This window comes from Hoplias malabaricus, chromosome X1, assembly GCF_029633855.1.
Source record: "Hoplias malabaricus isolate fHopMal1 chromosome X1, fHopMal1.hap1, whole genome shotgun sequence".
NCBI lineage: Eukaryota > Metazoa > Chordata > Actinopteri > Characiformes > Erythrinidae > Hoplias > Hoplias malabaricus.
Genome location: NC_089818.1, coordinates 2,257,031 through 2,308,278, shown reverse-complemented (window position 1 = coordinate 2,308,278; position 51,248 = coordinate 2,257,031). Strand labels below are relative to the sequence as shown.

General features: G+C 44.5%; 1 non-coding gene and 1 pseudogene across 1 annotated transcript; both read right to left on the bottom strand.

Annotated features, from left to right (window-relative positions):
- Nucleotides 1-13,652: 13,652 nt before the first annotated feature.
- On the bottom strand, nucleotides 13,653-13,800 carry LOC136676143 (5.8S ribosomal RNA). The gene has a single exon (XR_010796246.1). It is a non-coding gene; the product is annotated as a 5.8S ribosomal RNA (ribosomal RNA).
- Nucleotides 13,801-14,693: 893 nt separating this feature from the next.
- LOC136676052 (myosin-7-like) lies at nucleotides 14,694-45,776 on the bottom strand (annotated as a pseudogene).
- Between the last annotated feature and the right edge of the window lie 5,472 nt (nucleotides 45,777-51,248).

Sequence of the window (51,248 nt, the reverse complement as noted above, 5' to 3'; positions counted from 1 at the left end):
ATTTCACTGAGGTTTCATATTTTCATGTAGAAAATTTGAATAGCGCCCCCTAGTGGCTATCGTAATGAAAATTATGTGCTTAGGAAGTGCTGCCATGGACATACCATGCAAGTGTCATGATGATAGGACCTTGTTAAGGTCATGAAACAGCTGCTGAAATTTGATTGGTCGATGGCGGCCATGTTTTTTCGAATATGACATCATCGTCATAGAATCTAAGTCAGCTCATCACCCACTACATGCATACCAATCGGCATGTCAATCAGACAATCCTGTGAACTGTAACAAATTTTTTGTTGTTATAGCGCCCCCTAGGCTTGCAGTTGCACAGCCAAGTACTTATGGCTTCCAGCCCTTATAGGGATCAAGCATGTGAAGTATCGTAACATTTGGAGAAAGCGTATGTGAGTTATAGCTGTATTTGTGTGATTTTTGGAAAGCGAGCTCAACCCCTGTATTTGGGCATATTATGCAAATTAGCTCAAAATCTAAGTAGGCGGAGCTTATTTACATTTACATTTATGCATTTGGCAGACGCTTTTATCCAAAGCGACTTACAAAAGAGGATCTAACATTCGAACTACAGCACAAATTGAACAAAATACCTTACATTAAGTGCAATATGCCAGGAAAGTAATAAGTGCATTAAAGAAAGACATTCAGTGCAAAAGATACTCTCGGAAGAGCTGGGTTTTCAATGATTTCTTGAATGCAGAGAGGGTTTCTGTTGCTCTGATAGTGCTTGGACGCTCGTTCCACCAGCGTGGTACCAGAGATGAGAATAGCCTCAACTGACCTGTACGGGGGGTTGGCCGTGTTAGTTGGCGCTCCTTTGAGGAACGGAGAGGGCGGGCGCTAACGTATGGTTTTAAGAGTCTATGGGGGGAGATGGGAGCAGAACCAGTGAATACTCTGAAGGCCATCATTAGTGATTTAAATTTGATGCGAGCAGCTAAGGGTAGCCGATGCAGCTCAACTAATAGGGGCGTGACGTGCTCTTTTTGGTTGGTTGAAGACCAGGTGTGCTGCAGCATTCTGGATCATCTGTAGCGGTCTCACAGCACAGGCCGGAAGACCTGTCAGGAGGGCGTTGCAATAGTCTAGACGGGAGATTACTAACGTCTGAACAAGGAGCTGTGTTGTATGTTGAGTTAGGTATGGCCTAATCTTCCTTATGTTGAATAGGTGAGAAGCGGCACGATCGAGCTACAGCAGTAACGTGATCTGCGAAGGTCAGCTGGTCATCAACCATGACACCTAGGTTTCTTACAACCTTGGTGGGAGCCACTGATAGGGACTCTAGCTTGATGCTGATGTTGTGGAGAATAACTTGCTTGGCTGGGAGGACCAGCAGTTCAGTTTTGGATAAATTCAATTGAAGGTGATGTTCCTTCATCCATGTAGATATGTCAGAAAGACAGTCAGAGATTTGAGTTGCCACTGAAGTGTCTCCTGGAGGAAAGGATAAATAGAGCTGTGTGTCATCTGCATAGCAGTGATAGGAGAAGCCGTGCGAATGTATGATTGGGCCTAGAGAGGTGGTGTACAAGGCAAAGAGGAGGGGTCCCAGCACTGAGCCTTGGGGCACACCTGTGGTGAGGTGGTGTCGCGCTGATGTTTGTCCAAGCCATGACACACTGAAGCTTATGGGTTCTTGAGGCTTTTTTGTAGGATCTGACCAGAGGAATCAGGGGAAAAAAAGAATTTCATCTCTACGCCACACGGGGTAGGAGATACAGATGTAAACGCGTTCCTGGTCGCTATTGCGCCACCATCAGGCTGATCGGGCTGATTCTTTGTGCCTGAGTAGCGGGAGGGTTTACTACCAGTTGACCAAAGGACAAGTCTGTAGGACCTACGGTTTGGGCTGCCCATCGCGTTTCATCTGAGAAAAAAAAAAAAAAGAAGAGGAAATGTAACAAAAAAAATAGGGCTCCAGCACTTGCAGTGCTTGGACCCTAATTACAAATAGTCTTCTACAACCAGCAGTCATCGCTTATGGCCATACCACTCTTAGACATCTCGATCTCGTGGGCCTAGTTAGTACTTGGAAGGGAGACTGCCTGGGAATACTAGGTGTCTTCTCCCATGAGCCGTCATTCTGTCACGATGGATAGCTGCCCGCTCTGCGAACAAGCGATCATGCATGTGACTTCCCACCTTGCAACCTTTCACCGCCTTGGACCGGACGACATCAGCTTTCTCTGAGAACTGGACCGAAGCGGATCACCTGGGCTCGGCGCATTCCCTCCAATGCCTCGACCTTCGGATCGCTCTTTCTGCCGCTAAACGCATTCGGACCATTCAACTTCTGCGACCGCCGTCAAGAGGTTCAGCCGCTGGACTCTCCACTGCCGTCAGGATCAACCGAGCGAGCCTTCCCCTTGTAACAATTACCCTAAACGATATTGTTAGAATGTTTGCTACAAAAAATGAGGGGGATACCACATGGGACTGCATAAATGCTACAGTGTTAAATGAAGACAAGGTAGCTGAAATGAGACCTTTTATCTATTATAGTATTTACTAATTATACTCATTAACAACATTAATAATAAGCAAAAAAAAAATTATATATTCATATAGCATCAACATACAAAAAAAAAAAAAAAAACTATACAAAACCAACCAATCAATCAAACAAACCAAAAGAAAAAACCCACAAACAAATAACCCCTCAAAACACAGTCCTTTGTCTTTGTCCTTCCTTTTTCCTTTTTTTCAACCTATAGGAGCATGGGCTTAGTGGTAGATCCTTAATGGAAAAGAAGATAATTAGTCCCACCAGTTGTAATGCAGTCCAGAAAGGATGAGCAGCAGGTGGAAGAAATAAACTTGAAGGAACTTGGGTATGGCAAAACCTCCAAGCAGTTTCTCAAATCCCAGCCATTCGCACATTAAGAACCTCCTTCTGTATAAAAGTGAAAATGAATTCCCCAACTACCATGTTCTTAACCCGTTAGCATTAGCATACTAGTATAAAAAACAGCCTTAGCCTAGCATTATATTAGCACTATCATTAGCATAATATCAGCATTGTGGCATAAGTAATACATACTCACAATGAGCCTGAAACTCAAAGTTTCTCACAAGGAGGTCTTCCAAGCAGAGAGTACGTGTGCCTGTAGGTCAACTCTCTCCTACTCTTACTTGGCTTCCCCTATTTATACCCCTAGACATGTTAACCTCCCTCCTGCCCCCTAGAGGATAGGAGGAGGTATACCATAGTTAGTGACCAGGTTGGTTACACCCTGCCGAATCCACCTCGGACACAGATTCGGAGACCGAGCGTGCACGGCAAACCTCCCGGGGGAGGCAGCTCGTGATCCCGCATTGGTTTCGGGACACCTACGCCAGCAGTTTGGTAGATGAGTTCCAGGACTTCTACCTCCGGGCCGACGCATCACCGAAAGATGTCGAAAACACTTGCCAGCGATGGGGCCACGTTATCCGATTCCTGCTTCACTGCGCCCCGGCCAGCTGCGAATTCACAGACCTGTCATTTGTTCATTACTTCAGCGTTTCGACTTGGGTCCAGAGCCTGCAGAAGCTGGGATACACATCGACCACCGTCAAGTGCTATCTCCACAACGCCAAGGCATTCATCTCGCATGTGGGCACCTTCAGCCCAGAGTCCTCTGGGCTCAGCCCCGAAGAGCTCCAGAGGATTAATTTGACCTTCGCCAAGGCTCATAGGGACATTGCTCGCACGATTCTGGGCCATCGTGAACGCGTGGAGCGGGCCAAGTAAAGTCGCTTGCCACCACCGTCGGATTTCAGGGTCTTTCTAAGCCGTGCTAAGGCCCGAATCCCTCAGCTGATCGAAGATGCCCGGACAGGGGACACCACCCGCCGGTCGCCGCTACGGATGCTCCATGGCTACCTCCTCGGCCTGTTGTCCGTGCTAACAGGCCATCGGTCTGTGGTATTTCGCAACCTGATCGTGGAGGAGCTGAGGCAAGCCAGCACCATGGATGATGCCGGCTATGTGATCTACGTCCGCAATCATAAGACCAGTGCCTCGTTCAGTGATGCTCCAATCGGGTTGTCCGCCACCGAGCTCACTTGGTTGACCTCCCTCAGCGACTTACACGGGACCCAGGACGGGTTCGTGTTCTTGGACCAGGGGGAGAATCAGCTGCGGAATGCAAACTTCCCTCTTCAGATCAAGAGGCAAGATGCAGGGCTTGGAGGCGCGGTGGCTTTCAACCTCATCTGCACAGCTGTTTCGAATCAGGTGAGTGTCAAACTTAATCCCACTGATGTGGCTCTTGACCCGGCCTTCCTACTTCTGACACCTTGCCTCTGTTCCAGGTTTCGAACCTGCCGGCCGAAGATCGAGATCGAGTGACGACAAGCATGTGTCATTCCAACATCACCGCCCGGGCCTTCTACCGAGCCGGCCTCTCTGCGGCAGATGTGATGCGGGCTCGTGAGAACCGTCTTTCCGCTCTCGAAGCGCCCTGAACCGGACCTCTTCAAAGCGCAACCCACCCGGGATTCACGCCGTGTTTCTGCACCCCCATTTGCTTATGTTTGTGCGAAATAAATAAAAAATTTATTTCTTTTCCCCAACCAAAGTGTTCCCGTGTGGTAATTGCTTCAGTTGGAGACAGAGGGTGGGGTGGAGATTGGGTGTTCCTCCCATAGGGAGGCTTTACGAGGTCCGACTTTGTCTGAATTAAGGCTGTAACGATCAGTGATTAATGGTTAACTTTGCCGGCGGGCGGCCCGTTCCACCGCCCCGCAAGTGGGCAGTGGTTGGAGGCCTATCGACCTTAGGCAGTCCCTGGGACAGACCCGGGGCTGGGTCAACTACCTTTAGGCACCCGTCGGATGGAAGTGGGAGACCATTCGGCCTTTTTGGCCCCGGAGATCAGCCACCTGTCCGGGCATATATCGAACGAACCATCAGGGGCTAAGGGCAGATAGTCAAGTCAGTTCTACCCGTGTTCAGCTTCCAACTTAGAAATTATCACACTTCCAGGGCGTATGATTCTGACCCCGGGACGGTGCAGGCTAGTGGCCAGGTCATTCAAATCCCGGCCTAAGGCACCACCGTCTGCCGGGGTTGGATATGTTCCAACCCCGATCGAATAAGGCTCCCTCGGAACAATTCTGAACAAGCGGTCCATGGAGGCTGGAGCACAAGGCGGGGAGGATCGTTCTAAACATGGTATTAGAATTAGAAGCCTGCCCCTGGTGCTCTGAGAATACCAAGCTCAAACGGGCGTAAAGGACGTCCGTTAAGGGAAGAGAATGGAAGAGAATCCTGGCCCCCTCAAAGCGTGAGGAGGTCGGCATCGGTTTATGGCTCGCCCCCAGAGCCTATGGTAAGTGTCTGCATTTAAGAAGACAAGGGTCAATCCATTGGCCGACCCTCCGAACGCGATCTGGGAAGTCCGATCGGTGTCACCTCTAATACGCTCTTTCCCTCCAGCTGTTTCCAGCGGGGGGCCCGGTGGTGCGCTCCCAAGTCCCACACATGAGGGAAAGGCTGGGGGATGCCATGTTAGACCAGCAGTACGCCGGTCTGCGCTTTGGGGGGTTGTACAGCCCCCTCGCGCACGGGCAGAATTAAGCCTTTGAAAATATTGGTTTTACGGTCAACTGCTGGCGCCCCGCAAGTGGGCAGGTGGTCAGTGGCCCCGCTCGGATAATTTAGGAGAACCACAGGGGAACACCCTCATACGCTCGATCCCCCATGCCCGGGAAGGTTGTCCCCTGCAGGGCATATATAGAACGAATCATCGGGGTGGAAGTAGGTAGGGACTTAATTTACTTCCAAAGGGAGGCTGGTCAGACCGTCCCTTTCAAGCCTGGAGTGTCAACACTCCCTTGGGCTTCTAGTTCGAGTTTCTCCCAGTGTACAGCTTTGAACTTAGAAATTTATCACACTTCCAGGGCTGGAGGGCCTGGGTTACAACCCATCCTAGCCCAATCAAACACTCTCTTGTTTCGGCTTAAAGCATTGTCATTTGCCATTGGGACTTAGAGTTTTTAATAAAGAGGGGAGGCCGGTCATACCATCCCCTTTAAGCTCAGAGGGCGTCACTCCTCTGGGCTTGTGTATTCGATTCACCGGGGTATATGGAAGTCTGGACTTCGAAATATTTTCCAACTTCCAGAGGGTAAGGATGTACTAAAACATATCCAATTCCCCCCCGAGAGCCCCACTCCCTCGGGGCATCAGGGATAAGTTTGTTCCTTTCATAACCCATCTCGGTTCGAAGAACCGGTTTCGATGGAAGTTAGACATCCAGAGGAGAGGCAACCCAAACCATCCCCTTAGCCCAGAGGTGAACCACTCCTCGGGCGTGAAATCCCCATCACCAGGGGTCTACGGAAGGCTGGACTTAGGTTTTGTTCACTTTCAGAAGGGGAGGCCACTTTAACCCAGAGGTGCACCACTCCTCGGGCTTGAAATCCCCATCACCAGGGGTCTACGGAAGGCTGGACTTAGGTTTTGTTCCCGTCCAGAGGGGAGGCCAGGCTTACCTCCACCTAAGCCCAGAGGGCGTCACTCCTCGAGCTTGAAATACCCATCATCGGGTTGTATGGAAGTCTTAACTTAGTCATTTTAAACCTCCAGAGGGGAGGCCGGGTTTATCACCACTTTAACCCAGAGGTGAACCACTCCTCGGGCTTTAAATTCGCATCACCAGGGTTTAATGGAAGTCTCAACTTAGTTTTTGTCCACTTCCAGGGAGATTAGGCGTAAAACTCCCAATATTCAAACCCAGAGGTGAACCACTCCATCGTGAACCATGTCATCGTTACAAGGGCTGTTACCCAAACTTTCATCGTTTTTAACTTGCCCTAAATATCCTGACGGGACCGCACTAGAAACCCCCGTGCCCCTGTCAAAGTTGACCAACAAAGATGCACCTCCCTTGGACTCACTACAAGGCGTGAGGGGGTACCTGAATTTGCTTAAAACTTTCTTGCAGGACTTAGAAATTTTTCGCTTAAAATCTTTAGACCTCCAGAGGGGATGCCGGGCTTATCACCACTTTAGCCCGGAGGGCGTCACTCCTCGGGCATTGTAACTTACCATCACCTGGGTGCATGGAAGTCTTTAGTCCAGTTCTGCCTGTGCTCATTCTTGAACTTAGAAATATTTCAATTTCAAATTTTAGACTTCCAGAGGGGAGGCCGAGCATACCAACCCCTTAAGCCCAGAGGGCGTCACTCCTCGGACTTGAAATTCACATCACCGGGGTCTATGGAAGTCTTAACTTAGTTATTTTAAACCTCCAGAGGGGAGGCCGGGCTTATCACCACTTTAACCCAGAGGTTCATCACTCCTCTGGCTTGAAATTCCCATCACCAGGGTGTATGGAAGGCTGGACTTAGGTTTTTTTCGAGTCCAAAAGACTTCCAGAGGGGAGGCTGGGCTTACTTCCACCTAAGCCCGGAGGGCGTCACTCCTCGGGCTTGAAATTCGCATTACCGGGGTCTACAGAAGGCTGGACTTAGGTTTTGTCCACTTCCAGAGGGGAGGCCGGGCTTATCACCACTTTAACCCAGAGGTTCATCACTCCTCTGGCTTGAAATTCCCATCACCAGGGTGTATGGAAGGCTGGACTTAGGTTTTTTTCGAGTCCAAAAGACTTCCAGAGGGGAGGCTGGGCTTACCTCCACCTAAGCCCGGAGGGCGTCACTCCTCGGGCTTGAAATTCGCATCACCGGGGTTTACGGAAGGCTGGACTTAGGTTTTGTCCACTTCCAGAGGGGAGGCCGGGCTTACCTCCACCTAAGCCCGGAGGGCGTCACTCCTCGGGCTTGAAATACGCATCACCGGGGTCTATGGAAGTCTTAACTTAGTTATTTTAAACTTCCAGAGGGGAGGCCGGGCTTACCTCCACCTAAGCCCAGAGGGCGTCACGCCTCAGGCTTTAAATCCGCATCACTGGGGTCTATGGAAGTCTGGATTTAGTTATTTTAAACTTCCAGAGGGGAGGCCCGGCTTACCTCCACCTAAGCCCAGAGGGCATCACTCCTCGGGCTTTAAATCCGCATCACTGGGGTCTACGTATGTCTGGACTTAGTGTTTTTAAACCTCCAGAGGGGAGGCCTGGCTGATCACCACCTAAGCCCGGAGGGCGTCAATCCTCGGGCTTGAAATCCGCATCACCGGGGTCTAATGGAAGGCTGGACTTAGTTTTTGTCCACTTCCAGGGAGATTAGGCGTAAAACTCCCAATATTCAAGACCAGAAGCGAACCACAGCCTCGGGCATGTCATAGTTACATAGGGTGTACCCAAATTTGCATCGTTTTGAATGCAACCCTAAAGTCCTGACGGGACCAGACTGGAAACACCCATGTCCTTTTTTGGGCTCTCGAAGGTGCTCCTTTTCGAGCTTGCTACTAGGACGAAGAGGGTCAAAAAATTTTCTAAATCCAACCTTGCGCACTTGAGCAACGTCCCTTTAAATCATTGATTTCGCCCACTGCTAGATCTGGCTTTGACTTCATCAAAAAATGCAGGCTGAATTGTATTTTCACTACTTAGACCGTTTGAACGACGCTCCCCATCGGCCAATACATTAGAACCACCTCTTCCTGGGCTTAGATAAGGCTTGCCCCCGGTCCCTACCTCTGGCGGCTTATTCCCCTAAATGCTCTGGTCCCCTGAGTCGGCCTGAATTTCACTAAAGGCCCCCTACCTCCGGAGCTCCCTATCAGCCAATACATTAAGAACACCTCTTCCTGGGCTTAGATAAGGCTTGCGCCCGGTCATTGCCTCCGGGGGCTTATTCTCCTAAACGCTCTGGTTCCCTGAGTCGGCTTGCATTTCACTAAGGGCCCCCTACCTCCGGAGCTCCCCATCAGCCAATACATTAAGAACACCTATTCCTGGGCTTAAATAAGGCTTGCGCCCGGTCCCTACCTCCGGGGGCTTATTCATGCAAATGCTCTGGTTCCCTAACCCAGCCTGCATTTCACTAAGGGCCCCCTACCTTCGGAGCTCCCCATCGGCCAATACATTAAAACCACATCTTCCTGGGCTTAGATAAGGCTTGCGCCCAGTCCCTACCTCCGGGGGCTTATTCACCCATTCGCCCTGGTCCCCTAAGTCAGCCTGCATTTCACCTAACACCCCCTACCTCTAGAGGCTTCCCATCGGCCATTACATTAAGAACACCCCTTCCTGGGCTTAGATAAGGCTTGCCCCGGTCCCCACCTCCTCCCACATCCATGACCAAGCCCTGGTCCCCTAAATCGGCCTCATTCTCACCTTCACCCCCCTCCCTACCTCCGGGGATAAGACCCCCACCTCCGCCCACACCCATGCCCGAGCCCTGGTCCTCCAACTCAGCCTCATTCTCACCATCGCCCTGCTCCTAACCCCCGGGGCTGAACCTCAAGGAACCCAGCGCACCGGTCGATCCTATCTGGCCCACACTTAAGCCCCCCTCCTCGGACTAAACCAATCAGCCCGCCCTGCTGGAAGTTCATTCTGCCCACTACAAGACCTACCATTTTAACACCACGCGAGGCACTCTTATCGGCCATGGGACCCCCCACAGGGAGGCCCCCCTGGCTCCTACAATATTTCTCATTCTATATAAGTTCATTCTGCCCACTACGAGACCTGAGTCACATCCAGGATTTTATAGGGGAGTACCCTCCTCCCCTATGCCCGCCACCGGCTCCCTCTAACCGGTGTACGGACTCTCCGTGCCCCAGAGAACCAGAGTTCCTGAAAATTCTCCAAGTCCAATTTCACCCACTGCGAGACCTGGACTGCTCCGGAGGGCTGGGGGGTTAGGCATTCGCCTTCCCCCGACAAATGTTTGAGTGGACGGGATGACTTTCAATGGATCGCGGTTTTTTAACCCGCTCTGGCACTTACGACACCCGCACTCCGAATCAGGTCATTTACGAGTCATTTCACACCTGGATCAAGAGACATTTGCTTTAGGGCGGAGGGTGGACAGAGGCGTTCATTAGCCCCGGTCCGGTTCCAGTGTTGTGCGACTCTGGCTAACCCAGACCAACCTCAATGATTCTGGGCGCGGATGTATCGCTCCTTCTAGGCGGGATTCCGACTTAGAGGCGTTCAGTCGTAAGCCCTTGGATGATAGCCTTGCACCATTGTCTCCACAGCCAAGCGCGCGTACCAAGTATCCGAACCTGCGGTTCCTCTCTTACTGAGCTGGATTACTATCGGAGCAAAGTCACATCAGTAGGGTAAAACCAACCTGTCTCACGACGGTCTAAACCCAGCTCACGTTCCCTGTTAGTGGGTGAACAATCCAACACTTTGCGAATTCTGCTTCGCAATGATAGGAAGAGCCGACATCGAAGGATCAAACAGCGACGTCGCTATGAACGCTTGGCCGCCACAAGCCAGTTATCCCTGTGGTAACTTTTCTGACACCTCCCGCTTAAAACCCAAAAAGCAGATGGAAGGATCGTTAGGCCCCACTTTCGCGGTCCGTATTCATACTGAAAATCAGGATCAAGCGGGCTTTTGCCCTTATGCTCTACGGGAGGTTCCTGTCCTTCCCTGAGCCCGCCTTAGGACACCTGCGTTACGCTTTGACAGGTGTACCGCCCCAGTCAAACTCCCCACCTGTCACTGTCCCTAGAGGAACTCACCCCAGGGAGGGAAGCCCGCGCGAGTCCCCTTAAGTCGCCTCTCAGTGACAGACTAGAGTCAAGCTCAACAGAGTCTTCTTTCCCCGCTGATTCTGCCAAGCCCGTTCCCTCGGCTGTGGTTTCGCTGGATAGTAGGTAGGGACAGTGGGAATCTCGTTCATCCATTCATGCGCGTCACCAATTAAATGACAAGGCATTTGGCTACGTTCGGCAGAGCGGGCTACTCTGTTTTGGAGGTTTTAAGGCTGCCCCCTGCAGCGCCGTTGATTGTCTTGATCCATCTCGGCTCGTCCTAGAGATAGATATCCTTGTCCGCTCCACGTCGGTCCGTGTCTGCATTCTCGGTCTCAACGGATTCGTCCTTGTCCGTGGTGGATTACCTGTGAACACAAGCAGGGGGTTGATAACAGGTTGAATCCGGTCGTATTTTGTTATAAACATCAAACATAGTGGAGCTGAATGGATTAACCAGGCTAGCCCCGCCCTGCACACCATATATCGGAGCCGATACTGTATACCTTAATACCTTCCCACTCACAGAAGAGAACGAGCCATGACAGAACCACCACCCCTCCCTCGTAAGGGAGTCTGACTCAGGCTAGACCACACATGTCGTGTCCGCATTGGGCCAACCATCCAGGCTGGCTGTGGACAGCCAGCCTGATGTGAACAATGTCTCCCCTGGTGGGCATTGCTCTTACGGCCAAACCCTAGCAGTAATATCGCCAGTGTGGTCGAGGGGACGAAGAACCCTTCACGGGAAGAAGTTCCCCATCACCTGGTCACTGTTTTTTTTTTTCTACCCTGTTTTATATGGCGCCTGACCGGGCCGGCATGTCCACCACAGTCGAGGCCAGGCTGGTGCTCCTACCCAGTGTATGGTCACTGCGGTAGGGACTTTAAACCATCCCATCGTGCCATCGACCAACAAGAGACTGGTAGGTTATATTCTCGTCCACCTGTTATAAGGAATAGCTATATGCCATTGCCTCATGAGTCCATGGGTCGGTGACCACTCATTGACATGCCATCAGAACAGTTCGTCCATTCAGCCAGGGAGCTTGACCTATTCACGCCTCTGTCCCCAGCCTCATGGATCGACTGCCACCAGTGTATACCAAAGAGGATCAGCTCGTCCTTGGTCCAAGAGAATGGGCTTTTGCTTTACCCATAACTGTGTGGGTCGGAGACCCCCAGCCAAATGCCAGCTGATAACCTTCTGGGAATAGGTGCCCAACGCCTGGATACTATCGAGGATGGATCATACAAGCCAACAAAAGAGATGTCCCCTAGGGGGGGAGACATCTCCTCCTAGCCAAGTGCCGTCGGTGGCCCTCGGAACCTATCAGGGTTTATCGGAATGCCATTCGGCATTCACTTTGACATTCAGAGCACTGGGCAGAAATCACATTGTGTCAACACCCGACCAAGAGCCTTCACAATGCTGTGTTTTTATTAAACAGTCGGATTCCCCTGGTCCGCAGCAGTTATAATTCGGCTGTTGGTTGCCGGTCGAGAGAACTGCCCCAGAGGTGTCAGCTCCCGAGGCGAGACTCGCACCCGATAGATCGACGATGCCTTGGCTCGGCGCACCCAGCTCCAGTCACACCGCTCCGGTCCCCCCAAGCCCCTACGGCCGGCGACGCATCCGCACACAACTCCCGAGTCTTCCCCCCATGTCTGAACGGGAGAACGGAAGGCCGTGCGCGCAAGTGTGGCCGGGAACCAGCGATGGGCCTCGGAGCCCGGCCAACTTCGGGAAGGACATTCAGAGCACTGAATTCAGAGCACCGGGCCTCTTACCCATTTAAAGTTTGAGAGTAGGAGGAGGCCGTTTCGGCCCCGCGACCTACATTCATTGCTTTACCGGATAAAACTGAGTTTGGTGCCAGCTATCCTGAGGGAAACTTCGGAGGGAACCAGCTACTAGATGGTTCGTTTAGTCTTTCGCCCCTATACCCAGGTCGGACGACCGATTTGATCGTCAGGAACGCTACGGGCCTCCACGCAGGGTTTACCCTGGCTTCACCCTGCCCAGGCATAGTTCACCATCTTTCGGGTACCACCGCGTATGCTCTGGCTCCACTCTCCACTTGGTGGAGAGCAGGCCAGTGGTGCGCTCTCAACCCACGATGGACAGGGTGTCTTAGATCCCACCTCAGCCGACGCGCGCCGGCCTTCACCTTCGTTGTGCCTCTGGGGTTCAAGCCCTTTGACTCGCATACGCGTTCGACTCCTTGGTTCGTGTTTCAAGACGGGTTGGTCGGGGTCCGAACTTAGCCGCTGACCTTAGACGTTCGTCGATGTGGGCCTCAACCCCCTCTCGTTGTTGCGAGCCTAGCACGGGGCTGAGGACAGCCCAGCCGGCCCGCTTTGGGCGGAAGAAGGGGGGCCCCATCCCCATCTGACGGAGGGGAGAACGCGGAAAGGACATTGCTCCGTGGCCCCGACGTTAATGGCGAAATCAGAGCGAGGGGCTATAGCGGAACGCCCGTGTCCGGGGCCGTGGGCCCCATCTCCGGACGCACCTACCTTCACCCTCGGGCCCTTCTAAGCCTAACCGGAGCCGATCGCGACTCACCACCAGACACAGGGAAAATACACCGGGCGGGCCGAAACTTCGCCCAAGAGGAAAGCATTTCCCAGCCCACCCCGGTCAGGGGAAAGAGGGATTCAGCGTGAGGCTCTTCCCTCTTCGCTCGCCGCTACTAGGGGAATCCTTGTTTCTTTTCCTCCGCTTACTGATATGCTTAAGTTCAGCGGGTGGTTTCGTCTGATCTGAGGTCATGCTACAAGGTTGTTTCGGGGTCCGAACCCCCCGGCCGCTCGCCGTATTTCGGTGCCCACCCTCCAACAGCGGGGAGCCCAGTGGAGAGAGACGATGACGGATGGGACCCGGACCTAATGGCTCTCCCTCCGTCCAGAGTTCTCGCAGTACGGGGGTTTAGAACTGAGTCTGCGTTTAGGAAGACGAAGGGCCGTCCTAGGTAGAGGCCCTGCGAACTTCCAGCCGCGGTCTGGGAAGACTGATCGATGGGTAAAGTGACCCTCAGACAGGCGTGGCCGCGGGGGTCCATCCCACAATGTGCGTTCAAAATATCGATGATCTGTGTTCCACATTTCACATTATTTAACGCAGTTTACCGCGTTCTTCATCGATGCACGAGCCAAGTGATCCACCGCTAAGAGTTGTATTATTTGCCCGCCCTTACGGACGGGACTTTGGGTTAAGCCTTATGAACAAGTGAATTTAAGGGTTTAAGTTAGGTTCCCGCCCTTGGGTGAGATGGAAGGGCTTCATGAACAAAGGGAATTTTATGGTCGGGTGCCCCCGGGCTGGGGGGTCATTAAACCTGGCGTGGCATCCAGAAGGATCGCCTCGCAGGTGCCCAACCGACCTTCCCTTTACGTGTTAGGAGACCAGGAGCCCCTGGGCGTTCCGGGGATGTAGGTGGCTCGCGTGCGCTCTTAACCTCGCTATTTCCAGCGAGGCCCTGTGGTTCGCTTCCAAGTCCCCAGCAAGGGGGGAAAGTCTAAAAGATCCCACTAAGATTGGCGGTGCATCGGTCCACGCCCCGGGGGTTATGTGGCCCCCTCGACTCACGCACGGCCATCGGGGTAAGTTCAATGTGGCTTGCGTACGGGTCCCGGTCTAAAGTTTGTACCCGGCGTGCGCTCCAAGCCACGCTCTCTCCCCCGGGGGGGATGAGCGGGCCCGGTGGTGCGCTCCCAAGTCCCCACGGAGGGGAGGCTGGGGGAGATCCCACCTGTGTCCCGCATCCAGGGTTCGTCAGCCCCTTCAACTCGCGCATGGTTCTTAGACTATTTATACGGTCTGTCTTTTTGCGAAGCCAAGGGGGGTGGCAATACGCCCCCCCCCCCCCCCAATGCCTGCATGCACTCTTAAGCTCCACTCTAACCCCGGAGGGAAAGAGTTTTGCCCGGTGGTGCGCTCCCGTCCCCTGGGGGTTACGGAAGATCCCACCAAGGCCGGCAAACACCGGCCAACGCCCTGGGGATTGCATCAGCCCCTTTGACTCGCAAATGCAGAGTTAAAGCCTTTAACGATCAATGGTTTAATGGTTTAACTACCGGCGGGCGGCTCCGTTACCACTCGACCCCCGCGAGTGGCAATCTTTTGCCACTGGTCGGGGTCTCTGAGAGTCCCCTTAGGACGGGCCACCAAAATGTCGTTACTACGACATGTTAATCTTGTATCTAGTCTAACTATAATACTTAAAAGAATAAGTTCTAATAAAAGTTTCTAGTTCTTAAAAAAATTCTTGAAAGACGAAGACAACCTCTTGGAAGATCAGCAGGCTCTTTATTTGGAGAGCAATCACAGAAGGCCTCCTGCAGACTCACTCACAATGACATACTGAAAACTACTGTTTACATACACTTTTTGGGGTGAGATCATCTCGCCCCTCCTAATTTTTTAAATAAGTTGCATTCCATAGAACCCCAATTAAAATGGTACCCTCATCTTCTAGGTATGCAGTGTATCATAGGAGCCCAATTAAAAAGATATCCTTATCTCCTAAGTATGTCTTATCATGGTGTACCAAACAATCTCATGCTACCATTCACCTTTTTTCCCACAGAGTTCAGGCCTTTTAAACTCAAGTATCCTTTTAACCATTTTAATATTTTTTGCCATAAAACTCATTTGTTTAAAATAATTCTCATGTCTTTATATCATTTATTACAGTCACATGTTTTCTATATTATTTGTTTATTGCAGTCACATTTCTGTATATTTTTGCCTCTGGGGAAATGTCCCATGCCTGATCTATGAATAAGTGAATTCTCCATCAGGTCCTTCCCAGTCACATCAGTCAGGTAGGACTGGATAGCGAGCAGGTAAGTACTATTAAAGTTCCTAATGTTCCACCTGACCATCTCTCTGCTGTTAGTATGATGAGCAGCATGTCCATATCACCCACTCTTATTAACACTAATAAATTCTTCAGCATTGAGACTGTGTCTGTTCCCTGCAAAACGTATTACAGATGCCCAAAAAACAGTTTTAACAGCCTAATTAGAATTAACACCAAGGCACTGCAGTGAACGCAATATTTCAGCACTTCCAGCATTAAATTAGGGTTTTTAAATATACGATCTCTAGCATCTAAAGCACTCATTGTCAGTGATATTATTACTAATAACAAACTTTATGCATTATGTTTCTGCAAAAAATGGGCTAAACCCAATGAATACATTGCCCTGAATGAGTTCCCTCCCCCTGGCTTCAGCTATTACAGTTGCCCACAAACATCTGGTCGTGGTGGTGGTGTAGTCGCAATTTATGCCCCTACCAAGAGTGCTTACTCTTAAAGTTACTGCATCAAAAAGCAGCACTCTTATGCTCATCACAATCTATCGTCCTCCTGGCCCTTATACAGAATTTCTTTGTGAATTTGCTGATTTTCTCTCAAGTGTAGTTATTAAAGGCTCAGTAAGCCCTTCTCCTTAGGCCTTTCACCTCACTAACCCTTAACACTTCCCCATAGGTCTTCACCCTCCCCTCAGTAAAACACTTCCACTTAGGTCTTCAGCTCACTAACCATTCCCCTTAGGATGTGTTTTAGTTAATACACCATCCACCAGATACCTTGTTCTGGTCTGTGGCTTGGATTGTGGACCCAAGTTGTGTTCAAAAGGAACATCAAAAATACAGTGCACTCATGAGCAAGTTGTACTGAGCTGGGTTTTAACCAGCAACCTTTAGTATGATAGAATAGAGACTTACCACTGCACTACCAGAGCCACTTTAAAACCACTCAAAGTTGTTGTTTTTTTGTGTGTGTTTGAGACCAGCTGTGGATATGCAAATTATTTCCCAGCATCCCTGTGTTTTTGGTCGGACACCATCCACCAGAATCAATCTGAGGCTTGATTTCTGTAGGGTTGTATGCTCTGTTCCAAAATAGGTTGTAGACCTGTGAGCAGAGCTCTTGTTTTATTTATTGTGTTGTGTTTTTTTATCCTTTTCTTCAAAGGAACATCAAAATACTAGTGTGCTTATGTGGTGCAATTTGTATTGAGCAGAGTTTGGACCAGCAACTTTTGACACTTTGTTGTGTTTGAGGCCACATGTGGATATGCTACTTTTTTTCCCAGCACCCCTGTGTTTTAGTTAATACACCATCCACCATATTCTTTGTACTGATCTGTGGCTTGGGTTGTGGACCCAAGCTCAGAGTTGTTGTTATGTTTATTTTGTAATGTTTTAGTTAATTTTGTTTAATTGGTTTGCTTTATTTTTCAAAAGGAACATCAACATACCAGTGTGCTCGTGAGCAAGTTGTACTGAGCTGGGTTTGATCCAGCAACCTTTATTATGATGGAGTAGTTTCTTACCACTGCACTACCAGAACTGCTTTGAAACCCCTAAACGTTGTTGTTTTGTGTGTGTGTGGGTGTATGAGGCCACAAGTGGATATGCAAATTATTTTCCAGCATCCCTGTGTTTTAGTTCATACACCATCCACCAGAATCCTTGTACTGGTCTGTGGATGATCTGAGGCTTGTTTTCTATATGATTGAGTGCTCTGTTCCAAATTGAGTAGATGGGAGCAAACCTAAACCCAAGGAGTTAGGTACAAGTGGCTCAATCAATCAATGTCAGGTTTGAATATAAAAACATGCACTCATTAAAATGACCTTCATGTATTGAAATTCTGATCAGACCTGCTACATATTTTGGGCTGGGGTTGCAGAGTAACTAGTGAGAACATATCAGACATGTTGTTACATGACAGGAAGGGGGTTGTGGACCTGAGTGCAGACCTCTTGTTTTGTTTATTGTGTTGTGTCTTTAGTTTTTTTTTTTTTTATTTCATTAGTTTGTTTTATTATCCTCCTCTTCAAAGGAACATCATAATACTACTGTGCTTATGTGTAAGTTGTATTGAGGAGAGGTTGGACCAGCAACCTTTGACAGGCCTGATATTTCACTTCATACTAATTGATCTGATGGTGAATACTTATATTAGATATGGATATGCTAATTATGCCCCAGCATCCCTGTGTTTTAGTTAATACACCATCCACCAGATTCCTTGTACTGATCTGTGGTTGGGTTGTGGACCCAAGCTCAGAGCTGTTGTTATGTTTATTTTGTAATGTTTTTAGTTCATTTTATTTGAGCTGGGTTTGAACCAGCAACCTTAAATATGATATAGCAGTTCCTTATCACTGCACTACCAAAGACATTTTGAAACCCCTCAAAGATGCATACGCCATCTACAAGTCCTTGTACTGATTTGTGCTATTTTACTTGTATGACTGTTGGCTTTGATCAAAAAAAAGGAGGAGGTGGGAGCAAACCCCTATCAGTTAGGGGCAAGTGGCTAAATGTCAGGTAAGTACATGAAAACACAAGTTGCACCCAATGAAATGACCCACAGAAATTACATTATTGATCAGCCCTGCCAGGTCATTTGGGCTGTAACTCCAATCAAGCAGATAGCTTCCTTAACTTACCTATTCAACAGCATCACTTAAGAACATTTTTCAGGAACGAACCAGTGTGTTGCAACATTGGAACCCCAAATGGTTGCAAACTGATAGCAGACAGGTGCCATATGTCTAGAATCAGAGAGCTCCTGGCCATTTTGTTTCTGATCTGAACAGAGGCCATACAGGCCAGATATCTAACTTCATAATAATCATGTTAATGGTGAATATTCTGTTGTGTTTGGGGCAAGATGGGGATATGCAAATTATTTCCCAGCATTGCTGTGTTTTAGTTCATACAACAGACTTCTTGTACTGACCTGTGGCTTGTTTTCTGTATGATTGTGTGCTCTGTTCATAAAGGAACAGGTGTGAGCAAACCCAGGCCCTATCAGTCAGGGGAAAATATTTCAATATTAGGTTTTAACTTGAAAACATATTTTGCACTCATTCAAATGACACTCATACTACATTGGAATCCCAAATGTTTGCAATCAGATAGCACACAATGTCTTTAGAACCAGAGAGCTCAGCAAAGTTCATTAAACGTCTATCACCAGCTCTCTATATTCTGAACAAGGGCCAGACAGGCCTGATATACAACTTCCTAATAATCACATTGATGATGAATTATCAGTTGTGTTTGAGGCCAGATGTGAATATGCAAATTATTTCCCAGCATCCCTGTAACATACACCATCAGCTAGATTCCTTGCACTGATCTATGGATGATTTGTGGCTTGTATTCTGTATAATCATGTGCTCTGTTCCAAATTGGGAAGCTGGGAGCAAACCCAGACCCAAGGTGCCAGGTACAAGCAGCTCAGTATTAGGTCTGGGCTAGAAAACACAAGTTGCATACATTCAAATGACCCTGAAATGTTAAGCTTCCAATCAGCCCAAATAGGTAGGTCTCATGCGATACATCGCCTTGCAGACAGTTTTTGGCTGCAGTTCCAATACAAGAGAAAGCTTCTTTACCTATTCCAAAGCATTATAATCATGTTGATGGTGAATATGCATGTGGCTCCAAATTGGAAAATTTACACAAGTAAACCATTTTGAGCAGTGCATAATTTATTTAACATTGCTAATTTTTCAATATTACTTTTAATATACTCTGTCATGTGTTATATTTTTGAACAATGCTACAGGCAATCTTTGGGACATGTAGGAAGGCCTAGCAGACATAGTGGGAAGATAGGAGATGTAGAGGCAACATAGAAGTAGTAGTGAGGTCAAATCAGACATAAGGAGACTTTAGGACATGTAGGAAGACTTCTATAATCTCTCAGACCTGTGATACTTCTGTCTCAAAGCACAAACCTCATCGGGCATACACTATTATTGATAGACCCTAGACCTGACATTTAAATGTCACTTTAAGAAAACATAACTATGCTCATCAAAGATGGCATTAAAAACATATTTACAATTGATTTTAAAATCAAAACAGAATTGTGGTGAGAACAGGTGGACCAATTTCAGGGTGATAATACTAGTATGTGAGGTTATTTTAGGACAGAGAGTGTCCGTATTACCCGAAAGACTAAAGAAGATACATTTATGATCACTAATTAAAAGATCTTCACAGCAGATGTAATCAATACATAACCCCAGAGCAAAAACTAGGTCCAAGTGTGACCACCTGTATGAGTGACACCTGAAACAAACTGTTTAACTCGATAACATAAAACAAAACAAAATTACTTTAACTTATCAACTGTAGTCAGTTGTAGTTCAAAAGTAATAGATTTTAGGACATGAATACCTACCAGACATAGTGGGAAGATCAGAGACATAGAGGGATAATAGGAGACAATGAAAGGGCATGTAGGAAGACAGAGCAGGCATTGTGGAAAGAAAATAGAATAGAGGCAACATAGAAAAGTGGTGAGAATGTATGAGATATTGGGAGTCTTTTTGACATGTAGGAAGACCTAGCAGACATTACAGGAAGTTAGGATAAGTAGAGGCAATATAGAAGGATTAGTGAGGACATATGAGACACTGGGAGCCTTCAGGACATGTCGGAAGACCTAGCAGTCATAATGAGAAGATAGGAGGTGTAGAGGCAACATAGAATAAGTAGTGAGGACATATGAGACATATGAGACTTTAGGACATGTAGGAAGATTTTCCAGACATAGTGGAATATAGACGACAAAGTGGGATGATAGGTGACATAGAGGTACTTCATGACATGTAACAAAACATTGAGTCTACATAGAAAAAGTAGTGATGACAAGTCAGACATACTGTTATGGAACAGGGTGAAAAAGATAAATGTGTTCTAACTGTTTTGTAGGTACCCCTTGTGAATTCCAAGTATTTTACTCCCTTCTGCCAAAAGATGTCCAGCTCTACTCAAAATTGTTTATTCATTCAAACTCTGTAAGAGTTTATCCTGTTCAGGGTTGCAGTGGTTCTGAAGCCTACCCTTCCTTGGCAGGAACACATCCTGGATTAGGCATCTCAGGACACAACAGTCCATCACAGGACACAACAGACACACCCACATTAGAAAATATTCTCATAGTGACCCAAGTCAGGGTTTGAACCCACAACCCCAGAACACTACAACTGTGCAAAAGTGAATACCTGTTGCACCTTCCACACACACAACATTTTTTTCTGGCATTCATACCAAAAACATACTGTATTTAGCACTGCCAAACAGCCTCCTTTAGTTAATACACCAATCAACCATAACATTAATACCACCACCTTGCTTCCACATTCATTGTGCATCTCCACATATAATACAGATGCACTGTAGTTCTACAATAACAGAGGGTAGTCTATCCATTGCTCTGCATATTTTGTTAGCCTCCCTTTCATCCTGTGCTTCAATGGTCAGGAACCCACATAGGTAGCAAGTCATTCTCAGCACTGCAATGACCCTGAAATGGTGGTGGTATGTTAGTGTGTTATACACATCAGTGCTGCTGATGTTTTTATACCTCTTAGGGACTTGTGTTGTGAGAAAAAACCCACCAGCCAAAAATACATACTACCAAAATAATACCTGCTCTGTGGTAGTCCTGAGGTGGAGCAACAGAGGTTCTACAATACGCACATATACAATCAGTGAACAGTGAGTGTAGAAGGGAGTCATAGGAATATTATGGCTTACCTGTTTATTTACACTGAGCTGCCAAGGTATATTGGCCATTTTACATACCTAAAATACCCATACACTTCAGCGATTTAGAGTTACAGAATGTAGCCCAATTAATGCCTGCACTGTTATTAGTGATTTTAAATATGGTCAGTTTCAATTCTTTTGGAAAAATAATAGGCACATGAACAATCTTTAGCCTGTATTACCCAATTCAAATAGAAACATTTCATTTAACATACCTGCGTCTGCACCAGCATAGTTTGCAAACAAGTGAGCTAGTAGCTTCAGTGAAGATTTTTGATATAGTCCAACGACAGTTTCATTTAATGGATCCTTGTTTTTTACGAGCCAGTTGTCAATGTTGTAGTCTACTGTGCCAGCATAATGAACCAAAGCAAAGTGAGCCTCTGCCTTGCCCTTGACAATCCTTGGTTTCTGGAAGTTGCTGGATTTCCCAAGATGGTTATCATAAAGCTTTGCTTTGAAGGTAGCATCTGTGGCTTTTGGGAACATGCATTCCTCTTCGAGAATTGACATTATACCCATGGGCTAAAAATATGAACTGAGTATGTCAGTAATGAGCTTAAACAGAATGTCACCAGGCAAAACATTAGCAAGCAAGCAAACAAACAAATGGGTGGATGGATGAATGTGTGAATGAATGGCTGCTACAAGCCATTTAAAAGAGCTATTACAAACCTTCTCAATCAGGTCAATACAGGCTTGCAGATCCATGCCAAAGTCTATGAATTCCCACTCTATACCTTCTTTCTTGTACTCCTCTTGTTCCAGGACAAACATGTGATGGTTGAAAAACTGTTGATGTTTTTCATTTGTAAAGTTAATGCAGAGCTGCTCAAAAGTGTTAAACTGTAAATTAGAGAATATATGACATAATTTTAAAATGTATTTAACACAAGAGCACAATCTGACAATTTTTATAGACAGTACAAATAAGTACCAGAACCACAACCACACGTAAGTGAACAAGCTTTTGCTTCTTATGGGTCAAATTAAAATAGGCATTGTCACTATAGTAATTTTATATAAATTAAATCAAGTAAATATGTATATGTTAGGTAAAATAATATGGCTACTCTGTACAGAAGGCAGTAATATAATAATAAAAATAACTATATAATGAAATTAAACCAGTGAGCTTTTTTATGTTTTCTGGTACATACATCAAAAATCTCAAAGCCAGCAATGTCCAGTACACCAATGAAATACTGCCGTGGCTGCTTCGTCTCCAGAGTCTGGTTGATTCTTGCCACCATTCAGAGAAACATTCTTTCATACACTGCTTTGGATAGGGCCCCTACAGCATAATTCACCTGACAGAGCCAATGGTTTAATTTTATACAGTGTTAAACATATTGCTTTTTTTTTTTTTTTGTCTGTTTTCTTTTTACCTGTTGGACATTTTGTCCTTTTGTCACCCACTCATTTCCTATTTTGACTCGTGGATGGCACAAACCTTTTATTAGATCAGCAGAGTTTAAACACATAAGATAAGCAGCTTTATCCGCATCTGGAGAAAAAATCATATTTTAATACTTACAAAGTTATAGTAAAAGTAAAATAGTTAGATTGTCTGTCATTGCAGGTATTTTTCATGTTAAATGATTTATACAAACCTTCAGTTCCATCAGCTTCTGCCTGTTCTTCGCGCTGTTTATGCTTGAACTTCATGTTACCATAGTGCATAATGGCTCCTGTCAACTTATACACAGAGTTTTTTTCTTCTTGATTGAAACCCAATATATCAAATGCATTCTGTGAAATCAGAAATTGAATGTTTATTATTCTTCTTGCTATGGGATAGTGTTAGTGTTGGGGATTAGATAAATGTAATGTGTATTACATAACAGAATGCATTTATACATTTTTTATTAGGTAATATGTATCTTCAACCAAATTATTGTGGTTATCAGTCTACATATAGTATGCAAATACTGCTCCGAACTTACATCTGTTGCAAGTAACTCATCAGCATCATCAATAGAAGGAACTGTAGTTTCTCCCTGAGAGATGAATGCATAATCATAGGGGTTTGGTGTCACTAGTAACATTTCTATTGGACAGAAAGAGGGAATGTACATTTGTGTGGAAAATAGACATATTTAAACGTTGTTAAGATTATTCTACGTCCTTACCAAGAATCTCTGGTTTCTTGTTTGATAAAAAATATGATAGTCTCGTTCTGCCTTTAGCTGAAAGATCACACGTGACTTTTCTAGAAGATCTTAATAGAAAAAAATATACATAAATATCCAAATAAAATGTTACAGAAACTGTACTATGCAGATATAACATTGTGCCCATACTTTACTTAATATCCTTTGGCCATTTTTCAGGAGATATTTTGTTGAGATTACAGATAAAGAATTTGTTTGTCAGTAAATCATTAGATTATATTTAATATACAGTTTCTGACATTTTTCTTTTTTTTTAATTAACATAATAAATATATGGAAGCAAGTATGGGTGCATGGCTTTAAATGATTCTAAATATTTAAAAAATTTGAGAGAAGTTGAAAAGGAGTGAGATATAACACACATGTTTCAATATCAGCTGATGCCAGTTTCCCTCTTGTATCAAAGTGGATTCTGATAAATTTACCCTGAAGGGAAAGATATAAAAACAGATAAAAATAATGAATTTAAATAATTTATAGATAACTGCATTATATTAATAAACATTTACTTACAAATCTTGAAGAATTATCATTTCGGATAGTCTTGGCATTGCCAAAAGCTTCCAGTGCAGGGTTGGCTTGGATAATTTGATCTTTCAATGTTCCCTGGAAAATGTACATCAAATTTTGAAATTACTTTAACCTTGAAATTTAATAGATAATAAATAGATTGTATTTTATTATTTTTGTATTACTTGTCAGAGTAGTTTAACTACTATTTTGTGAAAATTATGTAATTGAAAACCTTATTCTGAGCTACTGAATCCTTCTTTGTGCCACTTGCCGCAATGCTGGCAAAGTACTGAATCACTCTCTTAGTGTTTACAGTCTTCCCAGCACCTGATTCTCCACTGTAAATTCAAGAAAAAATAGGGATGCGTTATAACCCAACTATATTAATGAGCACTTTTACTGTATACAGTATTTTTTTTATTTTGTTGAACCATTAAATATAAGTATATCTACCAGTGGAAGCCTAAAGAAAAATTACATGCACACTACAACAATATCTATTTGGTTCTATTCTAAGAGCCATTCTATTAAAGATTTTTTGGAGTGATTACATATCAAAATACTGAGTATATAATATGAACATTTTGTACAGTAAATCCCTGTTTAATCCCAGAACATATTATTTAAAACACAGGAAAACTGTCCCTTCCCCTACTCTCATCCAGTCTACAGCTGCTGTTAGACAGCTCTTTCCAAAGTTGGGCCTGACAATATACCTGGATGTGTACACTGGTATGGAAAATGCACTGTATTGGATCATAGGACTCTGCAGAGGATTGTGAAAATGGCAGGAGTGATCATCAGGCTCTTTTTACCCACCATTAAAACCACCGACTCCAAGTGCTGCATCTGTATATTGTCTTTCTGTCTTGTCTACAATACATTTGTAAATGTATCCTCTATACTTATTGATGAGTATGTTTTCTATTGGATGTATTTATTGTAAATTTGTGCACTCACCCTATATCTAATAGTTCCTGTATTATTTGCTGATGTTTTGAGTTGTCCTGAAGAATGTCATTTCATTCCAAAGTTATTGTCACGCCCTTGTCCTGTCATGCCTGTTTTCCTCACCATGTGCACTCTTTGCACATGGCTCTGTCTGTTGTTGTCCTTGTCTCCTCCCATGTCCCACCTTTGTTCCGCCTCCTCGTCTGTGTTTCATTTGTTACCCTGCCCCCTCGTTATCTGTCTCAGGTGCGCCTCGTCTGTGTGTTGTATTTAAGCCCCCTTCTCTCACTTCCTCTTGTCGGACATTTCACCTTTGTTTTGTCAGGTTCCAAGTCAAAGTCATGTCGTTTTATGTCTTACACTTTCCTGGTCATGTCGTTTTGTTTCATAAGCCATGTTGTGTCGTTTTGCTATGTTCCCAGTCAAGTCATGTCGTTTTTGTGTTGTTCTCGTTCCTGTTCCTATTCCTTGTCACATTGTTTTTCTTCTGTAGTCTTGTTCTCTTTCTTGTGCCTCTCTATTTTGTTTCTCTGGTCAGTTAGTGTTTCCTTTCCAGTGCTTTGTGTACTCATGGTCTCTGTCTGTGGTCTTTTAGCTCTCTCTGTTCAGGTCTCTTTTTAAGCCCCTTTGTTAAGGTTTATCTCTGTCTGTTTAGTTCTCTCTGTTTAGGTTTATTTGGTATCTGTCTCTTTAGTCTGGGTCTCTGTTTAAGTTTTTCTGTCCAAGTCTGCCTGACTTTGTTTTGTTAACTTTAGTTTAAATAAAGTATTCTGTGTTTTAGCGAGTACGTCCGCTTCCGTCAGTCCGCTCTGTGTTACGTGAGTTATATCAACCAATGAAAAAATAAATACCACTTTATTAAAATAGTACAAACCGGATTCCAAAAAGGTTAGGACACTAAACAAATTGTGAAAAAAAACTGAATGCAATGATATGGAGATGGCAAATGTCAATATTGTATTCATAATAGAACAAAGATGACAGATCAAAAGTTTAATCTGAGTAAATGTAACATTTTAAAGGAAAAATATGTTGATTCAAAATTTCAGTGTCAACAAATCCCAAAAACAAGTAGCAATAAGTGGCTGGAAAAAGGAAATTGAGCATATAACGAACAGCTGGAAGACCAATTAACACTAATTAGGTCAATTGACAACATGATTGGGTATAAAAAGAGCTTCTCAGAGTATCAGTGTCTCTCTGAAGCCAAGATGGTAAGAGGATCACCAATTCCAGCATTGTTGTGCAGAAAGATAGTGCAGCAATACCAGAATGGTGTTACCCAGCGTAAAATAGCAAAGACTTTTAAGTTATCATCATCAACCGTGCATAACATCATCAAAAGATTCAGAGAATCTGGAACAATTGCTGTGCATAAGGGTCAAGGCCGTAAAACTCTACTGGATGCTCGTGATCTCCAGGCCCTTAAACGTCACTGCACCTCAAACAGGAACGCCACTGTCAAGGAAATAACAGAATGGGCTCATGAATACTTCCAGAAAGCATTGTCAGTGAACACCGTCCACCGTACCATCCGCCGTTGCCAGCTGAAACTCTACAGTGCAAAGAGGAAGCCATTTCTAAGCAACCTCCACAAGCTCAGACTTTTGCACTGGGCCAGGGGTCTTTTAAAATGGAGTGTGGCAAAATGGAAGACTGTTCTGTGGTCAGATGAGTCACGATTTGAAATTATTTATGGAACACTGGGACGCCATGTCATCCGGACCAGAGAGGACAAGGATAACCCGAGTTGTTATCATCGCTCCGTTCAGAAGCCTGCATCACTGATGGTATGGGGTTGCATGAGTGCTTGTGGCATGGGCAGCTTGCATGTCTGGAAAGGCACCATTAATGCAGAGAACTATATTCAGGTTCTAGAACAACATATGCTCCCATCTAGACGTCATCTCTTTCAGGGAAGACCCTGCATTTTTCAACAAGATAATGCCAGACCACATTCTGCAGCAATCACAACATCATGGCTACGTAGGAGAAGGATCCGGGGACTGAAATGGTCCAGATCTTTCACCTATAGAGAACATTTGGCGCATCATGAAGAGGAAGGTGCGACAAAGAAGGACCAAGACGATTGAACAGTTAGAGGCCTGTACTAGACATGAATGGGAGAGCATTCCTATTTCTAAACTTGAGAAACTGGTCTCCTCTGTCCCCAGATGTCTGTTGAGTGTTGTAAGAAGAAGGGGGATGCCACACAGTGGTAAAAAATGGCCTTTTCCCAACTTTTTTGGGATTTGTTGACGACATGAAATTTTGAAACAACATATTTTTCCCTTAAAATGATACATTCTCTCAGTTTAAACTTTTGATCTGTGGTTTGTGTTCTATTCTGAATAAAATATTAGAGGTTGGCACCTCCTCATCATTGCATTCAGTTTTTATTCACTATTTGTTTAGTGTCAACTTTTTTGGAATCCGGTTTGTAGGGCATAGATCTTAAAAACCTCAGAACTGTAATATCAACCAATAGAATATATTAATTTAAAAGAGATTTTATTAATAACTTACGTAATCAGTATTGACTGGTTTTCGCGGTCTGAAAAAAAAAATTCATACATTATACATGCTTGACATGACAAATTATAGAAGTTTCAATAATGGAGCAGTTTTAACAAATGAAAATAACCATTTGCTTTTAGCAATATTTTAATGCCAAAATATCATATATGAAATCACTATTCAAAACCTAATCACAGAATTCTATTGTCTTTATGCAAAATATATAAGTGCACCCTCAGACTTGCTTGGCTCAAACACAGATTCACTGTGCTTTCACTGGCTATGTTTACATGCAAATATTTTCCCCAATTGGACTGAATTCATTCAGATTATAGATTCTGTTTGAGGTGTTTATATGTACAGTCCACTCACTTCATTAAAATCACAGTTTATATGTATGCTACAAGTAATCAGAGCTGAAATGATGAACATGGACAGAGTAGCACTTAATATACACATTACTGTGGTTTGCTGTCTTTGAGGCTGCAGGCTACCTGGGCACTTTGAGACATTGGAAGAGAGAGAAAGGTCTTGTGCATGGACAGGCAGTGAGAGCTGGAGAGTTTCTTCTTAAAATAGTTAAAATAGTTTCCCTTGATTTTATAAAAATGTGAGTTGATGAAGGATTTTTTATTTTTTGCCATAGCCACCCCCTTCCCGCCTCCATGGAATCTTAAATGCTCAGTGCCATCTTTGGACAGAATAGATGTTTCCTGTAGCACTGTCAGGTAGCGCTGAGCATTTAGGATTTGGTTAATCCTGTAACAAACTGTAGCATGATATGATGAATGTGTATTAATTCCTAATAAGAAATTGTGACTTTCTGAGAATTTTATTTTTTAAATACCCAAACTTTAGCTCGTTTCGGAGACATCTCCACACAAGCAGATGGAAGGTGAGATAAACCTCCAGAGCAGGCTCGTAAAACCCCCTCCAAGGACCCCTTTTTATGACTTAAGGACCCACAGGGTCAAGAAAAAATTCAGAGAGACACACAGACCCACCTTTATTCCATGTCCTCTTACACCTTTTTAAAGACTGTTAACTCTAAAAGACTCAAACATCCCAAAGTTCTTACCTGGAAAACAAGTGTATATGGGCACAACTGTTTGAAATTAATTCCATTTAGACAATCAAAATGGGTGGGATTAATTTACATGTGTTTATGTCATTTTTGTTTATATGAATGTATGTAGAACCAAGGTAAACACATACTGTGTTATTTGGTTAATAATTATGTAGAACATGGTTGTCTTAATGATATTACTTTGTGTTAATATCTAATCGTTTATATTGCAAAAGTATGATTCAAAATCTTGGAGATTCATTCAAAGGAGATGGTCTTCAAGCCCTTTGTCTTGTCCAGGGTCATAAATTGTATGTGATTTCACTACCAAGGTACAGAAAGCAGCCAATCAGGAGCAAGAGAGGCTCCAATCTTATCCAATCAGTAGTAAAGGCGAGTCTTCTAAACTCTGGTTAAAAACCTGTGGTGCCAAACGACACTTGGGGCGCTTTCTCTTTTAGCCTTTTTCAAGGCTAAAGAGTAAAATGACTTGGGTTTATGAAATGATGTCAGGCGTCAGACTCATGGCTTTCTTAAACAGTCTTGGGCCCTTAAAGCGTGGTCCAGATAGAAACTACAGATTAAGAAAAGCTATAGTTTAACCCTAGCGAAATTTCAACGCCACACCCAGAGCCTGAAGGAAACCTTAGAACTCTGACCCTCAAATGGACGACAACGCCTCCAGACCAGCAACGACAAAGAAGACGGCCGCACTCACCCTCAAAATGATCTTCTGAGATGAGGCCCCAGGAGAGACCTGCTTGGACTGTCTCTCACAAGGCGGCAGATCAACGATGATGAAGAACCCCCACAGAGAACTTCTGAACGCCACCAGCTCCGACAGCTGCGTCTGAAAGCCTTGGGAGAAAAGGAACGCCCGCGGCTGCCACCTCCAAGCATCTGCAATTCTCCAGGAAGTCGTGCTGGAAAGCACCGTCAGCGACATGCTCCCTGTCCATCTCCGGATGCGTAAGGTCACATGGTTTCATGCCTCTCATGGCTCATGGGTTGGTACTGAAAGTTTGCTGGGATAAACAATAGCCTTTCTTAGAACTTAGGACAATAATTATCATAGAGAAATTCCCTCATATATTAATCTTCCTGTTCCCTCATATATCACTGTAATCCATTTTATTATATGAATGTCTAATCAATATTCATTATTTGATATTATCTTTAATAAACCAGTTGTGTGATAAAACCAATCCTTGGTTATTTGTTTGTGTGTGCACCTTTCTTGTATGGAATTATAACTTCTAGTTCAGATTCAATTTCAGAGTCAAGAACCCACGGCGGGTCAATGAGCATAATTCATTAATAATAACTAATTCTAGCTAATTCTGCTGTATAATATGTGAAGATGACCTATTTGTCTAAGCTAATAATAATTAATTATCATTGACTCCGCTATGTAGTGCTTATGCCACCGCAACGTGTGCATAACTATTTCCGCTACAAAACAAACAACAAAGGTTTTAAACTTTCTGTGCTGACAACACAATACATTTCTCATCTTCTTTGATATGCTACATGACCACCTTCCCTTTGGAAAAACTTGCCCTTGATCTGAAATAAAATAATGTTCTGAAATAAAATAGTGTTCTGTGACTTTTATAAAGGAATAAGTATTTTGACACAGTTCTGAAATATACTGGCACTGACTTGGAGAGATATTAACTTTTGCCTAGTTTCTTCAGTGGTCTGCAGTGCTGCCCAGCCTGTGTATCACTTGCTATCAGCCCAGATATCCACTAGTTCTGGCGATGGCACATTTTGGGATTCATCTGGGACAGAGAACCACCCAGTCATGAAAGTGTGACCTACAGTGAGCTGACAGTGCCCGAAATTTTGAGGAAGGCTGCAGCACTTAGCATCATCTTGAAAGTAAATGTTACTGGTGTCCAGTCATTATGGCCACTCCTACACCAAGCCACACAAAGCTTTCAAGTTTAAATGTGGACCAGTTACAGACTGTTATACAAGCAATTGATGATGGTGAAGACGGACTAAGTTAGGCTGACTCGTGTGAACTGTGACTTTATGAAATGATTGTGGATTATTTTAGAAATGAGAGACTGAGAGGCCTAGAAGATGAAGGCATGGCACAGCTTCTGTCCATCAATGACCTGCTCACTGACATTTTAACTAGCAATGTGAGTCTAACTACAAATACCCCAGGAACATCAAATGGCCACTTATCAAACAGGGTATGCCACTCCACCGCATCGCTCTGATGTCCCTCCAGCTTCACCTCGTTCGGAAGATACTGCGTCCATACACACACATCACAAACAAAGGGCAAAGACATTCATCTATTACCCAGGTATCCTACCTCACTGCAATCAGCCAGGCCTGCTATAATGTTGGTGGTGTTTTTTGGGTGTTTTTTGTTTTTTTTTGGGGTGTTTTTTCTGTGGGGTGGGGGTTGGGCAAATCTATCTTCCTACATTACTGATCAGTACAGTTCACAGATGTAGCTGCTCTGTTACCATGTTGCGAATTTAAGTTCCATGGTGTTCAAATCTCTGATGCAGTGTCTGAAATCTCTTGTAGTATCCTTTGAAAAGAACTGGAAGAAAGGTTTATGGAGTCTATTCATTTATAAAATGCTGCAGTTTTAAGGTCTTGGAAGATCTGTAACATTTGAACTCTGACGAGCTTTCGGCCTTTTGTGATTCTGTTTCAGATTTATATGAAGACATTGCAATACTATACACTTAGAATTATGTGTCTCAATGGGGCAACTTCATCATGACGGGTGCTCTATATGTCCAGTCAATAAATGGTTTCTATTTATTCCCTCTTCATAGGTGAGTAATTCTCTTCCTGCGCCATAGGTGAGTAATATATACTTATTTTTTCTGTTTCATTTTTTCCCTTCAAACACACTGTTCCACCTTAAAAGGCCAAAATTCCAAAATTCATTGGAAAAGCTTCAAAAATGGGAGAATATGTTTAAAAAAAAATTAACACATTGAAAACAATAGGGCTTCTTGTCACGCCTACATCTCAGGACTCAAATTCCCAGAATGCACCTGCCAGTCACATGACTACCTACCGGTCTCCCTCACCAGAGTTCTAATTACTCACACCTGTCTGTCTCTCTATATATACCTCACTCTGAGAACTGTTCCCTGCTGAGTATTGTTTTGGTTCTCCCATGCATACAACGCGTTTCCTTGTACTTTGTCTGACGGTCTCCTGTTGCCTACTTCCTGCCTGTGTACCCGATTTACGTCTCCTGTCTTGTCCCTATTGGTATTGTCTGCATTCTCTGGTTTTTGAACTCTGCCTGTTTTTGACTACGATTTTTGTCCATCCTCCGAGGTACTGTTTGCTCCTGTTTTTGATCTTTGCCTGCCTTGTGATTACCCTTTTGGATAACGACATTAAACAGACTGTTAACTGTGTTCCGCGACTGTCAGCTTTCTGTTATGTCCTGACAGAATACTCGGCCAACATGCAGACAGCGGACACAGATGCCGTCAGAACGGCTATCACTAGTCAGGGCCAGATGCTAGGACAACACCAGCAAATGTTGGATAGCGTGACTCAATCAGTTAATTCTCTCGCTCAACAACAACAGAGTCAACAGCTCCAGCTGAAACAAGTGTTGGAGAGTGTTAACGCCCTTGTAGCGCGTATTCCTGCTCCCAGCCCTAATCCCAGTCCTCCTGTAGCGTCTGTCAGTTTGAACTCTCGTTATCCTGTCAGTAAACCGGAGATGTTTGAAGGCGATCCGGCCAAATGTAGCGGGTTTTTATTGCAATGTTCTATATTTTTTGAGAATTCTCCTCCCAGTAATGACCAGGCAAAAATCGCCTTTTTGGTCTCCCGTCTGTCTGGTAAAGCACTTGAGTGGGCCACCGCTATTTGGAACAGTATAGTCAGTAACACGTATCCCGAATTTGTCAATACTTTCCGGGAAGTGTTTGACCATGCTAATGAGGGACGTTCTTGTGGTGAGATCCTTCTCACTCTTAAGCAAGGAGCCCGAACAGCTGCCGATTATGCGTTAGAGTTTCGGACTATTGCTGCTGGTAGTGGCTGGAATGAACCTGCGCTCATTAATGTTTTTCGTAATGGTCTAAATCCAGAAATACTCACGGAACTGGCTTGTCGAGATGACGGATTGACTTTAGATCAGTTAATTTCTTTATCCATCCGCCTGGACCAACTCCTACAAAAACGTCCTCGACCACCGTGTGAGAGATAAGAAGTTGTCAAGCGTCAATCCGCTCCTGGTTTTCTATTTCGCCCGGTACAAGGTCAAGCTCCCTGTCCTAATCCTCCTTCGGATCCTATGCAATGTGATAATATGCGACTTTCTCATGAAGAACGCCTACGTCGTCTCCACGGTGGACTATGCTTATACTGTGGAGGATCCGATCATATTCGTCGTGATTGTACACGCTTACCTCCACGAGTCCGGACTCAAAACCTGGAGAGGAATTTTCGTGCTAATTTGGTGAGTGTACCCACAAAAGGGTTAATATCAAAATCCTTTCTCATACCTGTCAAAGTGTACTGCCAAGGAACTTCTTTTGTCATTTCAGCGCTAATAGATTCTGGAGCTGAAGGAAACTTCATTCAACAATCCCTCGTTACCCGGCTGGGAATTAAGACAAAACAGTTGTGCAAACGGATCCAAGTCCGAGCTTTTGATGGCTGTCCCGTTGGAGGAGATTTCATCTCACAAGAGACAGTTCCTGTTTGGTTCCAGACAAGTTTCTTGCATCACGAATGGCTTTCGTTCTTGGTATTACCCAAGGCGGATTTTCAGATTATCTTAGGACTACCGTGGTTAGAAATTCATAACCCAGCTATCTCATGGAGCCAACGCGAAATCACATCCTGGTCATCCTTATGCCACACAAACTGTTTAGCCCTTAAAAACATTTCTATCCATTCCACTTCAGTGGAGAGTCCAGATTCAACCATGTCAGTAGAAATTCCTCCCGTTTATTCCCAATATTTAGAAGTTTTCAGTAAAACAAAAGCTACTAAACTACCCCCGCATAGGCCATATGACTGTGCGATAGAACTTGTTGAGGGTGCTACCTTACCTAAATCACGTATTTATCCTTTGAATTTAGAAGAAGAAAGAGTCATGGAAGAGTACGTCAAAGAAGCTTTAACACAGGGGTTCATACGTCCATCAAAGTCTCCTATATCTTCGGGTTTCTTCTTTGTCAAAAAGAAGGACGGTGGATTAAGACCATGTATAGACTATCGTGCTCTGAACGATATCACCAAGAAATTTGTATATCCTCTACCCCTTATTCCAGTTGCATTAGAGCAACTTAGAGGTGCTACCATCTTCTCCAAGTTGGACCTTCGTAGTGCATACAATCTAGTGCGAATTAAGGAGGGTGACGAGTGGAAAACTGCTTTTAGTACTACCAAGGGACATTATGAGTATTTGGTAATGAGCTATGGGTTGGCAAACGCTCCATCTGTGTTCCAGGAGTTTATCAATGACATTTTTAGGGACATGTTGGGAAAATTTGTAATTGCATACATTGATGACATTTTGATTTACTCTCCAGATGTTAAAACTCATGTAAAACAGGTCAGTCAAGTGCTTCAGCGGTTAAAGGAGAATAACCTTTTTGTCAAAGGAGAGAAATTTGAATTCCATCAACAAACCATTTCATTCTTGGGATATGTTATCAGTGTGTCGGGTATAGTCATGGACGACCAGAAGGTAGAGGCAGTCGTAAACTGGCCAGTCCCAACTAACGTGAAGGAGCTTCAACGCTTTTTAGGGTTTGCGAATTTTTACAGACGGTTTATCAGAAACTTTAGTTCTATTGCAGCCCCACTTACTGCTTTACTAAAGGGTAGTCCTCATCGTTTGTGTTGGTCTGCTCAGGCCCAAGGTGCTTTTGAACGTCTCAAGACAGCCTTCACTACCGCTCCCATATTAAAACATCCTAACCCTGAACTCCCCTTTGTGGTGGAGGTAGACGCATCAGAGACGGGTGTAGGGGCAGTATTATCTCAACGTAGTGGGGAACTTCCTAAGTTACACCCCATTGCCTTTTTTTCGCATAAATTATCACCTGCTGAACGAAATTATGGTATCGGGGATAGAGAACTTTTAGCGGTAAAGTTGGCTTTAGAGGAATGGAGACACTGGCTAGAAGGTTCTCTACATCCTTTCACAGTCTTAACTGACCACAAGAATCTGGAATATATTCGTTCTGCAAAACGTATGAACTCTCGACAAGCTAGGTGGTCGCTGTTTTTCTCCCGGTTCCGGTTTACCATCACGTTTCAGCCAGGTAATCGTAACCTTAAAGCAGATGCGCTCTCTCGTTTTAATCAGAATGAATCAGAAGAGAAAGGTGAAGAATCAAATAAGTTTATACTACCTTCCTCCGTTTCGGTGGCAGCTATCAGATGGGAGTTAGATGAACTGATTGCACAGGAAAATCGGTCAAAAGGAGTATCTGAATCTTGTCCGGAAGGCAAAACTTATGTACCGCCAGAATTCCGTAATAGGCTGATTACATGGGCCCATTCGTCACTGTCATCTGGTCATCCCGGAGAGAGACGCACTACACAGCTCATTCTAGCACGTTATTGGTGGGGGTCAGTAAGAGCGGATGTACATGAATTTGTAGCATCTTGTTCAGTTTGTGCTCAGGCAAAAACACCTAAAACCCTTCCGGCAGGTAAATTAATGCCTCTACCCGTTCCAGAACGTCCCTGGTCGCATTTGGCGCTGGATTTTGTCACTGACCTACCTCTGTCGGAGGGATTTACTACAGTTCTCACAGTCATTGATCGGTTCTCTAGAGGAGTTAAGTTCATCCCATTTCCTTCATTACCCACGGCCCTGGATACTGCTAAAGCTTTATATACATATATATTCCGTCATTATGGAATCCCAGAAGACATTTTATCTGATAGAGGTCCTCAGTTTACGTCACATGTATGGAAAGCTTTCTTTGAACATTTAGGGGTAAATGTTAGCCTCACCTCTGGATATCATCCCCAGAGTAATGGCCAGTGTGAACGGGTTAATCAGGAGCTGGGAAAGTTTTTACGAATTTATTGTCATGAGAATCCACAAGACTGGTCCCAGTACTTGGTATGGGCAGAGATAGCCCAAAACTCCTTGGTTAACTCGACTACTGGTCTCACCCCATTTCAGTGTATATTAGGTTATCAACCTCCGTTGGCACCCTGGACTGCAGCTACATCTGGAATTCCATCAGTCGACGAGTGGATGAAACGCAGTGAGGAGGTGTGGGAGAAAACTAATCTTCACATCACGGAGGTCCTTTCACGGTATAAGGAACAAGCTGATAGAAACAGATCAAATTCCCCGTTATTCCAGATTGGAGAAAGAGTATGGTTGGCTACAAAGGATATCAGGTTTGAGGGGAGGTGCAGGAAGCTCCTTCCTAAGTATATTGGTCCTTTTCGTATTTCTGATAAAATTAATGAGGTTACTTACAAGTTAGAATTACCTGCACAATACCGTATTGCTAACTCCTTTCATGTGTCTCTCCTCAAGCCTGTGATCTCTGGCCCTTTGAATGAGTTGCAGCCTGACGACGTTCCGCCCCCGGCATTGGACGTTGGGGACTCTTCCACATATGCCGTGCGAGAGGTATTAGATTCTCGTAGACGTGGAGGAACTCTCCAATATCTTATTGATTGGGAGGGGTACGGTCCTGAGGAGCGTTCATGGGTACCAGCAAAGGACATCTATGATCCGGGTCTCGTGTTGGCGTTTCACTCTCGTCATCCTGAGAAGCCGGCTCCCCGTCCCAGAGGTCGCCCGAGAGGATCGGTATCTAATCCCGCTCCGTCCCTTCCCAGGTCTCGATCCAGAGACCCACGTCAATCTCAGTCCTCCGCACGTGCAGAAGTCCATAGTTCTGGTGACTCTGTTCCGCTGGGTGGTCGTCGTCGTGGTCGTCCTCGTTCCAGGCCTCCTCCGGTGTCTTCGGGGGGGGGTACTGTCACGCCTACATCTCAGGACTCAAATTCCCAGAATGCACCTGCCAGTCACATGACTACCTACCGGTCTCCCTCACCAGAGTTCTAATTACTCACACCTGTCTGTCTCTCTATATATACCTCACTCTGAGAACTGTTCCCTGCCGAGTATTGTTTTGGTTCTCCCATGCATACAACGCGTTTCCTTGTACTTTGTCTGACGGTCTCCTGTTGCCTACTTCCTGCCTGTGTACCCGATTTACGTCTCCTGTCTTGTCCCTATTGGTATTGTCTGCATTCTCTGGTTTTTGAACTCTGCCTGTTTTTGACTACGATTTTTGTCCATCCTCCGAGGTACTGTTTGCTCCTGTTTTTGATCTTTGCCTGCCTTGTGATTACCCTTTTGGATAACGACATTAAACAGACTGTTAACTGTGTTCCGCGACTGTCAGCTTTCTGTTATGTCCTGACACTTCTGGTGCAGACTTTGTCTCCACTTCCATCTAATAATAACTTCCACCTAATAACAGTAAACACAGAAAACAATAGGGCTCAGGCTGTATTAAATACTCCAAAAAACATAGGACTTTGCACCTCCTATGCTTACCTTGCTTGCATCTCCCATGTTCAGGGTCTAATTATAAAGACACAGAACACTAAGGCCTTAACCGCGACCATGAAATGGGCAAGCGGAAAAGATGATGATGATATCCATGTGCAATCAGAAAGTAGCACAAATTTTAGCATATTTGAGTAAATATGAGTGTAAGCCATGAAAATCTGAAGGTGAGCAAATTAAGTCTGAATATAAACTGTTAATCTGATTGAGCACAAATATATTTTGCATGAATGCTGTCATGAATAACGAGTGCTATATCAATAGCGCTTTCACATTTTAAAAATATGCTCCTGACATTTGGCATTAAAATAATGCCACTTGTGATCTGATAATAGAAGTATGCATTGATGAACTTGATCTTGATGTGTTCATTTTTGATGTGTTGATCCTGATGTGTTACACGTTTTACCAATTTTAACTGTCACTGAAATAAAATTTATACATTGATTTATTTGCTTGATAGAAGCACTGGTAATGTTTACTGATATTTTAATACTATGGAACTATAGTAAAATTTCTGTAAAGTGCTACACAGTAAGATACTTTATACTGACAGTATTTAATGGTAGCTAAAACGGTAGCAGGTTATGGTACATTTTAAAGAACCTTTTTATACAGTTAATTTGCTAATCACACATTAGAATAATTAGTAGTACATTGAAAGACATTAATGGCAACATATTTTGAATATGCAAAACGACTGAGTGGATCAGACACCACAGTGTTGCTGGAGTTTTTAAAGACCATTCTTTAAAGTGTCCATTCATTGTCCACTCTACTGGATACACTTAAGTGTTTGGTCAAAGTTGTAGATGTAAATGCAGAGACAGTACCTGTTGCTGCACAGTTTGTGCGGGTCGTCCTCAAGTCCTTCATCACTGGACACAGGATGGTGCCCAAAGTACATTGTCGGCTGGATATTTTTGGTTGGTGAACTATTCTCAATCCAGCAGGTCTTTAAAAACTGTAACAGCCCTGTTGTGTCTCATCCACTTGTAACAATACATCACCACCATGTCTGTTTCACTGTAGTCCACTAACGACTGGACAACTAGAGCTTAAATTGTTAATACTTTATAATAGCTAATAAATTGTAGACTTATCATTGACAAATTATTTACATATATTCAAATGTAATGTAATATTTGTTATGAAGAACAATGTTTGCAGTTTTCAAATGCAGGTTATCCAAATAATTTCATCATTATTTTGCATTTTTCTATACAATAGATCATTTCTATGATTATAAATGTAGTTATAAATATTAAAGTTTGTCAGTGCATCACCAGTCATCTGTGTAAATGACCTACTTGTGTAATTGTTTAGCATTTACCTGCTAACATGTACTGGTAGGCATTATCAGAAATGGAGAATATGTGAGGAGGAGCTTCACTTCTCTTTTTGCCCCTGTAGGCTATAACCACTGCCTGATTATACACTGGCAGCCACTTGTAGGGGTTGACAGTTACACAGAACAACCCTGAATAGGTCTTTGAGAGAAAGGTATGCTCATTGTTATGTATTGAATATAATAATAGAAAGGTTTAGTTCATTTGAAGCAAATTTTTGTACTCACATAGATCATCCATGCAGCATAACGCTCTTTGAGATTAAACAGCACAGCTGGCTCATGAAGAAAAGTCAACATAGCTATGTCCTCAATTTTGTCAAATTTTGGAGGATTCTGTTGCAGAATCTGGCTGTCTTTAAAAGTGAGTGTCTGGAGAATTACAAAGAATTCAGAATATTATTAAACTAGAAAGGTGATCTTCATAATCTAGTATTGTGTAATCATGCAGAGACAACTTTCAGTTATAATTCCTTCCTTTTCTGTAATTACTTATACAGTTCATGTTCATGGTGACTCCAGAGCTTACTTTGAATCAGTGGGTGCAATGCAGATGGCATCACACTTTCACAACTACAGACACTTCAATTCATGGCAATCCACATATCAACATGTGTGGAACTATGTGAGCAACAGTACCTGTTGCACCACTGCATTGCCGGTAAGAGATTTGATTAAGAAATGTATACAGAGCCCTAGCCTGATTCCTGGACTGATTCCTGGACTGCCTTTCTGTTCTGAATATAAGACTAATAAATTACACTAAAATTATATTAATATTAATATAGTGTAGAAGCAAGGAGGTGGTCATGATCAATCATAAAATTATCACCACCTCCTTGTTTCTACACTAAGGGTCCATTTTCTATGGTTAGGTTTACAGACTGTAGTCCATCTATTGCTCTTACAGAGGCTTTGGACCTATGAGCTAATGGAGCAGAGCAAAGATTTTTTTTAATAAAAAAAAACTGGAACTGTATATTCAAATCTTCAGATTAAACTTTGAAAAATATATCAATGTAAACTCTAAACTCTACAATCATTTTGAATGGATATTTTATTCATTTCAGTTGCAGATTTTGTTCAGATTCACAGTATTATTATTATTATTTGTTTTATGTTTTTTCACTGTGTCACGCCTTCGTCCTGTCAGTCTGTTGTCCCCGCCATGTGCTTTATTCGCACATGGCTATGTTTTGTTTATATCCTTGTCTCCGCCCTCGTCCGTGTCATGTGTCACCCGTCCTCGTTATCTGTCCAGGTGTTTCTTATTTGTGTGAGTATTTAAGCCCTATTGTGTCACGTCCTGTTTGTCGTACATTCCTCATTTCTCATTTCTCTTTTCTCATGTCTAGTCGGTCGTGTTTTCGAGTCTGTCCGTCTGTCTCTACAGTTTCTCCGTGTCTGTTTCCCTAGTCGTTGTTTCGTGTCGTAGTTTCTTTTCCTCTCTCGTTCCTTCGTTTACTCTTTAGTCTGTCAGTCCGGTTTGCCCTGTTTAGCTTCCCTTGTTTAATTTAGCCTGCCTTGTTTCCCTGTATGTTTTCGTGCTTTGTTTGGTTACCTCCCTTTATTAAAGAACTGTGTTTTAGCGAGTGCGTCCGCCCTCCTTATATCCGCCCCTCGTTCCTGACAGAATGTACGACCACCAGGACGCAGCTAGCACAGACAGTTACTCTCGGAGACTAGGAGAAGTCCAAGCGTCCATAATTCGTGCAATGGTAGCCTCTAGGACTTCAGAGGAGCCGAATTATGGACAGAAGGACTGCTACAGCGGGAGTTGCCGGCTCCAGCTCCTGCCTGGTGCTATTCCGATTCCTAAACCTGAGGAGTCGACTCGTGAATCGAGTAGTTGCGCCAGCGGGAGTCGAAGGAGCCGGCGGAAGAAGCGTGCTGGAGTTCCCCCCTCGCTGGAGGATTACCCCCTCAGGTCCGGGGAAATTTTTGGGGGGGCGTTAAGGGTAGGGGCTGTTAGCCTCACCTCCGTACCTCTGAGGTCTGAGGCTAACAGGGGCGCACCTCGAGGTGATCTAATGGGTGCGCCTGTGAAACCCCCTAAACCCTTTACAGCTCCAGCGCGAGCCCGGCGAGCAGCACAAACCCCTGTCTTCGTGAGCGCGACGCGCGCCTCTCCTGCCTCCGAGGACGACGTCGCAGGTTCCCCTGCCTCCGAGGACGACGTCGCAAGTTCCCCTGCCTCCGAGGAAGACGTCGCAGGTTCCCCTGCCTCCGAGGAAGACGTCGCAGGTTCCCCTGCCCCCGTGGACGTTGCTGCGGGGCTTCCTGTGTCGGTGATGGCGGCACCCGCCGCTCCAGTGCCCGTGATGGCGGCACCCGCCGCTCCAGTCCCCGTGATGGCGGCACCCGCCGCTCCAGTCCCCGTGATGGCGGCACCCGCCGCTCCAGTGTCCGTGATGGCGGCACCCGCCGCTCCAGTGTCCGTGATGGCGGCGGCGCCCGCCGCTCCTGTGTCCGTGACGGCGGCGGCGCCCGCCGCTCCTGTGTCCGTCACGGCGGCGGCGCCCGCCGCTCCTGTGTCCGTGACGGCGGCGGCGCCCGCCGCTCCTGTCCCCGTGACTGTGGCTACGGCCTCTCCTGTCCCCGTGACTGTGGCTACGGCCTCTCCTGTCCCCGTGACTGTGGCCACGGCCTCTCCTGTCCCCGTGACTGTGGCCACGGCCTCTCCTGTACCCGTGACTGTGGCCACGGCCTCTCCTGTCCCCGTGACTGTGGCTACGGCCTCCCCTGTCCATGTCCGTAGGTCGGCCCGAAGGACTTCAGGGCCGATCCCCAGAACTGTGCCCAGGCTGGTTCCTCAGACTGCCCCACAGACATTAGCCAGTCCTGGGCACCCCCCTGTTATTTTGGTTCCCTTGTCTGTCCTTGTCCCAGTACCCGTGTCAGCCTTTGTCTCTGTCCCTGTACCTGTTACTGTATTCATGTCTGTCCCCGTAAACGTCTTGATCCCTGTTCCCCTACCAAGTCCAGTCCAGTCTCCTGTCCTGTCTCATGTCCAGTCCCCTGTCAGCCCTGTCCAGTCTATGTTTCAACCCCCGGTTCAGTCCCCTGTTAGTCATGTCCAGTCTTCGTATCCGTCCAATGTCCAGTCACCCGTCTTGTCTCCGGTCCAGTCTCTGTTTCAAATCCCTGTCCAGTCTCAAGTCCCGTCTCCGGTCCAGTCTCTGTTTCAACCCTCTGTCTTGTCTCCTGTCCAGTCCCCTGTTAGTCCTGTCCAGTCCCCGTTTCAACCCTCTGTCTTGTCTCACGTCCAGTTCCCGTATCCGTCCAATGTCCAGTCACCTGTCTTGTCTCCGGTCCAGTTTCCCTTCCAATCCCCTGTCCAGTCTCCAGTCCCGTCTCCGTTCCAGTCTAGTGTCATGTCACCTGTCCTGTCTTCTGTCCAGTCACGTACCCCTGTCCAGTCTAACGTTCCTATCCTGTCCAGTGTCTTGTCACCAGTCTCTGCTCCCGTCCAGTCCCAGCACCAAGTCATGTCACCTGTCCTGTCTTCTGTCCAGTCACGTACCCCTGTCCAGTCTAACGTTCCTATCCTGTCCAGTGTCTTGTCACCAGTCTCTGCTCCCGTCCAGTCCCAGCACCAAGTTCTGTCACCTGTCCCGTCTTCTGTCCAGTCCCTGTTTCCATCCAGTGTCATGTCCAATGTCAAAAACCCTGTCAAGTCCCATGTGTCCACTCCTGTCCTGTCCAGTCCGTTCTCGTCTCTTGCTGCCCCCCTTTGTCAGTCTCCTGTCATGTCCCATGTCCCGTCTCGTATATTCGGTCCTGTCGTGTCCCCGGCTCCTGTGTCTGTTCCCGTCCTGTCCTGAGTCCTGTCACCCGTTGGTTTGTTGTCCGTCTTGTTTTCCGTGCCCTCTCCAGTGCCAGCTCCTGGGGGGTTTAGGAGTACGCGCCCGGGAGTTGCGCGTTCTTGGGGGGGGCATCTGTCACGCCTTCGTCCTGTCAGTCTGTTGTCCCCGCCATGTGCTTTATTCGCACATGGCTATGTTTTGTTTATATCCTTGTCTCCGCCCTCGTCCCGCCTCCTCGTCCGTGTCATGTGTCACCCGTCCTCGTTATCTGTCCAGGTGTTTCTTATTTGTGTGAGTATTTAAGCCCTATTGTGTCACGTCCTGTTTGTCGTACATTCCTCATTTCTCATTTCTCTTTTCTCATGTCTAGTCGGTCGTGTTTTCGAGTCTGTCCGTCTGTCTCTACAGTTTCTCCGTGTCTGTTTCCCTAGTCGTTGTTTCGTGTCGTAGTTTCTTTTCCTCTCTCGTTCCTTCGTTTACTCTTTAGTCTGTCAGTCCCGTTTGCCCTGTTTAGCTTCCCTTGTTTAATTTAGCCTGCCTTGTTTCCCTGTATGTTTTCGTGCTTTGTTTGGTTACCTCCCTTTATTAAAGAACTGTGTTTTAGCGAGTGCGTCCGCCCTCCTTATATCCGCCCCTCGTTCCTGACACACTGTCAGATTCTTCTTTTTAAGTTTCAAACTTTTCGCCCTTATCTGGCATGAGAGGTGTGACATCAGCTGAGAGAGTTGTGGCATAATGACTGAGAGCATAATAAAAAAAGGACGGATGTTGTCTGTTTTCACAGTTATAAATTAATCAACCCCTCCCTGGATCACCACCTTAACGTGGTGGAGGGGTTTGCGTGCCTGCCTGAGCCTAGAAGCTATGTTGTCGGGGGCAATAGCGCCTGGTAGGGTCTCCCAAGGCAAAATTGTCCTAGGTGATGGGCCAGACAAAGAGTGATCCATAAAGACCAAGATGAACAGATCAAGAACCGGGACAATACCCCGGGTCCCTCGGGGTATTCTGTGCAGGGTGCTCGGGGAGTATGGGGTACTGGGCTCTTTGCTACAAGCCATCCAGTCCCTGTATAAACAGAGCAGGAGTTTGGTTCGTATGGCTGGCAGTAAGTTGGACTCCATCAGGGCTGCCCGTTGTCACCAGTTCTGTTCATAATTTTTATGGACAAAATTTCTCGGTGTAGCCAAGTGGCGGAGGGTGTCCGGTTTGGTGGTCTCAGGATTCCATGTCTGCTTTTTGCGGAAGATGTGGTCTTATTGACTTCATCGAGCCAGGACCTCCAGCTCTTGCTGGACCAGTTTGCAGCCGAGTGTGAAGCGGTAGGGATGAGGATCAGCACCTCCAAGTCCGAGTCCATGGTACTCAGTCGGAAAAGGGTGGAGTGCTCTCTTCATATGGAAGTGAGATCCTGCCTCAAGTGGAGGAGTTTAAATACCTCGGGGTCTTGTTCACGAGTGAGGGAAAGATGGAGCGTGAGATTGACAGGCGGATCGGTGCAGCATCAGCAGTAATGCGGGCTCTGTACTGGTCCATTGTGGTGAAGAGAGAGCTGAGCAAAAAAGCAAAGCTCTCAATTTACCGTTCAATCAACGTCCCAACCCTCACCTATGGTCACGAGCTTTGGGTAGTGACCGAAAGAACGAGATCGTGGGTACAAGCGGCTGAAATGAGTTTTCTCCGCAGGATGTCTGGACTCTCCCTTAGAGACAGGGTTAGGAGCTCGGACATCCGGGAGAGACTCGGAGTGGAGCCGCTGCTCCTCCACGTCGAGAGGAGCCAGTTGAGGTGGTTCGGGCGTCTGGTCCGGATACCTCCTGGACGCTTTACTGGAGAGGTGTTCCAGGCATGTCCAGCGGGGGAGGAGGCCCCGGGGCAGACCAAGAACTAGCTGGAGAGACTAAAGGTCTCGACTGGCCTGGGAATGCCTCTGTATACCCCCGGAGGAGCTGGATAAGTGGTGGATAATGGATGGATATATTAATCAACGCATAAAGACCATTCTGTTTTGTTTTTTGTTATTTTAAGCTTGCCTTTTGTGAAGATTACCAAAATATAATTTAAGTTTCACATCTGTTGGAAATGGCAAAAGTTATTTTTGCGCTCCATAAAATATACTATATCGATTATTGCAGGTGCATAAAGCAGAAAACTAAATACAAACAATGTAAGATGATTATTGCCTGCATACTGTTAAAAAGTAAATCTTATTTATCTCTATTTATTTAATTTGACCAAAAGTGTCAGCTTCTTTCAGTGTCATAAGCAATGCTTGTGAAACAACAGTCTCAAACCCTCTCTAGAGTCCTCATTCATAAAACTCTGCATGGATTCTGGACTGAAAGTGTGTGCACACACAAAAGCCAGAAGGTAGCATGCACCCATAAAACAATATGGAGACAATGGAGGTTGGAATGACAAAAAAAGAGAAAATTTGGAGACTGTGTGGTAGAAGTTATTGTTTCAGAGCTGAAGGAAAATGTGTTGTTTGGTGGCATTATGGCATTACAAACTAATGCAAGTTAGATAGGTAGCAACATGTGTCAGCAGCAGTAAACAGTGTTAAATCACCTCATTAACCGGCCATTGTTGTTTGGCAAAAAAAATGTAATGATCTCTGAAAACATATCCTATAGCTATAGTCACCTATAGCTAAATTTTGGTAGCAAAGAAAAAGCCATAATGACAGACAGTGCATCAGCTTCTTGCCTGTTTATAGATCTGTGACTCTGTGCAAATGATTATCTTCAACTATAACCAGCCTATAATAATGAACGTATATGGCATGTTTCAAGACAGAATTTGTGAGATAAAATAACATAGATTTAAATAATTTAAATGAAAAAAATCTGAATAAAATACAGAGTGAAATAAAGTAAAGCAAGAATAAAACAATATTACAAATAAAGTAGAACGAGATACAGCAAGCAGTGTATCAAGTGAGTGTCAATCTCCCTTAATTTTTCTTTAATCTTCGTGCATTAATTAAAATTTTTATGTATTATGGACTGATAATGTGTGAGGGTAGTTTGCACATTTACTTGCAGTTCTCTATTTTACCACACGATGTCACTAATGTGTGCTCTGCCTGCGATGTTTTCTTGGCATGCATGTGTCAAATCTTGCTTAAAAATATGTTCATTTTTACCCAAAATACACGTTTTAATTTAAAAGAGACACACACAATTCACCAGTGCTTGACTGGCTTAATTAACAAATTCTTGATTTTTTAATTCAGTCCATGTTGGAGCAGCCCACCCTCTATTTGTTATTGCATACTTACAGATATTACTCCATAACCTAATCATTCACTTATATACATTTAAAAATTTTCTTGCTTCTTATAAGTTTTTGTCTCATATCTTATAAGACTCACTGCAACATAAAAAGCATGTAGTTATTGAACTGACCTTCCCCGCCTCTGTCTGCACAGTCACTTTGTCTCCTTCACGATTGGTGATGGTGGCCATAACAAATTCTTCTATAGGATCAGGCACAAAAACTTCTTTCTTCATATCAAATGGACGAGTCTGTGCCTCCAAGCGCTCCTTTTCAGACTTCCGCAGATAGGAAGCTGCAGCCCCAAACACTGCCATTTCAGCATCTCCCATAGCTGTGCTTGCAATAAATTACTGAAAAAGATAAATACAATATATATTATACAATATACAATATATATATACAATATATATATATATATATATATATATATATATATATATATATATAGAGAGAGAGAGAGAGAGAGAGAGACAGAGCAGAAAGAGTGAAAAAACAGAATAGGTCTCAGGTATACATAAGAGAAATCTAAAATGTGCATTATGATTTTTGCAAGTATATGTATATAAACACCTCTATTATTCTAAACCTATTAGGTCATTGCTCATTACTCCACCCCACCTCTCACCTCCACCCCCACTGCCCAAAAAAGCATCTGTATACTAGCATTCTGATATCCTGCAGCATTTCAATGTAACATATCTCATGTTTAAGCTCCCAGTCAGTAATGACAGCAAGATATCTGTTTTGTGTTTCTAGCACTTACTAGCCCTTCACTCTTCACTCACTTTATTCTACACCAAGCCACCTACAGCCTGCAAGGTCATGGCTTGTTTTTCGACGGAACAATTTACGCATTTTATATTTAACAATCCAAGCAAGATGCTTAAGTTTTATTATCATGGTAACTTTTAAAAACAAATGACACTATAGCTTCTGGAGTGTCGTAGTCACACAGCTCCAGGGACCTGGAAATTATGGGTTCAAGTCCCACTCCAGGCGACTGTCTGTGAGAGGTTTTGTGTTTTCTCCCCATGAACAAATGGGTTTCCTATGGGTGCTCCAGTTTCCTACCTCGGTCCAAAATCACACATTGGTAGGTGCATTGGCGACTCAAAGTGTTTGTGAGTGAATATGTTGCCCTGTGAAGGACTGGTGCCACGTCCAGGGTGTGATCCCACCTTGCGCCCAGTGATTCAAGGTAGGCTCCGGACCCACTGCAACCCTGAATTGGATAAGAGTTAAAGATGATGAGTGAATGAATGAAATTAAGGAAGCCAAAATGGTAGAAGGAAAAAAGATACGAATACCTGGTCAGTTTTTATTCAATTGTTTGGTCCACATTAAATAATGCAGGCTCATAAACATGTTAAGTTATGATTTTACGGTGGAACAGGCAAATGCTTAAAAATGGAAAGGACTCCCTTAAAGTTATTAAATAAATGAGGCCCAAAAGATGGGAAGCTTCTTATTTAAAGTTTCTGTTCCACCTCAAAGGGGACAGCAGTTATGTTTTGGTACATGAACCATTTAAAGTGAAGAAAAATTTTCAAACAAAAAAGCACAGGAATTTGAAGAGCAGTTCATTAATATTCAGCCTAAGGAAGGTCTTTAGAGTTGTTTCCTGACATAATATTTTGGTAATGTTTGCTTAAATAATGAACCCAAAGCAGAACCTGTGGCTCATATAGACACTAGAGCTACATGTGGGAATATTTTGGCCTTATCTGTGATTTGTTTATGTGCTGCGAAGAAACCTGGGTGAAAGTGTGGTGATTTAATACATTTTTGTGTATTTTCAGCCTATATATAACATTTTAATTTTTTGTGAAGAATCAACGTGAAGTGGAATGAAATGTATTGGATGTGTCAAACCTTTTTAAAAAATAAAAAACTGAAAAGTTGGGCGTGCGATATTATTCGACCCCTTTACTTTCAGTGCAGTAAACTCACTCCAGAAGTTCAGTGAGGATCTCTGAATGATCCAGTGTTGTCCCAAATGACTGATGATGATAAATAGAATCCACCTGTGTGTAATCAAGTCTCCGTATGAATGCACCTGCTCTGTGATAGTCTCAGGGTTCTGTTCAAAGCGCAGAGAGCATCATGAAGACCAAGGAACACACCAGGCAGGTCCGAGATACTGGTGTGGAGAAGTTTAAAGCCGGATTTGGATACAAGAAGATTTCCCAAGCTTTAAACATCCCAAGGAGCACTGTGTGAGCAATCATACTGAAATGGAAGGAGTATCAGACCACTGCAAATCTACCAAGACCCGGCCATCCCTCTAACCTTTCATCTTGAACAAGGAGAAGACTGATCAGAGATGCAGCCAAGAGGCCCATGATCACTCTGGATGAACTGCAGAGATCTACAGCTGAGGTGGGAAAGTCTGTCCATAGGACAACAATCAGTCGTACACTGCACAAATCTGGACTTTATGGAAGTGTGGCAAGAAGAAAGCCATTTCTCAAAGATACCCATAAAAAGTCTCGTTTAAAGTTTGCCACAAGCCACTGGGAGACACACCAAACGTGTAAGAAGGTGCTCTGGTCAAATGACACCAAAATCGAACTATTTGGCGTAAAAGCAGCACAGCTCATCACCCTGAACACACCACCCCACTGTCAAACATGGTGGTGGCAGCATCATGGTTTGGGCCTGCTTTTCGTCAGCAGGGACAGGGAAGATGTTCAAAACTGATGGGAAGGTGGGTGGGGCCAAATACAGGACCATTCTGGAAGAAAACCTGATGGAGTCTGTAAGAGACCTGAGACGGAGATTTATCTTCCAACAAGACAATGATCCAAAACATACAGCCAAATCTACAATGGAATGGTTCCCAAATAAACGTATCCAGGTGTTGGAACGGCCAAGTCAAAGTCCAGACCTGAATCCAATCGAGAATCTGTGGAAAGAGCTGAAGACTGCGGTTCACAAACGCTCTCCATCCAACCTCACTGAGCTTGAGCTGTTGTGCAAGGAAGAATAGGCAAGAATTTCAGTCTCTCGATGTGCAAAACTGATAGAGACATACCCCAAGCGACTTGCAGCTGTAACTGCAGCAAAAGGTGGCACTACAAAGTATTAACGCAAGGGGGCTGAATAATATTGCACGCCCCACTTTTTAGTCTTTTATTTGTTAAAAGTTTGACACATCCAATAAATTTCACTTCATGATTGTGTCCCACTTGTTGATTCTTCACAAAAAATTCAAATTGTATCTCTTTGTTTGAAGCCTGAATTGTGGCAAATGGTTGAAAAGTTCAAGGGGGCCGAACACTTTCGCAAAGCACTGTGTGTATATATATATATATATACATCACATTTCTCTGATGATTGCAGTGTACAATTTTAAATAGGATCCTTCCTTACAAGCCCATGCTGTGAGGCATCCTGGCATTTATGAGTGCTGATAGTTCCTATCAAGCTTTTAGAGAGGCCATTCAACACACTTTATATGCCTGTATTTTTGACAACACTAAGTGGAGACAGATACTATGATACTATTTACAGCATCTGGGTAACAGATTATGACAGATCAGAATGAGCTTATTCTGCTTACATGACTTAATCCTTTAGGTCAAGCTAAATGCTTTTTCCGCCTCCAATTTCTGTGATTGATCTCACTGAAAACATGAGTAAAACTATTATTAGGTAAAAAGTTTAAAGAGATATTCAAATCAGTCACAGAAGAAACAGCACAAAAATGAGTTATTAAAATTGAATAATGTAATTGCCATATATTCACTGTAAACACCTAATGTTACGTATGCAAAAATCAATTTAGTAATCTTAACTTGAAAGCTTATATTTTGTAAATATCACAAAATTTAGCTGGTTTCACAAGGAGCAATCTGTAATACAAGCATTTACAATAAATTTTGTATCATGGCAGGTATGTCTGCCTCCAGGTTGCCAGCTTAAGGAAAAGGCTCCGGTTTCCTCCTGTGGTCCAAAAACACACATTGGTAGCTGGATTGTTTACTCAAAAATGTTCTTAGGTGTGAGTGCGTGAGTGAATGTGTGAGTTTGTCTTGCCCTGCAAAGGACTGGTACCTCCTCCAGGGTGTGTCCCCATCTTGCTGCAAACCCACCGTGATCCTGAACTTGATAAGCAATTGACAATGAATGAATGAATGAATGAATGAACATATGATCTCTAGCTGGGTTTGTCTACTGCCTTGAGGCAATGGCTTTAACTTCCTGGCAGGAAGTAGATTCATCCTTGGGCATCTTTAATTCTCCTTTCTGGTGCTACACTACAACTCCCAAGATTTCACAGAGGATCATGTGCAGGGGACATCCGCTACCCAGCCAATAACAACAGGAGACTGATTGGAAACACCTGTTGCTGGGACCACTTAAAGGTTTCCATGAAGCACTTAAGTTCTTAGTAATGACACTATATTTGTGTCATTAATAACTGCATGCACAACAAATGCAACGGCAAACTAAAGTCATTAATTTTCATTGAGAGTCAGCATAACTGGGCAGTGTTGAGAGATGTGACTGTAAGAGAGTATGTAAGTAGGTAAAATGTATTTATATGCAACCAAAGTTGCACCCAAGTACTTTACACAACAAAGAATACAATTAAGAACAAGCAAAACTCGTGAAAGACACTAAGAAAGCATTGCTTGAAACACTAAAACGAGCCATTTTCAAAAGCCAAAAGATATAGATGCATCTTTAGTTTTGACTTAAACCCCAGTAGAGAGGGAGCACACCAGAGGTCAATAGGGAGTTCATTCAAGAGCCTTGTAGCTGCCACTGAGAATGTTCAGTCAAACTTTAGCTTTGCCTTTAAAAAGTTTCAAGAGATGCTGGTCAAGCAGGACCATGAGGATGTGACCATGAATGATGTGACGTGATGAAGTTCAGCTCCTCTCAACTCTGTAAAAAATGAGTGGTGACACATGGCAAAGACTACCAATCAGAAAACAGGCCCCCATGTTCCCTCAAAACCACTCCATTGACTTTGGTTCCTGCTGAACCTCTATTCTCTGTTCTATTCTCAAACTGAAAAGAGATTCACTTACAGTCTATACTTGATTAAAGTTTAAGAATACAGGTTTTATGGTTTGTTATTTATTACAACTAATTTGTTGTTCTTATTTATTTAAATTAGATTTTTTAGAATTCCACACCCAGACAGATAAAACTGTAATTGAAATTGTTGTATGCCTGTCCCAGCTTATTGGCATGTGCTCTGTGTGTCAAGTATTTAATTGAAAATATTGTAAATCATTTCTTTGGGCTGATGCCAGTACAGCAATCGGTAATCTTGACACAAATCAGAACTATAATGCAGTTTCAAAACAGTGAAGAGAGCTGTCTGCCTCGACCCCCTCCTCCCCAGACGTGAAGTGAGACCGGGTTGCAGGTTTGAGGAACGTGCAAGAGACGGGTTTAAGAACTTGGGCCGTAATCGCTAAGAAGAATTTGCCATAATCAGCGTTTTTATGCAGTAAACATCACTAAAATGTTGTTATTCACCTTCTTCGTATAAAATACACAAAACTCAGTCAGATTCTGTTATTGTTCAGAAGAAAATTAGCCAGCTCTGGCTCTGTTCTGTAGTGTTGCTGCTTCTAAACTGCCTCCGACTTTCAAACACAAGACCAATATTTCCTCTCATTTTTTACTTTGTCTCTGGTCATGTAGATTTTTGGAAGGGCAATGGGGCTTTTTGGTTTCCAGTAAAATATAACACAGTGGGTTTGGACTGTAACGTGATTGGACAGAGGGCAGGATCTGAGGCTGAAATTCCAGTAGAGCCCCATCGGACTGTGCAATTCTCA